Source organism: Diabrotica undecimpunctata, chromosome 4 (assembly GCF_040954645.1).
Source record: "Diabrotica undecimpunctata isolate CICGRU chromosome 4, icDiaUnde3, whole genome shotgun sequence".
NCBI classification, from domain to species: Eukaryota; Metazoa; Arthropoda; class Insecta; order Coleoptera; family Chrysomelidae; genus Diabrotica; species Diabrotica undecimpunctata.
Window position 1 is genome coordinate 62,205,580 of NC_092806.1, and position 72,089 is coordinate 62,277,668.

The following is a 72,089-nucleotide window of genomic DNA, read 5'->3' on the forward strand; positions in this document are numbered from 1 at the left end:
CGACTCCAATCCTGCATTGTCCAAGCCAAGTGTTCTCGTGCAAAATTCAATCTGGCAGTTCGGTCCAGTTACTCTAGTTCGAGAAGATAAACCAGCAGCATGAAGTCGTCTCCTAACTGTCTGTTCACTTATGTTTACATTTCTCACTTCTTTCAGATGATTTCGAAGCGAAACTGCCGTGACCGTTCGGTTTCTCAAAGCACTAGAAACGACAAAGCGGTCATCTCTAGCTGTTGTAATCCTGCCTCGATCTGAACCAGGTCTTCGAGTAAGCAGACCGCTCTCCTCGTACCGTTGCCATACTCGTTGCACACTCGAGAGACTTACACCAACGTTTCTTCGCGCTGACCGTGGCCATCTTCTAACGCCGCCACAACAGAATTTATGCTCATTGCAATAGTATTTCCGGTTGAACCGCAGTAATGCATTGGTTAGTGATCAGTATAGTAGTGTCTGGGGGCTCGTGAGACTGGGACCTCGAAAGCCCTGAAGAAGACATCAAAGAGGGTGTCGAAAGTTCGGCGCAACGATAACCTAAAGTAAAAAAAAGTAATTAAAATTATAAATAAACAAATATAAATGATAAATAAATAAATAAATAAAGCTTAAAATGATACTTATTATAATCAAATACGTAGTTGGTAACAATAAAGTGTACTGCTTGATTTTCTGTAGTTTACTTTAATAAATTATCTTGGAAAAGAACCTAAATTGTCAACGTCAATGATACACTTATAGCAGATTAAAAAAAACCGTCCCTTCCACAAACCGTATTCACTGTTTCATTCTTTTATTTATTTTATCAGGTATTTTTGGGGCTCTTCTTTTGTTTTCTTGTTATTACCTTTTATATTTCAATTTTATTTCCAGCTGCTGTTGTTTTACTTTTGATTTTTTGTATAAAACTGTCCAGTATATGTACACTCATATTTGTAGAAATTTTGTTTACCCCAAAATGTTACATTGGCTTGAGAGATAGATGAAATTTACAGTGAAATTATGATTATATTTCGGTGTTTCGTGTATAATATCAAACTTTTTTTCTAATTTTTTTAACTTTACTTTCTACATAAATATTTAGCAAGTCACTTTGTATATGGTTCAACCTATGTACGTTTTTTTTTATTTAAGATACTTCTCGTATTTCTTTGATTGGCCATGGTTGTCAGGGAAAAATTTTTACCACGGCACTCTGCTTTAAGACTGGCATACCATAGCCACAGCCGCATTATTAAACCAGTAAGTTTAAACGTCTTGGCCGATCTCTGTCGACGCCTATGATAGAAGGCCGAAGTTCTCGCTTAGTATTAACCCACCCACGGTATCGGTTAGCTCCCAGAGAATCGGCAACACCGCTCGGCATAACCGATATTGTGGCCGCACGGAATGGAGGAGAGAACGAGCTTCAGTCGGGTCAAACTTCCCCTACGCCCCCCACCAACGAGGACTACGTGCCGTTGTTTCTCCCACAGGCAGACAGTTGAACGTCGTGTTCGAACGGAGAAGTACGCGTCACACGGAGAGTGTGTTCTCAACTGAATATATAAATCTGTCTGTTTGGGATTATTATGCTTTCAAGTCCGCAGTGTTAACGTAATTTTGTATTCTTTATGTTTACCCACAAATGCTGGGATATACTTCCTACAGGTAATTTCGTTGTTTTTTTTGACAAAATCTTAGTTTTCGGAGATGTGAGTTAAAGTTGTCGGAATTTGGTGAAGTGAAAAACTGGATTCAAGGATTTAGTTCCTGGATTAATTTAGTGCCATCAACAAAAATAAGTGGTTTTAAAAAGGTGTACTGTACTTAAAGGATTAACTATGTGTTTAAACGACTATGGATTTCTAAACAAGGTGTTTAAAAATTGCTGCCTTAAACTTACTATGGATTTAAGTGACTTCTAAGGATTATTGGGACTAAGTACTTGTTCACATAAACTAAACTGTGTAGGCTACAAAATTTTAATATGTAATGTTTTTTCGAATTCATAATTTAAAATAAACGCTTCCTACAGTTAGTATTTATAGATTTTTCTTAAATTATTTTTTAATTCAACATTGTTTTTGTTCATTTTTAAACAATTTTGTAGACTTCACAATAAATGTGTAAAGTGACTTGTGATGAAATCAAAACTGAATACATTGGGACAGTGAAGTGACTACCTATATGGACTCTATTGTGACTTGTGCAAAAGGTATTATTTTTACCTGGATGTTAAAAAGGAAATTACACAGTGATTATAGTGACTGCAGCGATTTCTTGAGAACTTGGATTTTTTCAAATCACTAGTGTTGATAAGTGTTTCCACAAAGGATTAGCAAAAACAAAGTGACAATAACAACATGTGACTATAAAATATTTTGTGCTTTTTCATAATTATGTGCAATGCAAAAAATAACTTTCCTTAGTAAATAAACACTCGTGTGATAAACAAAATTTGTTTTGATATCAAGTGCACACAACAGTTTTATCCACCTATTCCGACAAGTCGTTTGGATACAGTATCTCACATCTCCGGATTTTAGGATATGGACTCTTTCTTTTGCTAGAGCTTTTTGTTAGTTTTCAGATCTGGATGCAATGTATGCAACATTGAGGTAGGACTGTTTTTACATGCTTTGAATTGAACAAACTAACAAGATAATAATTTGAAACGCAAGTATTCGATTAACATTTCAAATGATTGTTAAAAACATGGTTTTTTAAACATTATTTTCAAAAAATGTTATGAATGTAAGTCTTGACTAATATTTTGATAAATGATTTTAATCCAAAACAAAATTTAAAATTCTAATTGCTATAAAGTACAAAAATATCTTTTATTTCTGAAATAAAGACTTAGTTGTCTACCTTATTGACGAACCTTATATAAAGAGATACTTTGGTTTAAAAAGATTTTTCAAAAAATTAATAAATTTGGTACTAAAAGTACCTTTTATTTCAATGATTTTTGCCAATATTGGTTTCTCCAATACTCGTGATATATTTTGAATATTATTTTCCCAAAAAATCTTCTTTGATTTGTGAACATTGTCACGCATTAGCATTTTTTTTTATAAATATAGGAATTATAAATATATTTGGAATAATTTTCTAGAAGTAAACAAAAAACGTGCATAATTATCTCTTTTATCTTTTAGTATAAATTCATTTTAGTAAAAATTCAAATTTTCATGAGGGAAAGGTTTTGATAACAAGATACAATAATTACATTCTTTTGGGAAAATAAAAAAAAACAAATTATTTTTTCAAAAACAGATAAATTAAAAAAATTGACAGATTTTATTGGATGATTTATCCTGGCAGTACTGTCAATATCAAATTTTCTTAAGTGCTGTCTCCTTTATTAACTTTTCGTTGTATTTTAAAGTTCAAAATTTCATTGCGATTTTTCAGTTTTAATTACTTGAGAGTTTGATTTTTTGGATATTGATAATATTGGTAAAATTGTTCTACTGAAAACTTTTAAATTACTCTTTGTGGTTTATCGTAAACATTAAAGAAAGAAACTTAGCATGTTTATCGAAAACTGAATTTTCCCAATCCCAAACAAACCAGAAAAAATATTTTTATATTACTTATGTATGTATCAAATGTTAAATAATTTAAAAACTTTGCAAAAATGTTATCTTTCCATCACATTTTTTCCAAAAATTACAGAAAGTTTTTTTGATGAAATTTTTAAAAATAATTTGACCTCAGAGTTTCGTTAAGTACTAACTGAACTAAATAAACTGTAAAATAATGTTCAAATTCAATTATTTTTTACTGAAAATGACAATTTATTGTTTCATTTAAAATGTCTGTTCATTCATCCTAGCAAGGTATCATGTATCAATTAATCATTCCCAAGATGATTACTATATTTTGGATAAACTATATCTTATTAAAAATATTAAGAAAAGTTAGAATTTATAGAAAATTAACTGTTGTAGTATTGTGTATAAAATCCAAATATTTGTTTAGCTAAATTAGTCACAGATCTGTCAATTTTGAACAATGACTGTTTAAAAATGAAAAACATAATTTTATTAGATAACTATTATGGAATAGAAACTATACCAGGAGATGGCATTTCTTACATTAATTTTTTGTATCTGTTATTTTATGATATGATATGCCATATTTTTTTAAATGCCAAAAACAATTACATTTTTCAGCTTTCTTGATCTGGTGAATTGTTATGACTGAAATGGTCAGTTTTCACTTAAAATTTAACTCTCTTCTGAAAAGTATGAAATGACTTAAATAATTATAGTATAGAAATATATGCCACTTATTCTAATATTGTTCACAAATTCTGGGTATAAAGAAAAATGTTTCTTAAATATTTAAAGGTGATTCATACTTTTTTATTGTAAATCATGTTACAATCAACTAATCAAAGATACATTTTTCACTTTTACTACATTTCTTAAAGCCATTATTTAAATCTACCATTACTTACTTAATTCATTTAACATTTTAATTGATTCTTGTTTCATATCAAAAGATTATTCTTACCAAAGTACTTAGTAGCTTTCACATAAACGAGTATTGTACATAGTGTTTGTAAGATGCAAAGATAATAATTCATTTATACCTTTTATCACATTCATTGGAAACTGGTTAAATATTTATATGTATACACCAATTACATTCAAATTGGTGGAATTCATACTGAATAATTTGATGAAACTGGACTCAGCTGTTCAGTGATTTTAATTCAAAAAGTTGAGATTTTAACAAATGTTTACTTTGTATCTATTAAAATTTATATTCAGTGCTTTAATATGGTAATGTGGATCATTATTTATTATAAGCTTGCTGGAATTTGTTTGTGTCTGCAAATGACATTATTGGTTGTCTGTAACTTTTTTTCCAGTATTTATTATTTTAGTTCTCTTGACATTCTGAATGTGTGTATCAGTTGCATTTCAACTAATTTTATTTGTATATCCAAGAATATGTTAGATATCAGCAGCTACTGCATGTAGATCAAAAATTAAACTAGAAATAAAAGGAAGACAAGGAGCTGTGAATTTTAGAAATACTGTAAAGTCTATAAATTATGACAGTTTTTTCCATTTTTTTTTAAATTATTATCTTTTAAAAAAAATGCTTGAACTGGCAATGTTCTTTTCAGTTTCCCTGTATGCCACAATGTTTCCCTGTAACATGGTACGTACTACAATTCTCTGAAAAGAATTCACTGTGTATACCAAATCTAATATTTATGTCCTTTTCATAAATTCCACCTGCAATTCATTTCATCTGTCTGGTGATACTTTAACATATATTTTGAAAGTCATACAGATGATGAGTTTATTTTTCAGTTTATATTAATAATTAATATTAATTGTATGCTAATAATACTTAGTTCTTTTTATTATTTCTGTTTCATTAATTTATTTTACTGTTCATTGCATAAAAATATTAGCCAGAATGATCTAGTGTACAATTTTTATGCATAATAAATAACATTTTAATTTTAGAGGGTCTTAAAAAAGATACTTACTATAAAGAAAAGGTCTTCGTAAAAATGGCAACACTGGTTCATTACACAGCACACATATTGTATACTATATTATTATTTCTCTATCTTATTATACATGTGATCCATTGGCTTTATTGTAATGGAGAATCATTGAAATAAATTTCTAAATTATCTTCAGATACTAAAACTGTAAATCTGGTTTAAACCAAGTTTTAATTGAGAGGCTCGAGGCTAGTGTTTACAAATGCTCATAAAAGGAGTAAAAATTGCATTCATGTTTTTAAATAATCTGCCTATCCTTTTTATTATAATATCTTTCCATAAAACTAATGTGTTGTCTTGAGAGTGAAATAATTATATCAGTGTTCTATGTAAAAGAAATGTGGGTACATGAAAAATATCCTGGCTTGGGAACCTGAAGTAATGTTCCCCATGTAAGCCATGCAAAACTACAGCCAAGAAGGTTCACATAGCCATTATGGTTTCTAGCGTTTAGATGAACCCTAAAGGAGAATGATCTCCTTGGTGCCTGTTTCCTGTAATAATTTTCTTCTTCCAGTTTTTTTTTGGGGACTTAATTCCCTTTGTACTGGGTGATTCATATGTCTGCATTCAATGTGGCTTAATGCTTTTCCCTTTTATCACATTTTAATCCCTTCATTTTTTCTTTTTATTGTTACTGAACTTTCCTGAAGTATGGTGCAAATGAATAGTAAGAACCATACAAAAAAAGAAAGGAGTCAAGTACAGTAAAATAAAATAGGTACATCATGGTATTTCTAAATGAATGATGAACTGGATCTTAAAATAATTTTGGCCCATAAGAGAAAAGAATATGTTCAAATTTAATAATATATGCTTAAATAATACAGTTGAAAAGAGCTTGAAATATTATAAACGTGATTATGGAAACAGACTCAAATTCAAATATTATATTTTAGTATAAAATTTTACTTATAAGTACTTACATACCTAATCAAAAATACAAAGCAAATATGAACATTCTCAAATATTTTATTAATCTCCTGTATATTTCAGTGAGTATTTGAGAAAGACTATCTAAGTGGCTGCTGTGACTTCACTGTCAAAGTTTATACTCCTCATTCTGACAGTGCTTTTCACAATGAGATTATTAAATAAGTAACACTGAAGGATAAGGCATTCAACTATATTCTGATTATTGTTCAAATTTATACTTAATTTCTGTTAACTAAAATTATTACTGAAGGTTTTTAAACTTTTGTAGGTACTCTACCAGTTGCATACATTGTCAAATTAACACCTAGGCCTAGCTAAATGTTACAAATTTTAGTAATGAACACAATTTTTCTTGCTTTAGGGATTGGACAGGACCGGGAGCTGGCGCCCAGCAGCAGTTGTCGGTCGTGACCACGGTGTGGGGAGTGAGCACTACGACGCAGTCGGGCCCCCACGGGGGCGCCTATACGGGCGGCCCGACGCCTACCGCTAACCCCAACTACATAGGAGCTCAAGGAACTGCAGGCAAAGTGCAGCAAGGAGGTTATCAAGGAGGATATAGACAGGGTGTACCTCCAGGGTGAGTACTTTTTCTTTGATCACAATTTGGGTATCAGTATAAACAGTACCAGCACTTGTAACTTTGTTTCTTTGTAAATTCATAGTCCTTCCACTTGCCTTGGCAAGTAACTAATCCAAAAAAATGCTTGAATGTATTATATAGATCTCTGTTTCTATGAGAGTCAAATTAAAATTCTGGTTTGTGACCTGCCAACCCTGCCTATTTTCTTGCTTATTATCTTTTTATTAACCGAGTCAAAAATGAGGTCGGTATGGTCTGTCAAGCTTCGCTTGCTTCTTTCCTCACGATTTCTTATGAGTTTCAGTATTACTGATGTTGATTTCGTTTTCATCTCCTCTCAAGTATCTTTTATTTCCATGACCGTTATCGATCGTTGGATACGTTAGTCGCTAGGGCGACTTTATTGACAGTAGCTCTAAATAATAATGTAGTCGATTTTCCCTACCGTTTTAGATTTTTCAGCCATGATATGTTCTTCGTCTGCTAGGAGCACGTTTACCTTAGATCTTTCCCTCAATGATCAGATGCAAAAATTCATATTTTTGCATCTCCTCATTTCTAACTGTCTCGACCCAGCTCATTCTTAGTAGTCGTCTGTATGCTCACATCTCAAAGGCTTCCAAGCGTTTAAGCATAGCAGTCCACGCTTCCACTTCATACAGTAGCACTGGAAAGATATAGCAATGTTGATACTACTGTCAAGATACATGAGTTATAGTCTCCCCTCAGCTATAGTGCCCTGAAATCCTTTCGTGCTCATTCTTTTTTATCAAAACCTATTCCTATTTCGTCTCCCAGCATTAAGTACCTTAACTAATTCACTGTGAATATGTAGATTGCTTTCTTAGGCCGATATAACCTTTAGATCCTCATAGAGACTATAACGCTTCTCAAAACGATTCATACTAATATCATTCTTTGAACTTTTTGCTACTTGATTTTTGTGTATTTCTATAGCTTATTTTTTTTAAGCATTTTGATAATGATTTGTCCAACATATTTCTATGGATCATATTATGCCAATTATTTTTTCATTTGTCTGCTGAGATGATTAAAGAAAACCAACAATATAACCAAAAACTAATTTTTTTTATAGATTTTCTTTCCTTGGTGTTTCCTTCCATTTTTTTCGTTTGTTTCCTTCATCATTTGCATCTTCTTCACACCTTCCTTTGTTGTGGTATATTTGTAGCATGTAAAAAAATAAGATTAGGTATCATCAAATTAATAAATACATCAAAACAAAACTGCCTCAATATTGTCAACAGAATACAAGGGCAATATTTTGGTAGAAAAACATTGTGGTCAATAAACCTCACGTGTGAATATGTTACACAGTATTGTGGTGATTAATAATATAAATAATTGATACCAGAAAAAATATTGTTTAAAATGGCCTTTGTGGGAATTTTATGGAAACTTTTATTATTTATTATTCTAAAACCATAATGCAGGAATCAGTTTTAAACGAGTTTACGTAAGACGGTATTGAAATTTTCATGGAATCCAATTACGCCATTCTATTAGTTCTTATCTTTTAGGATAAGTCTCTAAAAGAACGAGTACTGTTAAAATCTGACAGAATTTTGATCACTTACTTAATACAATTTGAAACATTATCAGTCACATGAACAGTTTTTTTAGCTACTTCTTTGTCCACAATGTCGTTGTTTTTTTGTCTCCCAGTAGAACATTAAGCTCTGCTTAGAGAATCAACCAATCGCCGAATGGAGGCTTTTACTTACATATTTTTCTATTTAATTGGATTTGTTCCTAGCATCATATTTGATGGATATATACCAATGTTTTGATTACAATTTTGATATAATATATGAAAACTGCCTTGTAATGAACATTTATAGATGAATGCATAACGACAAATTCACAGAAAACGAACCAGGATTTGCAATTTTTAATTATATATTACGCAATAACCGATTTGATTTATTTGAAAATTATTACGTAAAAGCATAAAACTTTAGCAACCTTATTTATACTCCTATTATTTTTCAATATTTATGACTTGAAAAAAAAGTGATCGGATCTATAATTGAATCAGTCAAATTGAAAAGGACACAAGTCCATTGATTAAAATTCCGATTCATTTCATTATTTCCGCATAAGTCCAGGACTCCTATAATTTTCAAACTAACTTCAATTTTTTTTGTTGGACTTTTATGTTGACTTGTTGTATATTGATGTGTCCTTTTCACAGAAAACATATAAAATGCTCTAAGAATTAAAATGACATCAAAAAGTGATATTTAAAAAAATATATGACATTCCTTTTTTGTAATGAATTGGATTTTGGGTTTTTCGATATCCCGGTGAATCCACCATTTTTTCTAATCTAGTAAAATATTCAACTTTTATTATTTAATCAAGTTTTTTAATAGTTTTTTCTAGTTTATTGCAGTATGTATTGTTACAAAAAAAGAGGGTGCTAGTTGATCAACCTAATATTATAAAATAGTATAGTGAAAATATGGGTGGCGTATTGGGCAGATGAAAATATCAACCACTATAGACTAGCGATCCATTTCAAGAAATGGTATTTTTCCATAATAAGCCAAATAGTGGATCTAGCAGACCAAAATGTCTAGCAATTGCATATAATTAATATTGGTAAAATGGATCATTTACGGAATCGGTACGTGACAAGAAAAACTGAAAAATATAACAAGAGATATAAACAAAACAAAGAACAACAGTAGCTTAATTAAATAAGAAAATTACAACAAAATCAGTAAAGACTGAGAAAACTGTAAGAAGTAGAAATAAAACGACTTTTTACTGCACTACAGAATATCGAAACAGCTGAGCTGGTGCAGGAAGAAAACGAAATAAAAAAAAGTAAAAAAATATAGGTACAATAAAAATAATAAAGTGGATAGTGGAATAGGTGAATTAATAGAAAGGTTAAGAAAAATAGAAGCAAGGAAAGGAAACATAATTGAAGGAATAGAATACAAAAACCCATAACTCGACGATGAGATCTATAATGCTAGTGGCAAATATATATAAGTCTTCATGCATCAGTTGTAGATACGTTTTGCATTGGCTACAACAATTATCTCGTTCACATATCAAGGATGATTCAGGTCCATTTATTTTAAGTCATTGTTCTAGTCAGTAGTTTCTTGAAGGCATCCTTGACCGATTGACTGAACAATTATTAAAAGCGTAAATCATTTTACTGATATAAACTTTCTCATCTTGTATCAAAACAGTGCATATCATAGGCGAAATCATCGTCCCATTAATTTGTTATTGTTTTTTTGTCCCGACTGCATACGTTAACACAGTACGTGAACGAATAATTGTTTATGCTGGTGTTTGCACCAACCTTTAATGGCGGTAGTTTGGAACTCTCAATAACAAACATGGGTCCGTGAATACGAGTAGACAGACAGTACTAAATGAAAAATAACAATATTTGCGAAAATATTGATTTGTTTACTTTTACATTGCCATGCAATATCCTGTAACATTATTTTTAGATTTTTAGTAATACAGAATTGGAATGAGTTCGAGAATATAAGTGAATAAAGATCATTTTTGAAGTATAAAGTCTACCGTTTATTTATGACAAAAAATATTCAACCATGAAGGCACGCAAGGTTAAAGGCTCTCATTCTAGTTCGGAAAAAGTGAGATTTTGATTCAAATATGGAGAATTTAAATAAAAGTGAAGTAACTAGCGTATTTCAATACCGAATTTCTTTTGTGAAGTAACATTCTGCAAGATCTTGAAAATATACATTTACTGTTGCTGTCACGTCTTCAATTTATCCAAAACTTTTTTTATTCACAACACAAACTGAACCAAATTTGTAACGATGAAAATGTTAAATTTTTGCATCAAAAATTTTTTAATGTTAATGTAGTCGATAAAAATAATACCTTTGAAATTTCAAACCTTTGATTTGGGTTCTGAATATTTGTAGTTATTACATATTCTTCTTCTTGTGCCTATCCGTCTTGGATGCTGGCGACCATCATGGAAATCTGTACTTTGCACACTGCTGCCCTGAAAATATTTCTGGTTTTTATGTTGAACCATGTACGTAGATTTTTCAGCCACGAATTCCTTCGCCTTCCTGTTCTTCCTTCTCGTTATTTCTACTTTTCCTTGTAAAACTAATTGCAGCAATCCATATCTTTCACTGATCCTCATGAATTTTGACTGTTTTTTATTGTGGTTAACAGATTTTTATAGTATTCTTATTAAAATGTCCTGATGAGTAAGTGGTCGGTATAAAATATCTTTAAGATTCGACGATAAAAGCACATTTCGACAGCCTCATATTTCTTACAGGTAGAGTCTGTGAGAGTCCACTACTAACCGCCGTACAACAATATAGGAAAGACATAATATCGTAGTAATCTGATTTTTATGGGTATTGAGTTGGGTCCCAATTTTCATTGACGTTCGTAACAAGTTAAGTCTAGCTATGTTGTCACTCTCCCTATTAACTGTTCACACTGATTCGTCCAAATTGCTGTTCCTTCTTAGAAATTGTCATACATTTTGTTTTCTTAATGCTTAGTGAAAGTCCATATGTCTTACTTACTTCTGTTATCCTATTTATTAACTCCTGGAGGACTTCATAACTGTCAGCGAATACCGCCGTGTCGTCCGCGTATCTTGTGTTAATAATACATTCACCCTCCCTACCTACCTACAACACCCTCTACTGCTTCTCGAAAGATTTCCTCAGTCTATGTATTGAACAGCAGGGGCGATAGTATACATCCCTGTCGGACCCCACGTTTAATTTTGATATTATCGGATTCTCCTACCTTTGTACGGATAGGCGATGTTTTATTCCAGTAAAAATTGCTAATAATTCTTAGATCACAGTGTTCTTTGCACAGTCTATATATCCTTTGATGTCATGATCTGTAGAAATAAGTTTAAAAGATGGTTCATTAAGCTGATAGTCCCGAAATCACTGCAGGATACTTTGGTAAAGCAATAAACGTCGACTTCATCCATGTTCTTGATATTACCCTGCTTAAATATATATAAATATATATTACTTAAATATTTTTGTTAGGCGTTGAATACTGTCGGTGTTAAATAATAGTTTTATGAGTTCAGCATATGCATTGTCAGGCCCAGGAGCTTTGCCATCTTTTAGCTGTGGCTTATGCTTTGCTTGCTTCTCCGCTTCATCTGATGTGATTGTAAGTGGTCATTACATATGTAGGAAGGAGGTTGTTAGGACCTATTATTATCAAAGAGTTTTTGTATGTATTTGGTCCATATACAAATTTTTGACGTGACAACGTCTTAAATTAGGTTGTGGCTCGGAGTCACTCATGAAAAAGTGTAACGCCCGCTCACGTCTGTTACGATGAGTCACCGAACGAGAGAGAGGCCCGCCGGACCGGCGAATGCCTTGCGTCTCTCTCCCACTCAAACATGATCGGTCCGCTGCGCGCGCAGCACTAGAGAATTAGGCGCGTTGAATCGGTGCGTGCTTGTGTCTCTGTCTTTCTCGAGCGTTCTTGGCGTTGGAATACCGAGTTATATCAATAAATATTCTACCGAGAAAAAGACGTTGTCACGTAAAATCTTCGCCCGTAAAACCGACTTTACAGGCAACCGATTTTTTTTGATTTTTATCTGTGGTGATGTTCATCTGTTGAACTGTGTTGATTTCTGAAGACCAACTGCTTGTTTAACCTTTTTATGCATATTAAACGTATTGTGTTTTTGTTCCAACAACTTTATTTTGTGCCTTTCTAATATTTTACCTTCTCCAAACGTGGCTAAACTGTTATGCAGACATTTTTTCATTCCATTCCGCCTCTTATTGAACAGTAAACATTGATATGTATTATTTTTGTTTAGTTCTTTATTAATAAGACAATTTCATATTTTTATCAGCATTTCAGGTCAAACATTTTCAGTATTCCACCTTTTTGAAGTTTTGGTACATTTTTTAGTTTACTTGATTACGAATTTCGAAAAAAAAAACAATCAGATTTATATTTTATATTTCTTCGTCCTAATTCTTGATGTTACAAAGATTGCTTATTTCGGTATTTGATATTTCAATTCTTAGTCTTTTCCCAGATATTGATATGAAGGTTTTAATTTCTAACATTCGGGTATTTATTATTATTAGCTTTATGTTTCTTCTGTATTGCCTCTTGTTTCGATCACATATGCCATTTTCTGATTTGATTACTGTGAAAGTACTAAAGTACCAATCCAAAATATGAAAAATGATCAATTTTAAATTTTATATCCTACTCCAAATTATGATTTTCTGACTTGTTACAATTATTATGGCAACATTCACTTTAAGGAATTCACCCAGTAACGCAGTAAGAATGTCAACCTTCCTTACTTGTCTACAAATATTTGTCTTTACCGTCTTCGAAACGAGTATTTCAAAAATTCAAAGATGATAAAAAGAACCATTGCAATTTGTAAGTCTGTCATAAATTACCGTCAGATCATCACTTGAACGTTAAATCTCACCAATTATATTTAACCCAGACCAACAAAGAAATCATACTTAACCGTACCTCAGGTAGGTAGTACCCGTGTACTTATTTTCAAAACAGATTTACAATATTTTAGAACATTCACAGCTGTTATCTGCCCCTAAAAGCGTTTAAATAGAATATGTCAAAAGAACGTCACAATAGCCGAAATGAAGATTTCTGAGAAGTTTTTTTACCGGGCACATTCAGGTATTTGGTTGATTCAAGTAGTCACGCCTTGAACAGTTGCTGAAAGTGACTTGAGCCACAATATTCGAAACTATCTTTTAGTCAGCTTTTGCCATATCTTTAAAGTTATCGACGCTTTATCAGTGTCCATTATTCTCTTCTGTCTTTTTTTCCTAATTGAAATTAAGAATGTTACTTGCTTTCTTTAACTTTTTGAAGTATTTATTCTTTGTTCTTGTAATTATTATGTCCAAAGCATTGTAAATTTAAGATGTCATAAATAAGCAGCTTCCGAATAATATTACTTAAAAAAGTATTACATGCGATATCATAACTTATCATTAATAGTATCAGTATCTTAATTCTGCAATAACCTATAGACATTTTTGTGCCTCTCTGTAAAAATATGTTCGTTAAATAAATGCATTTAGTTACTGTAAATACCGAGTCTCTTAGAGAAACCACCGCTTCGTTAAAAACGACCACGTGACGTTAGAAATTGCACCTACAATAAGGAAAATAATAAATTTTATATCCGAAATAAATTGCTGAAACCGCATAAACGGTACCCGAGACCAAACTATTTATCCAATTCACCATATAATTCCACAAACCGTTCGCAGCAAACAGTGAATATAACAGCATTATTGTGAAAACTCGTAACGGTTGTTTAGCAAAGTCAAAAAATATCAGTGTATATATATTTCTGTCTAATATAATAATTCACATGAAACCGAGCAAGTTACGACCCCAGGTAGGGTGGTATTTTTGGCCGTGTAGAATACACTATTAGGGTCGGTTTTCGACTTAAACAAAGGTGACCTACTGACAGAACGAGGGGTATGACATTGGGAAAAAAGGGGGTGGAATCGAGTATTGTCAATAAACGCATAGAGAACGTTATTTGGTTATTAATTAAGTAGGGAAGCATACGAGGTGTGTAAGTTAAGTTCTTATATTTTAAAAACATTTTATTCATCTTCATGTAAAACAGTTATGCCTTGTGACAAAAGTTTACATTTATTTCGCATATCTGGACGTGAATATGTTTTTCAGTTGTCTTCTTAAATTGTTCCTTATACATCCTCGTATCGTGCTGTTTTTTATAGTGAAATCAGTATCTTTTATTTTTTCATAATTTTCTTCTTATGATTTACTCATATTTAGGACGTTTTTACCAGTATTTTTTTTCTATATAGGAAAAAATTATCTGGTGATTTATCCAGATCTACTTCGCGTATCACAGCAAAATGGTGGCAATCAAGAAGGTTTGATAGAACCAAATGTTGATAAAGTACGTTCTTAGAAATAATCTAATGAATCTAATGGACTGTAAGAACTGTAGCTTGGTACAGGAACATGTATGGAACTTCTTTTAATATTTATTATCTCATTATTTAATATTTATTAGTGATTGCACAAGATCAAGACGACCTCACCTACATTATGAAGAAACTACAAGAAGAATATACCAAGGCTGGCCTAGATATTAACCTCGCGAAAACAGAGTACCTATCTACAAGTGAAGAAGACATAGAAGATCTACAGATTGATGACAACATAACAATCAAAGGAAAGGATAAATTCAAATACTTGGGGTTTATAATCACGAAAAAGGCAACAACAGAGGAAGAAATTACACAAAGATTAGGACAAACAAGAACAGCAATCCGACAACTTAACTCAGTATGGTGGGATAGACACCTAAATATGAAGACAAAAACACAGATTTATAAAACATTAGTGCGAAGTATTATGACATATTGGGCTGAAAATTGGATCATAAACAAGAAAAACAGCAGTAAGATAGTAGCAACAGGGATGGAATGCTTGCGAAGATGCTGCAGGGTAACAAGAATGGATAGGAAGTAATGACGAAATAAAGCAAAGAACATCAATAGAAACAGACATAATAGAACAAAAAGACTAAAGTGGTATGGACATGTAAGAAGAACTAGCGACAGCAGATGGATAAAGATAACAACCGAATGGAGCCCCATAGGAAGGAGGAAAAGGGGACGACCCCGAAAATCCTGGAATAGTCCTGTTCACTATATCACAACCCAAGGAAGTGAACCCATGAATAGTAATTTAAAAACTTGTATGTGTATATAAATATATGAAGTAAAAGTAGAATGTAATGGCATGTCTCACAAAACAGGAATCACAAAAGGTTAAGGACAGAGCAGGAGAGTTTATGCCAGGAAGAGGGACAACGGATGCCTTGTTTGCTTTGAGACAGTTGATAGAGAAATACGGCGAAAAAAAGACCTACATTTGGTATTTATAGATCTTAAGAAGTACGTAAGGTTCGTGAAGAATACTATGAGGGAGGAGCGTACGCCAAATTAAGGCCTTGTGTCAAATTGTCCGATGGTTTGTATCCCGTCTCTTCACTGAGTCCCCAACTTTTTAATCTTGCTATGGATGTACTGAGAGAGAATGTCAGGGAGAGAGCTCCTTGGTCAATACTCTTTGCGGATGATATCATGTTGTGGAGAGCAAAGAAATGTTGAAGGAGTAAAAGGAGAAGTTGGAGAACTACTATTGAAGACAGAGGACGGAGGAGTCGAAAATGGACTATATATGCTTGGGAGGAACAGGAATGATTGGGGATATCAAATTGCTTGCAGAAAAACTAGGAAGAGTAGAAAAATTTAAATACCTTGGCACTTCCATAACGGACAATGGTACAACAGATCGAGAAATTGCCCACAGGATAAAGGATGGTTACTTTAACTGGAAGTGAATGAGCAGGATACTCTGTGATCGAAAAATCGGAGAAGGTCTGATAGGAAAATATACAAGACTGTGATGTGAGGCCTGCGTTGGTATTTGACGATGAAGTGTGGTCTATAAAGAAGGTTCAGGAAAAGAAGATGGAGATAGCTGAAATGGAACGACGTGATTAGAGTCGAAAGGACTACACGTTTGATCACGTAATACTTAGAAATAAAAACTATGTGGAACTAAGGGTAGAGCTGCTGAGGGAATGGGAAATAGAGGAAAACCGAGAATATGGAAGGACTGTGTGGGATTAAGGGTAGAGCTGTTGAGGGAATAGGAATAAGAGGAAAACCGAGAAGATGGAAGGACTGTTTGGCGGAGGACATTAGAGAAAAAGGTTTAAATGAATACTAGATACTGTTGACAGAAATGAGTGGTGAAGAAAAATAAGGAACAGTTATCCCTGAAAAGGGAAAAGCTGATAAGAAGATACATGTAGGGAAGATTGGGGACAAAACAGGTCCAGAAAGACGAATGTACTTGTAATACATATTTACAAGTCTAGTCCAGTGGCTAAACTCTCTGGCTCTGGGAAATGTGTTACTCAAAACTGAATTATGAACTTCTCCGGAAACACTGGAAAATACCACTATATTAGCGTAGAAATAAGCAAAAACATCAACAAATCGGTTGTAAATTTTGTGACCTCTTCAGGTCAACTTGAGATCAAGAAGCTGAATAATTTACGAAAAACTTAATACGTATGGTAATCATGAAAGAGGCGCAAGCTAACAATTATTGTAATTTCAATTTTAATGACAAAATTGGCGATGGCTGTTGTGAAGACTACATTGGAAAGTTTGGCTTAGCAAGTAGAAAAGGGCAAGGTGATATATGAGGTGAAGACTGCTACAATTTTTTTACTTAACATTGTTTATCATTCTTATATCTCTAATTTTTACTGGGATCAAACCTTTAAGACTAATACCGATAACCTTGTATCAGAAAAAATTTACGTAAAAAAGGCTTGAGACAAGGATGTATTCTCCCCCCCATGCTTTTCAACATACACTCTCAAACACATTTTTCGGAAAGATATAAAGATCTTCAGAGACTGGTATTAGGACTGAATTAACATAAAGCAGTAAGAAATATGGCTTCAACATAAATACAAGGAAAAAACCATAACACAGCAAATCAACTATACATCAATAGAAAATGCAATCGAACAGATTCGGCATTAATTAACAAGAATCTTTATACAAACAACAAATCATGTCTCGTATAGAACAAGCGGAATCAGTTTTTATAAGTATGGAGAAATTGTTAATATCATTATACCAGAACTATTTCTTGAAAGGTGGATGTATAGACTACAACTTATAATGTAAGATAAAGTCGTCATAGAAGTGAAGAACGTAGTAGATTTTCCTGACTGCGTAATCTGCAAGAATGCTTTGGACTGTTGTCAGTGAAATTATTCTGTGCGACAGTATTCTAAAGTTAGAATTGTCACGTTGATCGGTAACCTCCAAGGGAGAAGCTGATCTCGAGAAGAAGACACGTCACGTTTGTGTTTCACCATTAATTACTTGTAATTTTAGTGTCAACGTAAGTCGAATTAAAAAAATATCAGCGTCCGCCACTGTCTATTATATGCGTACATAGAACGAGGGATTGATATTTCGGTTGACGAACGACGAAAGCAGATTGCCAGCCATATAACAATAATGAATTTACCCTTATTGTACTGTTGTTATTGTATTTGTACCTATTCTTTAAAAATGTCCTCATAATAGAAGGTATAACAGCCAAACTTTTATTTTCATAACTGATACGATACGACATTGATAGGGATTAAAGGAAACGATGAATTAATTCGTGTTTCGAGTTTTGTTAAACGGTTTTTGTGGTGTTTGAGGCTGTAAAATATTGTAACATCGTTAGAAAGAATAACAATATCAGTAACTACAATAAATCGTCTTGTACGTATCAATTATTTGTAGGTCTCATTTTTTTTTAACTTTTTCACAAGTACCCTCCAATAAAATACTCATTATATTCCACCATTCTACTCGTATTAGTTTCTTCCACCTTTTTATTTTTTGTTCGCCTTCTAATAAGTTTTTCTAGATTTTTGTAAGGCACTTTTTTATCTATTGTAGGTCGTCTACATCAGATGTTTAATCAGAAATGATCAACGCTCTGCAAGGACTATGACCGTTATACTAATTAGAGCTTTGGCAATATTGCTCTCTAATGTTTAATATTAGAAGAAAATTTGCCTGCCAACAATATTTAATTTCCGTTTGTACAGCATAATTTGCCTATCCTCAAAAAATATTCGTGTAAAAAAATTATGTCATTGTGCTTCCAAAGTTGTTTTTTAAGTTTCTGATATTTGATCAACCATGGATATATGAGTATAAGCCCAAAATAAAACAGCATTTCAGTAAACGATCTTTCATAACTGTTTATTTTAAAATCAATCATGTCGCCATCACACTATTAATCGAATCTATAAAATTCATTTCTGTGTGGTGAATTTGTTTTCATAACAATTTTCAATAGTGTTTCTGGGAGTTTCATGAAAACTAACTACCGAAGATGGATCATTATTCACGGCTCATACAAGTGACTCTTTGAACATTCAAAACAGAGTTAAAGAGCTGCCTGACATTAAGCCATGCGTTGTCATCAGTATGTGCTTTAGTATCACGGTTGTAATTGTTTTATCGATCAATGTTCAAGTTTCAACTCTCTAGAATAGAATGTCGACTAAATAACATCTAGCAAAAACCTTTTTTGTTGTCAATGGAATGTCGTAACTCTTGTTACCATGTTTTTGAATTCTCAAGATCTTCAAAAAATAATTTCTCCTTACAATTTGTTAGTAATAGTATATAGAACACAAAGTGCTCCTCAGAACATACTTTTCCAGTTATTATAACTGTAGAAAACTATTTCACTATGCAGTCGTCTCCCTCCAGTGTAAATTTCCGTGACAATTGATGATCGCCCTCTGCGATGCCTTTTGTTTCGCTCGCTGTTTTTACCCACCGTTTTAAACCAAATGAAAAAAGCTTTTTTTTCCTCTTTGGCTTCCATTCTGCGTTTGTTTCTATTCGATCAGGGATGTACTTACATATAGGATTTATTGTCCTCTTCACAATTTTTTTAATAGCCTATTTGCAGAACTAAAGCGAATATTACTAACATTACTTTCGTGGCGGTCCTAGCTCAGTGGCTATGGTATTAGCTTTTATAAGCCAGACGGCCTGGGTTCTATCCCCGCCGCGCAAGGGCGTGTAAAGCCGCCGGTCCCGGCCACGTAAGTAGTCGTTAACACTACTCTAGCCAGAAGGTTACACTAATAAAAGATATACAATAATTCAATCGGTACAAGAAGTACGACCGGCTCCAACATTAAAACGGCTTAAAAAAATGATTTCCATTGAATTCCTTACTGTATTCTGGTAGTATCGAATTAAAGAAAAAGATGATGTAAATTATGAAATTTATGATTTCTTTTATATTTTGTTATATCCTATATACAGTTTAATTAAGCGAATTAGCATGATTGCATTTGAATGTCTATTAATGATATGCTTTCCTCAACGTTGAATGCGGTTGGGGATACAGTTGTTCTTCAATGAAATGAGTTATATTTGAAGCTAGAACAAGGAAACCAAAGCAGTAGAAGAATTAATCTTCTTATATTACTGCCATGGTTTTCATTTCTGTAGAATATTTTTATGTAGGTATATTTTTCATTTTCTTCAGAGATTCTTTCATCTATCACTGATTTGTGGTGACAAACGTATTTCCCATGAGTAAGGTTATTTCTTCCTGATGTTTCGTCCGCTTCTGCGGCATATATTTTGTTGATGTGGCAGCGGTCGTAATCTTGTATAACTCATTGATCCCATCACATCGCACTTTAGAAATGTAATTAGCATTATTAACATTACTACGAGGATATCCAAATTTCGTTATGAGAAGGAATTTCAGAAATAAAAAGTTAAATAAAACGTTTTGAGGTTTTTAGTTCAAATTCAGTCGTAATTCGTTTTAATTATTCGATCTAGAGCGAATCTTCTTGAGCTCAACATTGAAAAATACATATTTAACACGTTTTCGCGTTATACGATCTGTTTCTTCCTAAGAAAACCAGTTGTTCAATGCTCTTAAGCTCTCGCCTGCGTCCATACTGCTAATCATTCTTTAAATCTTTCATGTCGTATAAATAATTCTCTTAAACTAAATAGATCACTCACTACCGTGTCCATAGCTTTATCGATACACTTTGTAACAAAAAGTTAGAGCCTTAATCCACTCCTGGTTATTTCTCGCTTACTTTTCTGCTCTATTGTGCTCCACAAATAGTGCTTGTATTATTTGTTTGCTCTCCCCCTTTTTTATATAGCCGCGACCCACCCTTCACCATTGTACGCAAATGTTCGTCACTGTTCACACACTGGATTTTGAGATTTTGTAGGAGCTTGTTCCCAAGGAATTGATTTTTCAATCCTAAAATAATTCCATTTTTTACCGGGGAAGAACTATATATTAAGGAACATTTATTAAAAGCTAGATACCAATAATTAATTTTGTTAGTTTAAATTTAAGATGAATATGCTTTGAGTAAACTTATTGAATAATAAACTGCTCAATACGAAATTTAACTGTAAACATTGACTTCTAGATAATTGCTATGTGTAATCTAAAAACGTTTTTCAACATAAAATAATTGTTTTCTGCTTTTAAAAAAGGGCGAACAAGATCTTGAGAGTTGTGCATACACATACTCACACAAAAGGTCAAAAGAACTAAATTCTAGGCATATATTATTCAAAACATCCACAAGTCGCCTCGGTGCATTCAAAAATTGTCCGAAATTGGCGAATTATTGACTTCTGATTACAAGAAAAATAAAAACTGAAAGAAACCCAATCAAGTCAAGGAGAACACAACTCTCGAATAAACATTTGACTTAGATAACGTGAAACACTCTAAGTTAAATGATATGTTTGTATGGGTCAGCCACGATTGATTGTAATGGCAACTACATTTTACCTAAAACATGGACGTTTCGATTTCCACTTCGGAAATCGTTCTAAAAAAAAACGACTAGATGAGTTATATAACCGCCAAAATTGTTGACAAGGTTATGTCATATCACAAAATTGGAGGTTAATTCACTTTAGGTCACGTTTTATAAACAACAGCCATATTTGGCTGAAAAGATGTGAAAAATTCTGATTTTTAAGTATTTAAATATTAAAACGTAACAAAAATTTTTTTATAGCTTAACGCATTTTTTAAGTAATAATAGCGGAATATCTGTTTCACCTGTTGTTTTCTTTTTCAGTGTTAGTGGTTATGGTGCAGGCAATGTTATGAATGGTAGTGATCAGGGCTACGGAAGCGGAAACGCCTTGAGTACTGCAGCTATGGTGGCCGCAGCGACGGCAACAGCTACAGCTACAGCCAGTGTTGTTGCTCTGCAAGATAATTCCCAGTTTACTAATCAACAATACCAACAGGGATATCAGCAACGCATGATGGGCATGAACGGAATGAATGGCATGAGTCCCATGGTAAGATCATTATATTTATATCGGAAATTACATAATTTATTTTGCCAAGTAATCTTATAAAAATAATCTATTGTGAACTAATATTCTATTAGCTCATATTGGAAGATTGATATTTATTGCACAATCTAGCCAAAAAAGAGCCTGAAACAAGTCTAGCGCACATTAGACAGAAATAACGAATCTTTAGTAATTTACGTTTCCTCCCAGAAGATATTGTTAGATCGTTTCATATTTCAAACCATTTTTATATCTATATTGAATAATTACACTATGTAAACCTTTCTACACATTTTAAAGTCTCTAACTAAAATAAAAAACATTGGTCTTTTATAATCCAAATATAACGAGAAAATTGTTTTCAGGGCATGAATATGGGAGGAATGCACAACAACATGATGAGCAGCATGGGGCCTAAAATGGGCATGCAGGGTCCCGGTCCCGGACCGAACTCTAGCTCCATGTACCCCAGAAGAATGACCCCATATCCCTCGCCAGCAATGCATATGAATCAAAAACGTGGCACGCAACAAAGCTATCCAAACACCTGTCCTACAATGAATCCTAGTATGAACCCCAGTATGAGTCCTATGAATCCTTCAATGACCCCTTCAATGACTCCTTCAATGAATCCATCTATGAATCCTTCAATGAATCCCTCAATGAATCCCTCAATGAATCCCTCAATGAATCCCTCGATGAATCCCTCGATGAATCCCTCTATGAATCCCTCTATGAATCCTTCAATGAATCCTAACATGAATCCAAATATGAACCCCAGTATGAATCCTAGTATGGCTGCCGGTATGAATCCTAATTTTAATCCTAACGGCCAGTATCCATATAACAGGTAAGTTGAATATATCGTTTCTTATATGATTATTAACTTCTATGCTATATATTATTTTATATGGGATTAAACCACAATCACTTGTAATGAGAATTGCCCTTTACATTTGTTTTAACGTTTCGTTTTCCAATTCGGAAATCGTTTTCAAAAAATAAAAAAAAAAAAAATATTTAAGTGAAACACGCCATAAGAAAACAGTTCCAGAACATTTTCAAACTTCTATGTTATTGACAACCATCGCCCAACCCCTAGCATTTATAGTAAATTCTGTATCTACACTTATTTATAAAAGTTTCTAGGTCAAGATTGTATATGCTACATATTTTCTTTATGTAGTTGTAGGATATGTTTTCCTTTATATATCTGTTGACTATATATATTCGCTCCGCTTTTCTTTAAATTTAAGGCTTCCATAAACTACTAGTACCACTATTACACCGTTTTTTAATGCTTAATGCCTTTCAATTATAAATTACAATCTTTCTTATTGTCTAAGCCTTTTTCACTGTAATATCTGGACTTATTCTTATGCCTTTCATGGTTGTTTTGATCTCCATTATGTATTTTATTTGTTTTGTATTTCATTCAATTTAAATTTTCTGTTTTCTGTCAAGATGTCATATTCAGCTGTTATATGTTCGATCTGTTTGTTCTCATATATCTCAGACTTCACCCGTAAAGTAATCTTTACTGGCGAACAAAAAGAGAACGAACATTCATTAGTAACATTTATTTTGTCTTTTGTTTATATTTCATACATAGCACAACTAAAAAACTAATTATCTTTTAGCACGAGGCAGCCTAACTTCAGCCAGTATCCATCCCAGCAGACGTTAGGTCCCACAGGTAACTTTGGGCCTGGACCTGGTAACATGATGTCAATGGGGAATCCCAGGCAAATGCGCCAGGCCACGCCTCCTTATACTAATCAAGGACAGTATTTTAACGGTGGTTCTATAAGCCAGTTTCCTTCAAACAACTCTGGTCAATACATGAGTAGTAATGCCAACTCCAGCAGTCAATATGGCAGCTCCTCCTCAGCACAGTTTCAGCAAGATGTTGCGATGAGAAACAACATGAATTACCAGCACAGTCCTATTCCAGGGAACCCAACACCTCCACTGACTCCAGCCAGTAGTATGCCACCATACATTAGTCCAAATCCGGATGTTAAACCTAATTTTAATGACTTGAAACCACCACTACCTATGCAGAGTAAGTTTTACTTTCTTCATTAATAAATTCAGCGGTAAACTTTTAGTTAGAGTTTTATTTCATTAATTTTTTTTTACTTCAGATGACGAGTTGAGGCTAACCTTCCCAGTACGAGACGGTATCATTCTCCCACCTTTCAGATTAGAACATAACCTAGCAGTCAGCAATCACGTTTTCCAACTTAAGCCTACTGTTCACCAAACATTGATGTGGCGGCAAGATTTGGAGCTTCAATTAAAGTGCTTCCATCACGAGGATAGGCAGATGAATACCAATTGGCCTGCGTCAGTTCAAGTTTCTGTTAATGCTACACCACTTATCATCGACAGGGGGGAGAATAAGACATCACACAAGCCGCTGTACCTAAAAGATGTATGTCAGCCTGGTCGGAACACCATACAGATTACTGTATCGGCGTGTTGTTGTGTAAGTCAACTTTTACTCAAATATCTCCATATTTAACATATCCTCCAAACGTTTTTCCTCCAGCCACTCATCAGTTTGAATTTGAGTTAGGCGGACAGAATGTCGAAGCATCTACTTTTGCTTCTGCATTATGGAGTGGATAAAAGCGTGAAGTTTATTTTAATAAATAATATAGTTTAATTCGTATTTATTTGATTTCAGTCCCATCTTTTCGTTCTTCAACTTGTTCATCGACCTAGCGTTCGGTCTGTTCTTCAAGGTTTGCTCAGGAAACGTTTGTTAACAGCCGACCACTGCATTGCCAAGATCAAGAGAAATTTCAGTAACACAGGTAGCTCAGCCACTGGTAACGGTGATAGAGACGCAGTAGAGCAGACGGCGCTGAAAGTTTCTGTGAAATGCCCGATTACATTCAAGAGGATAACTTTACCGGCCAGGGGACACGAGTGCAAACACATACAATGCTTCGATTTGGAGTCATACCTGCAGCTAAACTGTGAAAGGGGAGCTTGGAGGTGTCCGGTGTGCAAGTAAGTTTCTATAAAAATATCAATAATAACATTTTTCGTTTTGGGAGTAAAGTTACTCGCTGAGTCGGATCCGCCTGTCGCTCATATATATCACATTTTGTATGACTTCCATGTTACTTATTAAATTTTTCTTCTCTAGTAAACCTGCACAATTGGAAGGTTTAGAAGTTGACCAGTATATGTGGGGCATTTTGAATACCTTAAGTACATCGGAAGTGGAGGAAGTCACTATTGACAGCTCTGCAAACTGGAAGGCTGCCAAAGGCAACATGCCTGGAATCAAGGTAACTGATTTTGTAATCTCACAACATTCTTAGTAGTTCTGTTACTCTGTATTCAACGTAATTGTAGTTTCACTATCATAACATAATATATTTTTCTTCAGATGGAAGATGAAGGTAATGATTCCTGTAGTGGAGGCAAACGTAATAAAGCCATGTCACCAGGAAGTATGACCCTGCCGACTATGAACAACTGGGATATGCAAGCAATGTCACCTTATTTACCTCCGGATATGAATAGTATCGCCAGTGGTTCGATGATGAACGGTGGGCCACCGTCGTACAATAATACTTATTCGAGTTCTAACGAGTATTTGAGCGGTAATGGACCACTTTCACACCTCAGCGAATCTGTCAATTCCCTGGACCCATTGAACGCGATGGAAAAGAGCCTAAATGAGCAGGTGAGGAAATGTGAAAATAGTTGTGACATAGTATTGAAAAATTAGGATTCGATTTTTTTTCGTTTGATATACTTTGTCAAACTGTTTTCCAATAATTGAAGTCTTTTATTAAATCCCATTCTGAAAAGTATTTAAAACAACCAGAGAAATATAATTTTTTTATGCAGACACCTTTCTGAAATTTTTTAAATTTTTATGGTTGTATCTGACTGCACATTTGTTAACTGAAACATTTCGGATACGTTTTATTAAAGTACTCTCTCTTATTATACCCTTATGCTTGCTCATTTTACTATATTCTGTGTATTTCGCATTGTTATCGTCTTATCTATATCTTTCTTATATGTCTATATCTTTGAGGTATCATTTTTTTTTATATAAAAAGGTTTATATATTTCTACCTTGTTCATTGTTGATTTTACATATGTCCCAATATTGATTCCCAATTTTTGGAGATCTATTTCATATCTCTTTATATTTTTCTATTTCTGTTTATCTATTTCGAATCATATTACCTCTATAAACCACTGGCGTAAAATTTTTTATCATTTAGCTAGGCAAAACTAACCTTTTTAGTGGTCGATTTTGGTCGATACAAAGTTAGTACTAAATTTGTCTTCTTTCCTTTAATACTAATATGCAGTAATATTTGATTTGTAAATTACTAATTTTTTATTTATTTTAATATTCTGTTATAGATGCCGCATACACCCCACACTCCTCATACACCACACACGCCACACACTCCAGGAGGAGGTACTCCTGGATCCGCGCATACACCAGGCGGTGGTACGACGGGTCCCCCGAGTGTACCGCCACCGTCTACTGATACCCACAATACCAGTAGTGGATCAAACAACGGAGGTCCTGCATCGGTATCGGGAGGTGGAACGAATGCCGATACTTCTGTACCAGAAATACCTTCAGATCTTAACTTTGATCCTGCGGCTGTTATTGACGGAGAGGGAACAGGACAAGAGGCACTTAATGTAAGTATTGAAATGGTTGCATGCTAAAAATTTTTTACGAGTGCTGCTATTTAAATTTTGAGATATCGCAACATCACTGCAAGGGCATTAAATCTGTTATCAACTTGCTTCGACTTCGTGATGCAACAACACAACCCACAGTGTTTCACTGGTTCTTAAAATGTAATAGAAGTTGCATGCTAGCGCAAATTTCGTGAAGGTCGTCTAAAATCGGATATGTTTCGGAATATTTCTCACTAAAAGGATTTACTGACTGACTGATGGTGACCTACACCATCAGGATGCATATGAATCCAAAACAAAAGTCGAGTGTATGGGTCTATTAAGAGAGATCCCCAATTCAACAAATTTTGTTCGAAAAAGGCATTGTGTTCAGCCTACCACTACAAAAACGTGCAACTAGGCGAAGCAATGCAGCAATAAACCTACCAAGTTTTTGCCGTAGGACGAATCTCAATTAAACTTTTTGCATTCGATTTATGAGTATTCGGAAATTATGTGAACAAAAATAATGTGGAAATGAAAATTGTATGATTGGACAAGAAAAATGCATTTTCCCAAAGTGCATGTTTTTCGAGCTACCTGGTGCACCTGGGCCTCGTCTTCAGGAGTTTTTTTTTTGAAATTCAATACAAAATCAGTGCTAACCCATTACTTAAGGATTTTTGAGATCGCTGAACACTAATATCTTGTCGGTGATGATATGCGAGGCAACCTGGTGCTCAGGACGGCCTCGGCTTCTAGTGTTTTGTGGAAATTAGATACAATATCAGTGCAAACTCATTACTTGGTGGTTTTTGGGGTCACTCGACACTAATATCATGTCGGCGATGATAAGCGAGGTAACCTGTTGCCTAAGAAGCCCTCGGTTTCTAAAGTTTTGTAGAAATTACATACAATATCAATGCAAACTCGTTACTCGGTGTTTTTTGGGGTCCCTGGACACTAATATCATGTCTGCGATAGTGTTCGAGTCACCTGGGACACAGGACGGCCTCGGCTCATGAAGTTTTGTGTAAATTCAATACAAAATTAGTGCAAACTCGTTACTCAGGGATTCTGGGCTCGCTAAACATTAATATTATGTCGGCGATGGTGTCCGAGGCACCTTGTACTTAGGAGGGGGCTGGTCGCTTGGAGTTTGTGCATAGGAGACCATAACCATTATGATACTCGTGATAAGCGACCCCAAAATCCTCCGATTAACGAGTTTGCACTAATTTGTATCGAATATCCACAAAACTAAAAGGGAAGAGACCCGACGTGGGCACCAGTGCCTCAAAAACATCGCCGAAATAATATTAATGTTCCGCGACCCCAAAAGCCTCCCAAGTAACGAGTTTGCACTGATCTTGTATCGAATTTCCACAAAACTTCAAGAGACAATGCCCGTCCTGTGCACCAGCGGCATTGGATACCATCACCGTTAGACTAATTGTGATCAACGATCCCAAAAACTCCCGAATAACGAATTTGCACTGATTTTGTATTGAATATTTGTATTGAAACAACTTTCATAGAGATCCATCCTACTGCAAAAATTTGGTCGGTATTGGGATTTTTACTGCTTCATTACCTTGCCCACTTTTTTTGATAGAGAAATAATCAGATAAGTGTGGAAAAACAACCACTGAAAACACGTCAGTCTTCACTGCGACAATTTGAATTACTCCCAGGTTGGACCCAATAAGTGATTTTTTGTAGCTAAAAAAGTCCATAGACAGTAAAGGCGAGCTCATAATAAATATGTTTTTATTTGTCAGTGTCAAAATTTATGCAGAAACCTCTTACATATCACATAGCTTTATTTGAATCTTATTTTAACCCTGTATTATGTTTATTTTCAGTTACTACCAGACAGTGTGGATCCAATGGAGCTGCTGTCTTATCTAGACCCACCGGATTTGAACACTCCACCGTCTAGCGGCAGTAGTTCGGGTCAAGCCAATACGTCGACTAATGACGACATTTTAGCCCTGTTCGAATGAGCCTAGAAAGTTAAGAGAACTTTGTTATCTCTCTATCTTTCACTCTCTTATTCATTCTCTCTCATCTATTAAGTACTCCGCGCATCGGACACAAGTGAGTGAACAAGTGTGATACCTAAAGACGACAACAATCGTGTTATTTGATTATGAAAAAGGTCTAAATCAAATTATATTGTATAGTTTGTATATAGCGTTGAAGAGAATAAGTGGCAGAAGTATTTTATTCTATTGGTTCGAGATAGCTATGATTTAGATGGGAAAGAATCATTTTCAAGATTAAAAGGTGCCATTTTCTTAATGCATTATGTATATTTTATCAGGTATAACTTCAAATTGTATTCATTGGATTTTCTTTTCCCGCTGCCATCATTCAGCAATTTCCCTTGAATATATTCGTTGTGATAATCATATAATAACGAATTTTGTTAGCGAGAATTTGTCATATTTACCATCTATATCAGTTTGGTTAGTATTCCTAGTTTTTATTTATATTGATTTATTGATCGTTTCAATTTATTTTAGTGGGCATTAATAACCAAAAAAAAATATGTACAAATCTTTACGAATACTATATTAAATTATTATTTAAAGGTAGTTATTTGAATTGAGTATATTTTTGTTTTTAATAAATTGATTTTAAATATATTATTGATTATATAATAGACTATATAATGGATAAAATGGATTTACTAATATGAAAATGGCACTTCTATTCTTGAAATTGAAGGATTGGGGAAACGAAACGGAAGCACAGTTTAACAATATTTGTTAAATTCAAAATTTGTTGTGCAATTATCGGTCTATGACTTTCTGCTCATAATTGTGTGAGTACTATGCTCGAGGACTTTTTCGTCTTTTTTCCAAGTATTATCATTGTGTCAATGAAGTAGTAATATTTGAGTACTTACTAAAATAAAAGTCAATATAAAATGGCCTGTAAAACCAGTTCTGATAATCAGCTCAATGTAAATAAAACGGGAATGTTGGGGATACTGGTAAAGGTAAACAGTAAAAAATTGTGAGAATGTTTGGGGAAGTTGAAAATTGTCCAAATTATCAAATATTGATAAAAAAATATAATTAAAAAAGTAGAGTTCTGAAGTAACATAATGCCTGTCTCAATTAAAAATTTAAGGCATACTGTTATTTTACTACTCTATAAAGTAGTTTTCTCGTTTTTATAGTATTTAGAGCTGGTTAGGTATCTTATTAGGATATTTCTTTTATAAAGAAAATAAAGCAATTCTTAACGCCAGGTTTAAACCGGGTATAATTCGAAAACAGTCGCAACCAATGGAATAAAACATAAAAAATAACGAGGACGGCCAGTTTAAATATATAGTATTAACTAAAAAATGAAAATATACTTAGTAGAAAATTTGGAACCAAAATTTAGGTACCTACTTTAGGACTGTGTCGGTCATTTTTGCATCTCAATGTGCATAGGCTTCAAGTATTATTATGCTGTAAAGAATTCTGTGAACCTTTTATAACTATCAGACAAGGCACCTTCAAGGGAATACAGAAACTGGTTGTGTGCAATGGTCTTGACTCTCGGTACAAAATGTATATTTTCTTAAATTTAACAATTTCCAAATCTTCAGTATTATAATCATTATGGAAAGAATATTACACAAATAGGAAAATTGAATCCTAATTAACACCTATTTAATCGAAATCAAAACAGTTGTCAAAAAAGTATATTTGGAGACAATTATCAAAATACCTATATTTTTGACCTCGAGGCTTTTGATCTAATAAAACTTCATTTATGTATTATTTATTTATATCGATTGATTCTTACATAAAATAGTTAATAATAAAATTACTATTACCTCTTTTGTAATCGCTAGAATGATAAAAAAACCGTTGCCAAATAACTAAATTTTGATCATTAACGGCAACAAAATAGTCAGTAGCCACCGAGATGAAATACGAAAAGTCAACAAGGGTTTTATTTTGGTTATTTACATAATTATTTTCACAATAAATGGTAAACAGAACAAATATTGAGTAATTGCTAATGTATTAACATTGTTAATGACATGCTTTACCTCACTAGAACAGATCGGAAATTCAGTTTTTGTAATGGTCCACAGCGCCGTTGTCGAATTTGTTTGAGCCGTCTAAGCGTTGCCCTTTGATTGGCATTTCAGTTTTGAAAACAGGAAAAAAGTTAAAAGGTGCCATGTCGGAATTTTACGGAGACTGACGGGGTTGTGCAATCTTGTGCTTTACCAAAAACTGCGGCACAGGGTTTGATGAATGTGCTCGCGCATTATTGTGATAAAGCAACCACTGGCTCCGCGCCCAAAAACTGAGCGATTTATTACTGCCTGAGAATTCAACAATTCAAATTATTTATTGATTGTCGGATCCTTTGGAGAGTATTTATAGAGAGCAACACCTTAATAGAAAAAAAAAACAGAATCAACATAGATGCTCGTATGTAAGCTTCACTTGTGAAGGTTGTTATTTTGTTTTGGGAATTTAACCGCAAACCCACCATCCGTCGTCAGTAGTGACCCTTTTAATAATATATTCATCATTAGCGACCGCATTTCTCCACAGCTAATTTTGGAACGAATTTGTCATATACGCGAATCATTCCTAAATTATCGGTTAAAATTCTTACGTACGTTTTCGGACTCTGATATATATCTAGTTCGCGCACAATTAGCGATGATCTTTCAATCAAAAGTCTTACCTTCAATATTTTCCGGCGTTGTGCTGGTAGGTCGACCGTAATACTTTCAGACGTTCTGCCATTTTTAAATCGATAGAACGATTCTTTTCTCTTCGCTATTTTCAGCGATCAGAATACTATGAACGAAGGTTGAATACTTTTGGGACAGACCTCGTATGAATACTATTCGAAAGTTTTTTAAGTAATGTATTTATTGGTATTATCTATAAACTTTTACTACTAGTCTATTGAATTTCGTCATTACACAAATTACTAGAAATGTCGATTATAGTAAAACCGTTTACGCAATAAAAATTGTACTTAGTAGCAATCGAGAACTTTGCACATGGCCGGACGTTGTTATATATTGACTATGTAGTTTGTATTTAAAACACAAACACCACATATAATATTTTTTAATGAGAACTCTGATAAGACTGTGATATGAAGTTTAATTATAAGTAAGTTTAACATAATTCAATTATTGTATATTAACTAAACATTAAAATTAGCGAAAAATATTATGTTATATAGTGGACTTTGTGTAAATTAAGTTAAAATTTGATGTGATAGAAAATATATTTTGGTGAAAAAATTCGAAGAAGCGTTTTATTTAATTGCCAGGTTTTGTGACAGTTTGGACTTACATCTAAAAATAATTCAGCATTTCAATTTCTATTTTCCTAAAACCAAGACAAGATACGCGAGACTACTATTGCTCTGTAAATTTTTGGTGTAGATAGTGCCATCAAAGGCTCGACCAAGAAGTATCTACGTATATATTATTGGACAATATTTCTTTGTCTAGTCCAATACCTTTTTGAAAACAGTTACTTTAAAAAAAATCTTAAAATCTATTTACAAATCAAATGCTTATATATATATATATATATATATATATATATATATATATATATATTCCTCTGAACTTAACAGTTACAATGGTAACGATTCATCCGAGGACTAAAATATTAAAAATTAATTTCATTTATATATTGTATAATTTTTTTTATTGTAAAACAATCATTATTATTGCCTTAAGTAAAGAGCAGAAAATGTTTAGTACTATAGCTGCAATAATACAGCACATTTAAGTGCTTTTGGCATTTTTGTCTCTCACCCTTTTTAAAATCTTTAGTACTTCATTTGTTTCATACAGTGTTGATGACGCACATTTTAAAAACATAGCTTTATTTTATATTGCACCAAAAGGCACTGTTTTCATGCGAGTTTTGGGGAACTAGAAACAAGCTCAGTACCTAGTTACGACGTTCTATGATCTGTAACTAAGTAAATGAAAGTTATAGGCTTATTTCGTTTTAGAAATGAATCTTTTACGCGAGATAAAGTCCAAACTGCCACGCACCGCTGTGTAGTTAACCTTAAATGTGTCTGTCTGTATCATTATCTCATGTAGGGTCCAAGTTCCTAACATAAAATAATTTTAAAGGTTTTAACAAGATTATATACGAGGTTCACATGAATTTTTCTACTTCTAATTGCCAAGAAAACATTAACTCATTCTAAAAAACTTAGACAAGAGAATAGATGTCAATAAGTTGTATGTTATAAGTAGAGATGAAAAATATTTATTGAAAGTTTACATTATAAAAATTACACAATTAAATATTAAAAAATACCACAACAATTGCTTCCAGCTGTAAACTTTTTATAAATAATCAGTATAAAATTATGCCAATAAATTGTTTTCGATATAGATGAATTTATATATCAAAAAGTCAAATTTCATTAAAATATTTCTACTTATTGGTCTGTGAAAATCTTTGGGTATATCTTATATACGTTTCCAAACGAAAATTTATGTCATTATTCCACATAAAATTCAGAAGAGTTCAAATATTTTCCTTGATGCTAAGATATCGATTCGTGGTTTCATACAATGGATTTTTAAAAAGTTTTTATTAATAAAATGACTAATTCTTATTGAACCATATCCGTTGCTAATCTGTTATCTGAGTTATCAGTTACATGAGCCTATATTTTGGATTTCTCTTTGAATGGTCTAAATTGTATAATCTTGAGAATATTTGATTTGATAAATATTATGTTTATAAGAGATTAAGCCACAATTGATTGCAATGAAAATTACATTTTTGTAATTACATTGAATATTACATTTTGTAAAAAATGTAATTTGTATCAATATTAATTGTGAGGTAATTCCATAGCAACATAATATTTAACTTGACATGCCGCAAGAAAATAGTTTCAGAACCATTTAATTTGACGTTGAAAATATTTTCTTCTACTTAATGTACCTTTCAGTGTTATACCCTTCATTGTCTTCTATGTAGATACATTTTTCTACTAGATAGGTTACTACTACTTTCTTAGTTTAGATGTTGTTAAGACTCCTTTTTCTTCTACAAACAAATTGTTCTTATTTTGGTGTCTTAAGTCATGTGTCTTCTTCACGCCTTCTGGTTTTGTATTTAACTGTTAAGGCACAAGTTGTAATTCGAATTTTGGTATAGGTACACTGTATTCCCTTTCGTTGATACTCTCCTGATAGATTAACAATTAAGAATTTCTTCTAGATCGATTCTTTTCAGATAGATATGTGCCTTGATGTTAAGAAGTTCTCATTCTGATGTGTTCTTTCCTTATTATAATCTTGGTCGCATTTTTTAACATATTCACATCCGGTGTTTTCTGCTTTCTTACTTCAATTATTATTTTGATCTCTTTCGATGAATTTGGTAATATTGGTCAAATAAACAACGAGAAAATATTTTTGTTGATTTAAATTCCAAATGCTTATATTTTGATTTCAAATCTGTTGATACAGCTACTGCTTTACTCAGTTCAAGTCTTTTAGTACTTTTGCTTCTTTACTTACTGCACTTTTCACTTTTTAAATTAAGATTAAATGATTGTTTATGGTAAAATATAAAAGATTTATTTAGTCTTTCTATTTTAGTCAATTTACTTTAGTCAATTTGGATGATTTTGTTGTTGGTATATTTTTGTTAAATTTATTTTCTTGTCCACTTTGCTATTTTTTGGGTTCATTTGGTGAACTTGATGGGTAATGCGCGTCTTCCTTTCTGAACTTCTGATTCTTTCTAATGCTACCTTTTGATCTTTCAATATATTTTCTATTGGCGCTTCCCCATTTGTCATTATATTTTTATCTTGACCTTTGTTTACTATCCGTACGTAATATTATGAGAAAATTTTACCTTATTTGGCATTGCTATTTATATTTTCCAGTTTTTAATCATTTTTCGTTTCTCTTTTTTCCATATAATAATAATTCATTTTTGAGTGTTAATTCTTCACCCATTCTGAATGAACTAAGTAAATGTATGAATTTTATTTTATGATTTATAGAGACATATGTATTACAGATTCGTATTATCAAATATTTAAAGTAAATTCGTCGGTTAAGTAAATTGTTTTTGAAACAAATAAAAGAATGTATCAAATTGATGCTCTAGTCCAGACCAATACATTTTACATATCATTTTGTTTCACTTTTAAAATTTGGACCAATAAAAGCTGGGAGTAATACATCCCTAATGTCAGACATTTACATTCAAGATGATGGAGCCTATTGTCCAAAAAATAGTTTACTTTTTTTGAATTGTTAATAAATTTGGAACACATAAATACAATAATAATTTCAAACATCAGTTAATAAAAAATAATATTAAAAAAACAGTTTAGGTGCTGACGTAGATTAATTATTCACAATATGCTATTTATTCATATTTTCCGTTATTTCTATTTTATTATTTTACATGGTTTTTGATGAAAGTCAGGTTAGGCTCTTATTTTGTACATTTAAAACTTTTTTGTATGTGAGGATTTTTGGTTCCAAGACTTTGCGTTCTTATTTTCATCGTTTAAACGTTTTCTCCGTTTGTTCTATATAATTTTTCGAATGGTTCATATTTGAACTGAGAAAGCTTTATGAACTTTCTTATTTCTTGTATTTACTCTTGTTTTTTCTTTTTATGTCTACTAATTTTTTGTTTACCACGTGAGTGAGTAAGTATATTTATATTTATCTTACCATAAAACTACTTGAACGCCATTTTGAAGCATATATTAATTGAATTCTAAAAATTTTGTGCTCGCGGAGGAGCTTTAACTTATTATTTTTATTCGGGTACATATCCAAAACTGAATGTAAAATGTTCTAGCAACGATTTTATTTGTCATTTTGAATTTTGTTTACCCAGGATATTGGGCTTGTTTTCCCGTCACCTCTCATACCTGTTACAATACATGTTATGTATTCATAATATCTTTTGGCTGTTTAATCTTTTTTTTGTCTTTATTAAGCTTTTGTAACACGTTGCATTAGATACTTTCAGAATTAAATTAAAATCAGCATTTCTAACGCATTAATTATGTTTTAGTTGATAACTAAAACTTTACTCTGGGTAATAAGATGAACAGATGTATTATTTCAGATAAATTGAATCAATAAACAATTATATGTCAGAATTTCTTGTTTAACATACTTTAACTTTGAAACCTATATTTTGTTAAATTTTATCGTACCCTTGCCAAAATTAAGTGTAAATCAAGTAAATCTTGATTTTGGACAGCAGAACTCTTTCACGCACGTGCTAGGCACATATTACACAACATTTGGTAGTTAACGATAACTCAAATTATTGGCATTTTTATATTCGTTTTGTATGAAGAAAACTTATAAGTATAGGATAAATTATTCAGTAGTAAAGAAAACTATGTATGATTTTGCTAATGTAAATATATTGTACATTAAATTAAGAAATATTATGTCTATGCATCTAAATTTGTGTTTTCTTTAACAATTCATCTTTTCCTTACGCTCTACTTCTTCGTGACAAAAACTCATAACAAAAATCGCTTAAAAATAAAATAATTTCAATTAAAAAACATTCATCATATTTTTTTAATGGTTTTTGGGCATCTTGGGTTTTATATAATATCTTTTAAATGAGATTTATAGACCGTAGTGTGGAATTGCTTGTGTGAAAACACTACGATGGAGAAGGCCACGGGCAACCACCGCATTATACTCCTTAGTAAAGTCATCATGGCATCGATTAGTGAAACGAATAATATTACTGATCATGGGCTGCGGAACTCAAGATCCTGCAGGTGAAGAAATACACAATTAAACCACAGGTCTTCCCAGGTCGCGAGCCTGCGAAATCACTGTGAAAAAAACATCACCAGACATGAAAATTAAGAACCCGGATAGAATAGCTATATGGAATGTAACAAGCTTTATATGAAGCCGGCAGGCTGAGAAATCTTTTCTCTGATATGGACAAACTAAATATTACTATCATGGGTGAAACAAAATTGCCAAATACAGGGAATTTCATAGCAAACGGATACACCGTTTAGTTTTCTGGAAACCAAGACCATATACATCTAAACAGAGTATTAATAATTATAAAACAACACATTAGTATGTCAATAACTTTATTCCAATATCAGATAGAACAATGTTAATATAGCTGAATGCCAAACCTATAAATATAATTAAAGTTTATGCTCTCACTGCTGACGCAAATGAGCACAGAATTGAAGAATTCTGCCATCAAATAGAAGAAGTGCTAAAAATAACAAAGAAACACGAAACAACAGTAGTTATGGTAGACTTTAACGATAAAGTTGGGTAGAAGATAACGCCAAATATTATCATAAACTTTGGCTTTGGAATGAGAAATTAAACAGGTGAACGTCTAATCGAATTTTGTCAAAAAAATGACTTCGTCGTTACAAATACCTCGTTTCAACTTGCAGAAATGCACCCATACACGTGGAAATCCCCTCAAGATGGACAACAAGGTAGAATAATACGGAATCAAGTAGACTATATCTACCACCGGTTTCTAAATAATATTAAAGATGTAAAAACTTACCTTGGTGCTGATATAAACTCATATCATAATCTACTCTGCCCAAAAATACAAATTAAATTAAAGAAATTAACTAGCCCCTAGTAAGATATATCTCGAACTCAATCATAAAAACTCGATTTTAGAGGAAGTAAGAGAGTCTTTGAAAACACCTTAATTATTGACAAAAAATAAGTGGATGACATAGACCTGATGGAAGTTCGACGGAAACATAAAAATAGAAATATCAAATACCGCGAACTCAACAAGCTCATAAAAACAAAAAATTCAACAAACCAAAGAATATTGGCTTGACAATTTATGTACAGAAATAGAGGACTTCCAAAAGAAACACAACAGTTTCAACCTCCACAAGAAATTTAAATATATCTCCACTGGGAAACTGAAAAATGCTCACGTATATAAAAAGGCAAGCGGAAAAATTTATGATCTCGAACAAGAGTACAAAGAATTAGAGAGATACATCACTAACCTTTTTGACATTGCTTCTTAAGAAAATGATATGGTACACATACACATATTACCTGTGACAACCAGTTTCACATAGGTCCCAGTATACTGAAATCAGAAGTCATAAAAGCGATACAGCAAGCCAAAAATAATAAAACACCTGGACCAGATCAGATCCCTGCTGAGCTACTTAAACTTTTTGACGAGGAAAATATTACCTACTTAACTACGTTTTTTAACAAAATTTACAACGAAGGAATAATACCAGATGATTGGTTGGAGTAACCGAGTATTCCTTCTGTTCGAAAGTAGAATGGGTAATGAGCAGTTTGGATTTAGAAATGGTCTAGGAACTAGGGAGGCACTATTTTTGTATGCACGTTCTCTTACAAAAAAGCTGTGAGTTCCGAAAGAACGTTTATGCTTGTTTCATCAACTTCGAGAAGTCATTCGACCAAGTATAACATGATACACTTTTCAATTGCTTGTGGGCAGCAGGACTTGACCACTACGATATAAGACTGCTAAAATACTTATAGTACAATCAATCCACATTGAAGATAGTCGAACTGAAAAATCTACCCATCAAACGTGGAGTACGACAGGGTTGTGTTTTTCACCCAGTCTCTTTAATCTGTACTCTGAAGAAATCTTTAGGGAGGTTTTGGATGATAGATAAGAGCGAGTAAGACTAGTTTGGATGTAATCAACAACATACGCTGACAATATACAGCCGTTCTTGCAGAAAATTTACAAGATCTCCAAACATTAGTAAATTTAGTCAGTGAAGCAAGTTATCGGAGAGGCCTTAAAATTAACATTTTAAAGACAAAGTGGATAATATCCGGGATCGAAATATCACGTAAGGCTTTTATTTATTATTATAAATAAACAGTGAATCCAGAAATTCTGGTTCCATGTTTTTAAGAAATGTTTAAAAATTGTTTATATCAGGTTTATTAACGGAGACAAAATAAATGTCCGTCATATTACACTTAAGCTATATACAGTCTATTAGATTATAGTTGGGTTCAATACAATCTATTACAGTATCTGTTTTTCAACAAACTTGTTGACTTATAAATATAAGATCTCTAATCTTTTAAAAAGTCAATTAGAGCTCTGTACACATTTTTGAAATATCTTCCTGAGATTATCATTTGCAATTACATATGTGCTAACTGATAATCTGTATAATCTATAATAATTACACTCGATGAGTAAATGTTCTACTGTGAGACGGTATTAATCAAAACGTTCGCAAACAGGTGAATTTTCGGAAGTCATAAAGTATCCGTGGGTAAGGTCATTCGGAGTCTTCGAAGGATCATATTGCCCTCCTAAGTGTTGCAGGCATCTTAGGTGGGTAACCAGTAGTTACCCACCTATCCCACCTAAGGTAGTTTTGTCCATTCCAGTGATTTTGCCATGTTTTCAGAGTTTTTTGTTTTATACCTGCTTTTAGATTTTATGAAGATTGAATTTTTTCTAGTTGTAACTCAGAACTTGCTTGAGTTATTATAGGTTTTTCTTATGTGATATTGATAGATAAATTAAATTTTTTGAAGCGAAGTATTAAGTAAGAAGTTTTTAGTATTATATATACTAACATATTATTTAGTATATATAATAATTAAATTTACTATCAAATGATATTTATTTACATTTTATTATTATATTATAATTTAATATTTCGTTTGAATTTCACAGGTCTGCCAGAACGTCAGAAGTAAATATAGTATGCTTTGTTAATACGTCAACATGTGGCGTTAGGGGCAAACATAATAATTCATTGAATTATTTGAATAAAATATAATTTGTTTAAAATATAAATAATGAATAAATAATACAATTATTTTATTCGATTTTAAAAATATTATCAAATTTTTAATATAGAAAACAGAGTATTATTATTGTATAAAGCTTTGCGCTAGTCTACTATACCGCCTACTGTAACATCGTTTTTTTCAGATTTAAAGAGTATGTTGGTAATATGAATTAAATTGAAGAAAGGGAAACAGTGCATGTTGCTAGTGATTTCGTATTAGGCAGAGTTTTTTCAACAGCTTTGAGGATTCCAACTAATTCTGCAGCATGAATACTACAAAGTGGTGCCAGCACAAAGCATTTGTCACTTCCACTATAGCTCTACTTGTGTCATATGTCATGTGTCATGTGTAATGGAATCATGAAAAACTTTTTTATTATTAATTTTACAAAAAAAAAATATTCTTCATAAAAAGTTGTGCATGGTGTAAAACCTAAGGTACAACCATCAGATATCATATTTTATTAATCTTATGTGAGGTATGTCAAAAATATATGAATTTCGCTCAAGAGTAAAGTACCTTTATATTTCACAATATCGAAAATTGTTATTATGAAAAGTCGTTTGTAACTAAAAACTTTATACATAGTCTACAACAATGACATCCCCGCCCACAGCATAGATCGGAGACCCTTCTACTGTATGCTGATGACACTGCTATCCTCACGTCGAGATCACACAGAGAGCGTGGACAATTGTCTATATTCGAAAGAGCGCAAAACTATCTAGACAAAGTCATTAGGTGGTACAATAAATGGAGGGTGACCATAAATCCCTCCAAAACACAACTAATTTTATTTAAATCTTCAAATTGTCGCGATGTCTGGGCCGAATAGCTCTGTTAGGAGAGGACCTTATTCTCAGAAACTCGGTTTCCTATTTGGGAGTCCATTTTACAAGGACTCTCAACTGGAAAACCGACATTCAAGATACCTTTGACAGGGTGAGAAGGAGGTTTAAACTCCTGGCAGTGCTAGCCGGCAAATTGTGAAGACCTCATCTAAAACGTTATTGCACACCTATAAAATTTTCATTAGACCTATCATCTAATACAAGGCATGCATCTACACCTCTCTACGAGAAAAGGACTACGAAATCAATGCCATCATGGCTACCGAAAGAAAAATCCTCAGATTCTGTATGAGGCGGGGCAGGCTATACCCATCAGCACATATACACACACTGGCAAACATAACACCTATTAGGGACAGAATCCTATCCCTCAGCAGGAGGTATGTCCTTCGAACCATCACAGGCTCGAATAACCGAGCAAAGCAAATATTAAAGGCACCTTGCAATCGCTGAGGGCAAATACTCACCAGGCTTCTTCAAAGAAAAGTTCCGTTTCCTACAGCTAAACTTCTCCACAACACTGGACATGAACTCCCTGATGAGTATTTTGAAATCTTAGAATCAACCCCCATCAAATATCGCAGCTAACTACTCCACGCCAAACATGCTGATTAAGAGCCGTTCCTATGGTATGGCTGGTAACCCTTGAAGTAACTCCTTCGACATGTTTGGCACAAATCACCTAAATTCCTCTTGTGCGCTTCTTAAAACATCGTTCACACAAACACGCCACCTTCTGAACCCCAGCTCCTTAGTAGTCCACTACTTCTCCACACATAACATCATTCATCACGTTTTATTACACCTCCATTACCCCGAAAAAAAACCCCGACTTTGTATGTATTTTGTTTTGTAAAAATTTGCTTATCATTTTTATCGGGTTGCAAAAGGTTACATTTTGTTTTATTGTACCGTTTTTAATTTTTTTCGTGGCAATTCCTGTTTTAATTTTATTACTAATAGATGGCTAGTTATATCTACTTTCCTATATATTTTCATATTTTAGCAGTTCTTGTATGCGTATTTTGTATCATTACATGCTCTATATGGTATCTCGTCTCCCATCCGGTGATTCCTACGTGATATTGTGAATTTTTTTAAGGCCAAAATATGTAGACACTATTTTCATATTATATTCGATTGCTAATTGTATCATCTTTTTTCTGTTTTTGTTACACCTTGTATGTAGGCTATTGTTTCTTATTGTGCTCTTATAAAATTCTTCTCAACCGACTTTCACATTGAAATTGCCTGTCATTATTTTATTATTATAAGATAAATAATTTATGCTTACAGTCGCTGCCTGGAGATCTCACATCTGGAGCTGGCGCTAGACGTAACAGCATGCGGAACGATGGAGACGGGTCACTGTCATACAATCAGCTACAGCCCAAGAATAAAAACAACAAAAAACATGCCAAACAACACTAAAAGCGACATCAGCTAGCTCTCAAATAAGTGGGACGACCAACTCAGCGCATGAAATGAACATGAAAATAGTTTGCGCATCTACTACAAGGTGACAAAATTCGGTCGAGAAACTCCCGCTCATCTACAACATCTGTGCGCAAAAATTTAGCAGGAAGTATTCAAAGATTCAAGTATCTGAACAGCGAATAGCAGAGAGCTACCTCTTGTTACATTACGAGATTAATACCTAGTAATTATAAGAACTAATCTTACCTCAGAGACTAGACGCACTACCATCAGAAGCAAAGTCCAACGGGAAATTCATAACTAAGACGTAGTTGTAGATTAAGTCCCTAATAAAATATATGAGCTAATGTCTGAGCTTGCCGCTAGCAATGTGGCACATGCGGTAAAAAACTAGGTGCGCTGTTACAAATTGTGAACATTGAAGTTCTACCTAATTGTATCGTAGAAGTTCATATATTGGAATACATATTTGCATATGCTTATTTATTGAACTTGAACAGCAATTGCTAATGTTATGGGCATTAAGATCAGAACCCGACGGCGTTCTAATATCGGAAGGGCAGATAACATAATTGCACCCTGGGGAAACTTCAAAAAAATCCATACGCCGAAAGGGCAGGATGTTTTAAAGAAACCTCCCATGCCGAAAGACAGGGAACCACTAAGTCTGTCAGAGTAATAGCGTTCGAAGACGTTGATCTCATGACAGACAAAGATATTAAGGCTGCAAAGCTATCTGGCATCTTGTAACGATAAGACTACCAAAGAGAATTGAAATACTATTATAAAAATAATACCTCAATCAACTATGGGAGTTTATCGTTTATGCTTCGCCTAACTCAGTATCTCAAGTGTGAATTCGTTTTGTCTTAAACTAGGAATTAAACCATAAACCTTTAGCTGATAGCAAATAAAACAATTACTTAACTAATCATATTTATTAAAAATAACCCTGTTATAATAACCCTGTGTAATAAACAATCAACCCTGTCAATGCTTTACAATATATAAATTTGGCGATACTTATGACATTGATGGGTTGACAGTTGCAGTTATGTCCCCCAGAGTATATTATTCCATATATTTGTGTGGCCTCCCAATAAGGTGGTTAGGTCTTCCAATAAATTTAATAAATTCTCCAATAATACAGCCAATAAAATCTTGAATACAGCCAATAAAATCTTGAATACAGCCAATAAATTCTTGAATACGGATAATAAAATCTTCAATAAACTAAAATATAAGGAACAGCTTGTATTAGAGACACATCAAAGGAGGTTTAATTTCCTTGCCATTTTACAAAATTACAATTAAACAAATAGCAGATGGCAAGGATAAAATGAAATATAATTATTATTAAACTTAGCTAAATTTTGTTACGATTCCTACTGCACAAAATTGAAAAACGTGTCTTCGAAAGAAGTAAGGTTATGAATATTGAAAATGCTGTCAGAATTATAGAATATATATTACAATGAAATTACTCACCCCAGGAGAATTCTGCAGATCATAAAATGAAGCTTATAATAATTTTTGCCTTCTTTTATAAATTTCAAAACGGACAAAAAATTATATTTCCTCCACGTTAGAAAAGTTGATTCACAGAAAGTAGAGAGACTAAAATGAAGTTTGCACAGATGACATAGGACGTATGCCTATGATGGAATTAGCTTTTCTATCAACATAGAACAGAATATTTAGTCTACTGGACAGAAAGAGAAGGCAAATATTAATTCTACGGGACAGAAAGAGAAAGAAAAGAAAGACAGAGGGCGCCAACTAATTTTTGAGGACACAATAGTAAAAACGAAGTTAAAGGTAGAGGAATTAATAAATTAATAAAGAAATTAAAATAAAATAAAATGAAAAAGACAGCAAAGATTTGATTTCACGTACAAGCGTCTATGTATCTGTTGATACGTATTTCGACTTAATAAGTCTCATCAGAACAGTTATTCATAGCCGTTCTTAACGTGAAAATAATCTTCTCTGTCTTTTAGGAAGCAACAATAAAATGGCTTCGTTATGGACGCAATAGCGACATCTGATAGAAAAATCGGTAAGATAGTTTCGAAACAAATTCAGATTTCTGCTTTAATCTGAACCTTCTATAAATGCAAGGTATAACAGACGTTGATAAAGATGTTAATAGAGACATGGGTAATCTAAAATTTGCATTCCACGACATGTCTATCAACTAAGCAGAAATCTTTAACGAATTTGTTTCTTGTACTCATACAGAGTAGATCCGAATAAAATGAAAAAGACAGCAAAGATTTGATTTCACGTACAAAGTGTCTATGTATCTGTTGATACGTATTTCGACTTAATAAGTCTCATCAGAACAGTTATTCATAGCCGTTCTTAACGTGAAAATAATCTTCTCTGTCTTTTAGGAAGCAACAATAAAATGGCTTCGTTATGGACGCAATAGCGACATCTGATAGAAAAATCGGTAAGATAGTTTCGAAACAAATTCAGATTTCTGCTTTAATCTGAACCTTCTATAAATGCAAGGTATAACAGACGTTGATAAAGATGTTAATAGAGACATGGGGAATCTAAAATTTGCATTCCACGACATGTCTATCAACTAAGCAGAAATCTTTAACGAATTTGTTTCTTGTACTCATACAGAGTAGATCCGAATAAAATGAAAAAGACAGCAAAGATTTGATTTCACGTACAAAGCGTCTAAGTATCTGTTGATACGTATTTCGACTTAATAAGTCTCATCAGAACAGACACTTTTATTTAATTTTATTTAATTTTATTTAATTTTATTTAATTTTATTTAATTTTATTTAATTTTATTTAATTTTATTTAATTTTATTTAATTTTATTTATTTTATTTAATTTTATTTAATTTTATATTTTGTCGTTTTGTATACATTTTGTCTAATTTTATCCAATTTAATTTCATTTTATTTTAGTAATTTAGTATATTTTATTTTATACAAATATTTTGAAATCAAAATTAACCATATCAATCCGGTAATTTTTATAAAAGAGTTTAAAAAAAATTTAATAAAAAAAATGGCGTTTTTATAACAAATAAGTCACTTTTGGAGAATTACTCAACTTTCGCGTGAAGTTGTCTTATGAAATCGATCTACGTACAAAAACCAGCGTATGAAACCTTCTTGCACCTAAATCAAATAAATATAAACTAACATAAAGCTTTAAATTATTTAGCGAGATAAATTTCACCTTCGAGCAACCAATATGTTTAGCAAATTTGCGAAAACTGTTATCGTATTATTAATTATATATGTAATTAATAGGTATTAATACATGTAATTAATAATATTAGTATAGTTATATTAATTAAACGTTTCTTTTCATAAACAAAATATAATTTACTCAAAAGGTTGAAATGTCAGTTGGAAGTTCAGATATCTTAGGTAGCGCTAGGAGTTTAAATTTATATTAATATAAACTTTATATCATTTTAATTCGTAACTTAAAATTACAGTAACAAATATTATTAATTATATTAATATGTAAGTAATAATATTATTAGTATTAATTAAACGTATCGTTTAAAGAACAAAATATGATTAAAATGTCAGATGTTGGTAGTTCAGAAAAACAAACAGTTTTTTACATATGGAAGTCACAGCGCTCATCGTAGAGACAGTCACTCATTGCTTCATGCTCCTCACCAGCAGCCGCTGTAGTGGGTTCATCAAAAATCAAACTCTTGTACCAACAAAGGCGTGGGTCAGAAAAACATTTCTTCTTCTTTCAGTCTCACTTGTTTAAGATTTTTTTTGCCTTTCATTCTCAAAGATATAAAAGATTTTTTTCTTCATACTTGAAATTTTTTTATGCCTCTTACCAACACATAATTTTTGTAAGACTTTTCTTTTCGCTTTTTTTGGAGGAGTTCAATTTCTTTTTGTATCCGGTAGCATATTTTAATTATCTTTAGCTCACTAATTGACTTGATGTCCTTATAGTACTCACTTAGCTTGTTAGTATCAAGATGTGGCCAATCTTCTCCTAGTGCTCTTACCTTGCCTATATCACTGATTGATATTTTGTGTGTTTCCAAAAACTGAATCAGTGTGCTCGAAACAATATTATTTTTATTTTGAGAAACACAACCATCGCTAAACAATCTTGATACAGAACAGCCCTAAAAATTAGCTTCTCTCAACTAGTTAAAGAGAGCCGATGATATTTCCACACTCTGCCTGCTTCTCCCACCACGTGTAGAACATGTGGTTTTGAGTTTTTAGATCAGTAATACAAAAGTTATAAAATTACATCTGTCTCTCGTTAAGAGCTTCTTGAATTGGGCTTTTCGGTTGTGGCTGAATTTCTTGAAGATCAAAGCAAAGGCTAACAGAATGAAAAACATCCATTTCCATGTACTCATAAAACGCCTTTGCCCTTCTTGAATGAATCCGCTTTTCAACCATTAGCTGCGCCTTTTCAGCAGACTGTGCTGGTGCACTTTTAATTTGTTCTTTGAGAAGGCAGCACGTACTGTAAGTATACGAGGCAGGTGACTTAAAATCTGTGTCAATATTTAACTTAGTTTACTAATACTTAACTTACTACTCAGATATATTCCTTTGGACTCCTATCTTCTGTAATGTGATTAAGTTCCTCTGAGCTTTTTTATATACTCTCAACACTTTCCTTCTTCAGTTAGTTCTTATTTTTGGTAGAGTCGCCTCCTCCTTTCCCTTTAACAGAAAACCCAAAATACACTTTTTTGGCTATGTTTTTATTGTAGTTTCTCCAATACCAATAACAGTGCAAAAAAGCTTTAAATATACAAAAGATTTAGCATCAGACAGTTGGAAAAAAAGTATTGTATTGAGTACTTTCGCCCAGGTCCAGGTTTTTTATTTTTGTTTTTATTTACCGACCTAGGCCTATATAATGTGATTTGCGTTGTATGAATTAGACTGGCAGTTCTTCTTCTTCAGGTACCATCTCCGCTGCGGAGGTTGGCAATCATCATAGCTATTTTAATTTTTGAGGCAGTAGCTCTAAAAAGTTGTTTTGAGCTACATCCAAACCATTCTCTCAGGTTCTTGAGCCATTTTTTCGTCTTCTTCTGATGCTTCTTTTAGGAGCTACATTCTGGTAATTTGTTCACTTTTCTTTTTTATTATCCATTATCCTTTAAATAATAAAGTAATTACTAATTGTTTTTAAATACTTACTTTGACAATAAACCCTCACATAATCTTAAATTTGTAAGACTCACCTTGTCAGCTGAGTGGCAGTTGCAGAATTCCTAATGGTTGATTGGAAATAACTTGGTTATTATGGACTATCATAATATAGTGGAAATAAGTAGTTTTGCATGTAGGTGATTTTTAATATTTTTTTTGCATGAATCAGATAAAATAAACTACTTTGGCTATAACAGAACAATTTATTGGCACATCTAACTCAACTTTGATTTTTGTGTGACTTTAGGATGTTTGCATGTTACCTGCTCGTATGTAAATCTTACCTTACAATTACAGTAACCTATATTTTTAGCAATTTTGAGAAAAAATTAATTTCTGATAAAGTAGTAAAATTTCCGAGTAAACATATTTGAATCATCAATTTGTACAATGAATTAGTAATAAATTAACCGTATTATTTTAAAAACAAAATATGATTAAAATGTCAGATGTTGATAATTTAGATTTCTTTCCTAGGTGGCACAGTTACCCCACCGGACAAACAGTGTGACTTGTCGTCCTACCTTTTATATAGACAGATGATTACTCCCGAATGTTTTATGGATTGTCTGTTACCGATTGTCTTAAACTAGCTTACGAAATGGCTGTTTACAATTAAAAGAATATACCCGAAAAATGGCACAACCAAGAGAGGGCAACGTTAAAGCGGTTTCGGGGATTTCGCGACCGACATAAAAAATTCTGTAAAAAAAACTGTAGCTTGTCTCTGGCTACGTCTTTTAATATAAAAAATGTGGGAATCTTAAAGTCCATTTATTCAAGAACTTCTGCATTTCCCGCCGGTAGAAGAAAGAAGAGAAGAGAGAGAGAGAGAAAAGAGAAGATAGAAGAATATTTAATCCAGACGAAACGTCCACTATGACGATCCAGAACCCACAAAAAGTTGTTGCTGTTACGAAGGTTAACCAGGTAAATAGGCTATCATGTGGTGAGAGTGGAATCCTAGTAACAAAATATTGCATAGTTAATGCTACAGGCCAGTATTTCCCTTCATCAATGGTGTTTCCCAGAATCCATTTTAAGGTACATATACTACATGGTACCTTGGGCCTTGCTCCACCCAGTGGATGGATGAATGCAGATTTATTCTGTGAAGTAATGGCGCATTTCATTAAATATTCGAACAGCTTCAAAGAAAATCCGTCTCTTTTAATTTACGATAACCACGAAAGGCACCTTAGCATTGCTGTTTTTAATATAGCAAAAATGGGGTAACAATTTTAACGATTTTACCACATTCTTCGAATAAATTACAACACCTTGGTGTAGAGGTTTATAAGGTATTTTATACAGCATATAATGCTTCGGTGCATAGCTGGATGCTGCGACACTTAGGTAATCCACTATTCATATATGAAGTGGCAGAATGCGTTGGCATATCTCATCAAAAGGCCTTTACACCATTATATAATAAACTCATTTAAGAAGTGTGGAATCTATCGATATGATGCAAGTGTATTTAGCGATATAGATTTTTTGCCAAGTGCCAATTTCAGAATGTTTTACTCGGTCAAAGGCCTTCTCAAAGTCAATAAAACACATATAAACTGGATGTATTCTTCTATTTGTTGGTACAAGCTTGAGTGCAAAATCCGAAGAAATATTTTTAAAACATGTCTCAGCAAACTGATGGTTCGGTAGTCACTACCTCTTTTTACATTTGATTTTTTATGTATCGTCACAAAAGTCGACAGCAGCCAATCCGTTGTGATATAGCCAGTTTCATAAATTGTGTTAAAAAGATGAAGGAGAGATCTTTTAACTGAACTTTCGAAGAGCTTTATTATTTCACTCGGTATTTCATCCGGCCCCGTTGCTTTTCTAGTCTTTGCTAATCTTATTGCTCGTTCAATTTCGTCCATAGTTATGTCAGGCCCTGTCACTACTTCTTTAATTTGAAGATCGGGCTTTTCATCGTGAATGTATTCTTTCCATACGTCTATTTTGCTGTCTCTATGAACGATGTTATTTGTTTGTTTTTATACTGATCAGTTACTTCTTTTATTTTTTGTACATGTTAAATGCATGATGTTTTCCCTGTAACTCTTCAATTTCCGAACGTTTATTTTCGAAGTATATTTCTTTGGTAGCTCGTAAAAGCCAAAATTGAATACCTCGGTGACATCATGAGGAACAGCGAAAGATATGGGTTGCTGCAATTGATTCTTCAAGTAAAAGTAGAAGAAAAGCGAGGACCAGGAAGGCGAAGAATTTCCTAACTGAGAAATCTACGTACATGGTTCAACACAACAACCACAAATCTTTTCAGAGCTGCAGTTTGCAAAATACAGATTGCCATGATGGTCGCCAACATCCGAAACGGATAGGCACTACAAAAAGAAGAAGACTATTTTTTCTAATAAAATCCATATCTAGTCTGTCAAAAGTTCGCTTTTAATTTATCCGTTTAAGCTTTAATTTTAATTTGGCCAACAACGGATTGTGATCAGATGGAACATCGGCACCAGGAAAAGTTTTTACAGAGTTTACTGCATTTCTGTAGCGCTCACTTATAGTTATGTAGTCAATTTGATTTCTTACGTTATTATGACGGGTATCTGCTCGAGATTTATACATATATAATCTCCGTTTAGGTAGTTTGAAAAAAGTATTCATTATACATAGATTATATTCTTTACAAAAACTGCGAAATAATCTCCCCTTTCATTTCTATGGTCCAGTCCAAAATCTCCAATAATGATACTTTATTTGCCTTTTCCCATCTTAAAATTAAGGTCATCCATCAGAATGGTGAGATCTAGTTGACTTTCCGCTTTCGGTTGCATATACTTGCGTATACTTGCATTAAATTTGTGTTTCTGGGTCTAACGTTTAACTGAATCATTATAACTCGTTCAGATACCTGGCTTATAGCGCTAACACATTTTTTAACCTCCCTAGAGACTGTGAATCCTAAACCATTACGATTATAATTGCTGTCTTCTATCTTCCACTTTTCCTTGTATTATAAGGCGAAGTAGATGGTATTTAGGTCCTCTAATTATATGGCCGAAGTATTCTGCTTTTCTCCTCTTTATGGTGTTTATGAGCAGACGTTCTGAATTGATCATTTGAAGAACATCTTCATTGGAAGTGTGCGAAACCCACGATATCTTTAGGATTCGTCTATAGCACCACAATTAGAATGCTTCTAACTTGTTTAGCATTGTGGTTTTTAACGTCCATGTCTCACAACCATACAATAGGATGGACCACACATAACATTTCAGGACCTTCTTACGAATATTCATCGACAGGTTTCTGTTGCAAATTATGAATGTTCTTGGAAAAAACACTTTTTTAAAAACTGAACTTCACAATTAAAACTTTTATTTCGACTTACAAAGATTTTAGTAACAACAATAATAATTTAAATCAGACTATATTTTAAATCAGACTATAATTTTAAATCAGACTTTTAATTAATCAGACTGAAAAATATTGATTTTAACATGGTGTTTTTATAATTTATTAATTGCTGATCTTGCTGTTCAATACGTCGCAATTTAGTCCAGAATGTTCAAGCGGTAGCCCCGTGTTGGAATCCACGTGGTGGAACTTACTGGATGGTAGCGGTCATTGTACTGTAACTACTCCATCCCCTGAAGAAGTTTTGTGAGGGACGAACAGAACTGTTGAGTTGGCCTCTTCTGGAGTTTCGTCGCTAGAGTTGGGTTTTTTGTTGTTTGTTTTATACCTGTAACATATATAGAGGCAGATTATTGTAATAAAGATATATAAAGGAGTCATCCAAAAATGGTTATGGCTATGGTTCCATAATTTCGGGTTAATTGTCTCTAGATGTTCCTCTTCCTTAGAGAGTACATGCAGTTTGTCTAAGGGGATGTGATCTATCCTTAATGGTTTGAATTTAATTGCTGTTTGAATATCTATGGTCCTTATTTTGGAAAGCATTAGCGGTTGCTCTGGGATGGTTGTCCTTGAATTTATGTAACTCTGGATTGGGGTTTTGAATTCGCATCTGGGCGGAAGATTGATGAGATAAGTTCCTTTTAGGCCCAAAATTTTTGTTGTAGAACATCGAGTTGTAATTTTGGTTGATTCGGGGAATATTCCTATATAGTGGGCATCTGATAATCTTTGAATGATGACATCTCGAGTTTGGACGGGAGTGTATTGGCAAGAAGCTTCTTGGGTGCTTAACTGCAGGATTTGTTTGATACAGTCATCAGTTTTCGTTGCTTCTAGTATTGTTTCCTCTTGGCAAAGATATCTTGTGTCGATTCGGGCACATGGTTCTTCCAAATATTGAAAGGATTTTTCGTTTATGAGGAGATATGGTTCCGGAGGAATGATTGTAGTAGAATTTGCGGTAAGTATAGGAAATAAATGATAATAAGTAAAGGAATCAGGGTGTAGGACAGGAAAATGAAGGATAAATATAATAGTACGGTTTGAATAATAGGCATCTACTTTGATGATGTCGTAGTACTTTAGGATGTCCTCGTCTTCGATGTACACAAGTTGGTCTGCCTTGTGGTGTTCTAGCATTTTATTGATGATCCATTTTATTTCGTCTTTCTTGATCACACTGTTATGGAGAGTGTTTACACGAGAAAAGGTAAGGGCTTCTTCTAGGTCATTAAGTAACTGAAGTATAATTTGAAGGGTCAAATTTAATTGGTCCAGAACATTCCTTGCTTGCAAATAATGATTGAAGTCAAAAATGAATGTATTGAGATTCGTGCTGATATTATTTACTTCTTCTGCTATTATTTCTTGGTTATGTGTTAGTAATGTGATAGTTTCGTTGAACTCTTTTATAATCTTCTTGTTCAAGCTAATGTGACGATTAAGATGATTTATAAGATTTTCCTGATTCGTCTGTAAGGTTTCTATAGCATTGTTGTATTTTTCTGCGTCATCTTGATCTAGATTTCCAGAAATTGCTTTGATAATGCTTCCTATTCCATTAATTAACCCTCTTTCTGTTCTGCTATAGGGGTAAATTGTTGAGAATTTTTCTTGAGCTGATTTTAATTGATATCTGAGAGCTTGGTCGAAATTTTGTAAACTGCTAAAATTCGGATGGCTAAGTCCATTTTGAATTGCTGTGGTCACTGCAACGTACTGGGTTTCAATTCTGTCTAATTCTTCCTTTATTGGTAGTAGTTTGAAAAGGTGTATAAAATCGTGTGTACTAGTATGAATCTTTGCTTGTCCCAGGTTGAGGGGAATTATTCCTGGGTTGTCTTTCAGGTCCTTGATCTTCACTTCTTCTCCCGTCGTCAGGGTGATCCTGTGGGGAAGGTTCAGAATTAGTTTTTGATTTAGGTTGGTGTTTTATGTTTTTCTTGTGAACTGTAGTTTTTGATGTTTTTACAGTCACTTCGTTATTTCTTTTTATATGTTTTGCGGAATATCGCGGAAGTAATTTATTTCTGGTAACTGTTTTCCGTGTGTAGATTTTTGTACTTGGTTTATACGTAATAGGGTCTTGTCTCGATTTATTTCTATTTTCAATGACTTTATTTTTATTCTCTTGTATTTGCTGGTTTACTTCCTTGTATAATTCCTTTGTTATCTCTCTATGATTTTGGATATAATTGTTCAGTATTACTTTCTGTATGTCAACGTCAAAGGGATCTTTTGCGTCGATATGTCCGTTTAATATGTCGATGGGTCTTAACTTCGTTGCTGAATGTATGGAATTATTGTACCCAATTATAGCGTATAGCATTTGTTCTTTAATCGAGAGCTTTGCTTTGGTGTTCCTTAGGATTCGAAGATGTTCGATTAACGTAGAATGAAATCTCTCAATCATCCCGTTGGATTGCGGATTCTCTGGTGTTGTATAGTGGATTGAGATTTTATGAGAGTCTACAAATTCTTGTATTACTCCATTTTTAAATTCCGTACCATTATCGGCTACTATCATTGTTGGGAGTCCATGATGTGTTATTAAAATCAATAGGGCGTTGAGTACATTGATTGCATTTCCTCCATTTATTGGGTAGGCTTGCCCATACTTCGAAAATGCGTCTATTATGGTTAGAAACTTCTGTCCATCAGCCTGGAATAAATCAATGTGAACTATTTCCAGTGGTTTAGTGGGAGTTGGTGTAACCATAAATTTTGGTTTGGGAGGAAGTCTGTCGTATTTATTTTCTTGACATATATCGCAAAAATTTATGATATCTTCTATGTCCTTCTTCATATTAGGCCAGTAATATCGTTTCCTTATTTGACTTTCTGTTTCAGCTATTCCTCTATGGTTCGTTTTTCCTTCATGATAGTTTTTTATAATCTCTTTCTGTTGTTCTTCTAGGTTAACATCTTCCAATAAAAGATTGCACTTTACTAAGTCATATGCGTTGTGTTTAAAAGTTTTCCTGATAATTTCGCAAATTTCTGCAAAAATTTCTTCTTCTGCTTCAAATAAAATTGCATACTGCTTCTTCGGGTTGAGGTGTTCCTTAAAAATTTTAAGGGTATCAGCTTTTAACTGATCTTTCGACAGCTGGATATGATAACGTCTTTTATTCGGAAAGGTTTGTATAATTGCTGGAGGTCGTGGATTGTAGTTGACGATTTTGACTATAATTTGGTTATTGTAGAAGTTAAGTGGTTTTTCCGAAATAGGTATACCAAGAATTGGGTTTTCTACTGCTGTATGTATTGTTTCATTTCCGTCTTCGTCCATGTTTTGATCTTCGTTTTCAACAGTATCTTCTGGGATGTTTTCTGGAATTAATTCTGTTGCTTTTTCTTCTACAATCTCGTCGATTATTCGATCTGCATCTGGATTATTAGTCGTTGACCATCCATCGTCTTCCATGTCTACTAAATCATCAAAGACTTCCTTAATTTGTGAATCGATGTCCTTAGTTTCCTTTGTGTGTATTTCGATTCGAGACAGTGCGTCCGCATTTGTATTAGCTTTGCCTTTTTTGTAAATTACTTCGTAGTCAAATTCTTCTAATTTTAATCTCCAACGTACTAGTTTGGGTTCCTTTAGGGAGAATAGATATTGCAAAGGACGGTGGTCTGAAAGTATTTTAAATTTTCTTCCAAATAGGTAAGGTCGAAAATACTTAGTTGCCCACACCATTGCTAACATTTCCTTTTCTATTGTGGAGTACTTGGTTTCGGTTTCATTTAGTGTCCTGGAAGCAAAGGCAATTGGTTTATCACTGCCAACTGGTCCTTGGGAAAGTACTGCACCGATAGCGAAGTTGCTGGCATCTGTTGTGAGGTTAAACGGTTTGGAAAAATCTGGATATTGCAATAACGGCTCATTCATTAATAATTTCCTGCACGTTTCAAAGCATTCTACGAATTCGGGTGTATGTTCGATCTTTGCATCTTTTTTCAGGCATCTTGTTAGAGGTTTCGTGATTTTTGCGAAGTCTCGAATAAACTTTCTGTAATATCCCAGTAGTCCAAGAAATCCTCTTATTTCTTTTGCTGTTTTCGGTATTGGATATTTTTCTATTGCTTCAATTTTCGCTGGATTCGGTTTTATGCCTTCTTGTGTGACTACGTGTCCTAGAAAATTAACTTGCTTCTTTAAGAATTCGCATTTGTCAACTTGGATTTTTAGTCGGGCTTCTCTTAATCGTTGAAATACTTTTGTGAGATTTACTATGTGTTCCTGTAGTGATGTTGAATATACTATTACGTCGTCCATATAGACGAGGCATATTTCTCCTTGAAGTCCCTTCAATACGTTGTCCATCATACGTTGGAACGTGGACGGAGCGTTCTTAAGTCCAAAAGGCATTCCTAAATATTCATAGTGTCCATTTTCCACATTAAATGCTGTTTTGGGAATGTCTTCTTCAGCCATCTCGATTTGGTGAAATCCGCTTGCTAAGTCGAGGGTCGTAAAATATTGACATCTTCCCAATTTGTCCAAAATATCGCTAATGTGAGGAATTCTGTATCGGTCGTCAATTGTCTTCTCGTTGACCTTTCTATAATCTACCACTATCCTCCACTTTATTTTACCGGATGAATCTGGTTTCTTTGCCACGACCCAAATAGGCGAGGACCATGGCGATTGACTTGGTCGAATGATCCCTTGCTCTAACATTGAAGAGATTTGTTTCTTTACTTCTTCCTTGTGCACATACGGATACCGGTATGATTTCGTATATACAGGCTCTTCATCCTTGGTTCTGATGTGGTGTTTAACTTCGTTAGTAAAGCTGAGAGGAGTGTCTGGTTGGTGAAATATATCGGAGAATTTTCGGCATAGGTGGCGAACTTGTTTCTCTTCTTCTTCGTTAAGATGTTCGGTTTTAATTAAGTCGTCGATATCTTGTCTATAGTCTGGTCCGGAGGTTGTTTCCATGGAATACCTATATATGGAAATCTTGAATGTCTATTTTCTTACTTTCGAGTGGTTCCATAAGAGAAAGATGAATGGGGTCTGACGTGAAGTTGGCAATTTCGGTCCAGGCGAGGTGGTTCTCGGCGTTAGTAAGGGCTTCTCGTACTACGACGCCTTGTACTTTTTGGGTAGGAATAATGATGGTTCCTTTTTCTTCTTTGACAGGAATTTTTACTTGGCTAATAGAATTTGCTTCCAAATGAATGGAATAAAATTGTGTTTTATTTGTTTCGTAATATTTAATGGGGATTGTAGAATCTTTTGTAACTAGAAGCGATTTAGGGAAGTTTAATTGGGCTACGAAGAGTTTTAGATTGTCGAGGCCAATAAGACCATCGAAAGTTTTGTGAAACTTAAAGAGGTAAAATTTCATTTTGCTGTCAGAATTAAATTCTAAAAATGAAGGAATTTCGGCACAATATTTTTGGGAATAGTTTTGAAAAATTGATGTGACGACAAAGGGTTCATGTTTTATGTAACTTGGAAAATATGAAGAAGCTATTTCTGGATTAAGAAATGACTTTGTAGATCCCGTATCGATTAAAAGTCGTAAAGAAGGCTTAGAAATTTCGATGTAGGGTAGCTCCTTCTTGTCGGGAAATGAATGAAGTTCAATTACGTTCCGATTGCTTCTGGTGGGTCCTCTCGAAAATTTACGTTTTCTTCGTATTCGGTTGGTTGATTTTCGTATGTATCTTGTAGAAAATTGTCGTATTCAGGTTAGTAGTAATCATTGTAGTTGGCATTCTCTTCTTGCTCATCTCCGTGGCATTGTATATTGTAAAGTTCTTCTACGGTGAATTTTGGCTGTGCCCGGTAATTTGGAGTAAAATTTTGACGGCCTCTGGTTGTGGTTTCTGATATTCCACTCATAGGTGTTGGTCTAGACTGCTTTGACTGTCCGGGTTTGGGTGCCCATACATTTGACTGGTTCTGGGTCCTGAATGCTGGAGGGTTTGAATTTTGTCTAAATTGATCGAAGTTTTGTTGCCGATGTGGTTGCTGAAACTGATTCTGCGGATAGAATTGTCTCATTGGTTGCTGCCATCGTGGAGGTGCAAAATTTGTCTGCTGGTATAATGGTTTCTGGATTTGTACAGGCATCTGCTGTCTCTGAGGTCGGCGTTCTTGATAATTTTCGCTTTTTCCTGATGTTGAAGGTTGACTTATTTGATTTTTTTGAAGATATCGAACATTATTTTCTTCCTGTACGTATTGTATTGCCGTGGCTAAACTTCCTGGTCTCATTGCTCTGATAACAGAGCCCATTGGTTCTCGTAGGCCTGCTAAGAATGTTGTAAGAGCTTGTTGACGGAAAAATTCTTGTTTGCTCCTTTTAATATCGGCATTTATGGTATGTAATTCTAGGTAATTATTAATACAGCTTAAAAGTCCCATGGTTTTTTCGTAAAAATGCATAATAGATTCTGTTGAGCCTTGTCTTAAATTTACTAGATCCCTTGTAAGCGAATTTTCGTCTCTCTGGTCTCCAAAATTTTGAATTAATGCGTTTTTTATTTCGTCCCAACTTTCGCATCCATATACAGATATAACTTCCTTGGCTCTACCTGTTAATTTACTGATAATACCATGAAGCAAAAATTTGTTTTGTATATTAGCTGCATTAAGTCTGTCATAATAATGGTTTAGAAGTATTGTAGAAACTTTAATAAATTCATGTAATTCATTTGGATTTCCGTCAAAATTTGGAAGAATGCATAAATTTTTAACGTCAAATTGTGGAACTGCCATATTTTAAAAATTTTCAATATAATATATAGACAATAGTCAAATTGGTATAGTAATCTTCAATAATCAATATATAAATATATAAATCTTAATCTACTTTATTTTCTATCTATTAATCTCTATGTTTATTAATATATAGTATTTATTAAGCTATTCAATTTTGTCTAAATCTGACTCTAAAGTCAATCTAAGGACTTAGAGGAGATATTTTTAAATTACTTTAATCTTTGTTAATCTATTCAAATCTTTGTTTTATTTATCTTCTAATTTAGCTCTGATTCAATCTAAGGACTCAGAGGAGTCTGATTTATTAAGAATTCTTTCAAAATCTAATCTTCTTAATTCTAAGTAATAATAAAATCGCTTACAGGATAAAGACGATGCCGATGTGCATTCCTTTGCTCCTGAAGGCTTCTTCTAACTTCTAATTCCCTCGGGTGAACTCTGCAGACGGTTTCCCTGGGGCTGGTTCTTGGAACAGTGGACAAACACTTAAAAGTAACGAGGATCTATAAAGACTCTTCCACTTCCGTACTGACTCTGCGCCAATTATGAATGTTCTTGGAAAAAACACTTTTTTAAAAACTGAACTATGAATATGACAAAATGTGAATATCTCTCAGTGGGAACAGATGAAATATGTGACCTAGTCTTGGAAGACGACAAAATCAAAGGCGTGCAATCCTGCAAATATTTGGGGGTCATTTTCAACAAGAAGGGAAATAGCGCAGATGAAATCAGGGAAAGAATAAACAAGGGCAGAGCAGCGACCCGTGCCTTAAACTCTCTTCTCTGGCAAAAAACAATTCGACGAGAAACCAAAAAACATATTTACGGTAGTATAGTTCAAAGTATTACACTTTACGGTTCGGAAGTATGGGACATCACCAAAGCTAATAGAAACAAACTTATGACGACAGAAATGGATTATCTGAGACGAAGCTGCGGTAGATCGAAACTGGATAGAGTTAGAAACGAACAAATAAGAAACGAAATGAAAATGGAGAGAAATATCAATGATGACATAGAAAGAAAGCAATTAATCTGGTTCGGACATGTTAAAAGAATGCCAGAGTACAGATGGCCTAGGAGAGTACTGGAATGGATCCCTCCTGAAAGAAGAAAGAGAGGACGACCACGGAGAAGTTGGCGCAACGATATTGATGAAGCAATGGCGGCAAGAGACTTAGAAGAGGCAACTGCATATGACAGAAAAAGATGGAAATTGGGGGCGGAGAAGCGGCGACAGCCGTAATAAATCCGTTATTATATATTATATATATATATATATATAAAAACTGAACTTCACAATTAAAACTTTTATTTCGACTTACAAAGATTTTAGTAACAACAATAATAATTTAAATCAGACTATATTTTAAATCAGACTATAATTTTAAATCAGACTTTTAATTAATCAGACTGAAAAATATTGATTTTAACATGGTGTTTTTATAATTTATTAATTGCTGATCTTGCTGTTCAATACGTCGCAATTTAGTCCAGAATGTTCAAGCGGTAGCCCCGTGTTGGAATCCACGTGGTGGAACTTACTGGATGGTAGCGGTCATTGTATTGTAACTTGCATAAAACTGGTTTCCAGGTCATAAAAGCCTTACGTGATATTTCGATTCTGGTTATTATCTCTTCATCAGAGTCACAATTTACATTTAACCAGCTGCTTAACTTCCGCTCAATACTGAAAAATACTGAAAACCAGCTGCTGATTATAAGGTTTGATTTTATACAAGCCCTAAAACCAGAGGGCTGTCACTTTCGCCTTCTAAACCGTTGTGAAGACTTCCTTCTCCGCTAAGGATGCTGCTGTCAGTTTCCTGGACAAAGGACCCTTAGCAGGTACTATGGTTTTGTTTTTTAACCAGAAGGAGTAATTCAAATTTATTGCGACATAATGCTTATTTGTAATTGGTCTAACCGCAGGTAAGTTTACTCCACTAAATTATGACATTTTGACACTAATGACATTTATGAAATTTTAAAACTCAAAATTTATATCGACGATTTTTTGTATTTTCTGCGTTATTCCTTTAATTTTTAGTTTTTTCGTTTGGATTTATACAAAAAACAGTTCTTTTCAGAACTGTTTACTGACGTATTAGTGTTATTAAGATAACAATATGGATTCAATGCCAAGTACTAGTGGTAGTTATCCTTCTCCACCTAAAAAACGCCGAGTAGATTTTTGTCATTTATCATCAAATGAATAATGCATTATAAACATGTACAAACAAATAAACATTGATAATCCTGGAATAAAAATAACATCCATAGTAGCAAAAATAAAAGAGGCAACTGGTTAGTTTTACAGAATAGCTATTGTTAAAATCAAGACTTACTACAGTAATGTGCTAAATTTAGGTGTTGCGAATTCAACTATTTGAATAACTTCTTCATAACAATCCAACATTTTTTTATTGTAATTAGAAAAACAAAAAAATATATATTGGAAGTAAATTGGACAAAAATATTATTCAAACATAAACAAACAAAGTTAGGTTGGGTGGATTAGTTCCATGATATTGAGCTAATCTCTCGATATGAACTACCTTGGATTTACTTCTAATTGAAAACTTGTGTTTGGGCCTTCCCAGTTTCTTTGAATTTTGGACAAAAAAGTCCTTTCTCGCGTGTGAAATATTTAAAACCATACTGGGTCCTAAGTCGCACCTGTAGCACGCATGTCGAGCATGGCTTTGGCTTTATCACTATTAAGCTTCAAACTTTTACGAGCTTTTTTCCGAAAGACTTTTTGAAGACTTTTTCCAATTTTTCTTTCAAATTTTAGATGTACGTCAGAAATAAACGTTCTTTTATACAGGAAGCAAATCTTCCGAAAATAAAATCTTGAAGAAGCTTCTTTTTTTATTTTGGTGATCATCATCGATGGAGTATAACCGGTTGCTTCATATTTGGAACTTCTATAGGCTACCAGGAATAGAGATTTCTGATTATCAGCTACAAACATTGAAAGGTATTGACAAACAGTTCTATTATGTTTTTCGACCATTTCATCTTGGGAGAAATGGCGGATAGAGAGGCGTAGTGCAAGTTTTTTTAATACTCAAGATTTTCACTAGTTCTTGTCATAAATCTGATTCAAAATTTCAGTAAATTAATTAATTAATTTACTGTTTGTATTTTGAGAACGATTTTCGAAGTGGGAATTGAAACGTCAATAAACGTACTTTAACCTTTAATTGTGGCTTCTTCTTATTCTTCTTCTTGTGCCACTCCTATCGGATATTGGAAATCATCAAGGCTATCCTGACCTTGCTTACAGCTGACCTAAAGATTTCATTAGTGGTACAGTCAAACCACTCTATCAAATTACGCAACCATGACATTCTTCTACGGCCTGGATTCCCTTTTCCTTATATTTTTCCTTGCATTATATTTTGAAGTAATGCATATTTATGTCCTCTCATCAGGTGACCCAAATACTCGAGTTTTCTTTGTTTGATCGTTGACAAAATTTCTGGGTATTTTCCTATTCTTCGCATTGCTTCAAAGTTTGTGACTCTTTCAACCCAACTTATCTCCAGCATTCGACGGTAGCACCACATTTCGAAACTTTCAATATTTTTTATGTTGTTTTGTGTGAATTGTGGCTTATTCCCATTTAAATAGTAATAACTTTAAAATCTTATTTGACATTTCGATTCATTTGACACATCATTTCGTATGATATATCGTTTCATTTGACAATTTTTTTCATTTGACATTACTTTTCATTTGACCTTTTTTTCGATTTGACATCTATTTTCATTTGGCATTTCATTTTATTTGACATTTCGTTTCATTTGACATTTAGAGTCATTTAACATTTCTTTAATTTGGCATTTCATTTCATTTGACATAACATTTCAATTTGCATTTTATTTCATTTGATATTTAATTTTATTTGACATTTCATTTAATTTGATATTTCGTTTTATTTGACATTTCGTTCGTTTGACACATCATTTTATTTTCACATTTTATTTCATTCGATATTTCAGTTCATTTGACATTTCATTTCAGGTGACATTTCATTTTATTTGATATTTCGTTCCATTTGACATTTCATTCCATTTGATACTTCTTTCATTTGACATTTTCTTTATTTGACCTTTCATTTTATCTGCCATTTTGTTTTATGTGGTTCATTTGACATTTCATTTTATTTGACATTTCACTTCATTTTACATTTTATTTAATTTGAGATTTTTACCATTTGACATTTCATGTCAGCTCACATTTCATTTCAGTTGACATTTTCTTTCATTTGATATTTCATTTCACTTTACATTTTATTGCATTTGACATTTTATTTCAGTTAACATGTCATGTCATTTTAAATTTCATTTCATTTGACATTGAATTTCATATTACATTTCATTTCAGTACATTATTTACTTTGGTATTTCATTTCATTTGACATTTAATTTCATTTGACATTTAATTTCATTTGACATTTAATTTCATTTGACATTTCGGTTGATTTAACATTTCGTTTTATTTGACATTTTATTGTATTTTACATTTCAGTTCATTCAACATTTAAATTTATTTCACATTTCATTTTCTTTGACATTTTAACATTTTTACGTTTTGTTATATTTAACATTTGGTTTTATTTGGCATTTCATTTGATATTTTATTTAACATTTCATTTGACGTTTAATTTCAATGAACATTTCATTTAATTTTAAAATTAATTTCATTAGTCGTTCATTTCATTTGGCACTTCTTTTTATTTGACATTTCATTATATATGAAATTTAATTTCAGTTGACATTTTCTTTGGCATTTCATTTCATTTGAAATTTCATTCCATTTGACATTTTTTGATTTGATTTCGTTTCATTTCATATTTCGGTTAACCTTATATTTTGTGTTATTTGATATTTTGTTTCATTTGACATTTCGTTTCGTTTAACATTTCATATTATTTGACATTTTATTTTATGTGACATTTTATTTCATTTGACAATTCATTTCATTTGACATTTCATTTAACATTTTATTTTATTTGACATTTCGCATCTTTTTACAATTTTTTTCTATTTGACATTTCGTTTCGTTTGACATTTCTATTCAGATTTTAAATCATTTAAGATATTACTTCATTTGACATTTTGTTTTGTTTGGCCTTTCGTTTCATTTTACATTTCATTTTATTTGACATTTCATTTCATTTGACATTACATTTTATTTTTCGTTACTCTTTTCATTCATTTAACATTTCATTTCATTTGACATTTCATTCTGCTTGACATTTTATTTTAGTTGACATTATTTCCTTTGGCATTTCATTTAATTTGACATTTCAGTTCATTTAACACTTCGTTTCAATTGATATTTCGTTACATTTATATTGTTCTGAAGCTATTTTCTTGTGGCATTTAAAACTAATTACTATTTAAATGGGAATAAGCTACAATTAAAGGTTAAAGTACGTTTATTGACGTTTCAATTTTCACTTCGAAAATCGTTCTCAAAATACAAACATTAGTAAATTAAACAAATTTTGTTTTTTTGTTACTTAGTGAAAAATTCTTCTAATAATTTAATTTTATCTGACTCATCTATATTGACAATTCAGACATACATTATACATTTTAAAATAGATGACTTTAAAATGATATTGCCAATATTGTTGAGTTCCGTTCCTGGGACGACTTTATAAGATAGTTCATTCGATTACATGAAATCAACTTTAACTTGAGAATATACATCAGAAAATATCATAGCATGTAATTCGTCTTTAAAAAGACAAATACATGCCATGATGACACTAAAATTCTCCTGTTAGTGACTCCATAGTAAATTATGAGGGAAAAACCAGAAAAAAACCTCATAATACTATCCCGACATGGTAAGTATTTGGTCGTGCATTTAGTTTACCTAAATAATAAACCTAATAATAACCTAATAAATTTACCTAATAAACACCAAATTCTGATTTTATATGTTTGTTATTTAAAAAACATTAATGATGTATCCTCTATATGTTACTGACTTACCAATACTGGTATTTTCCTTTTAATAACTTCCTCTTTCAATATGGGTTACCAGATCCTACTACATTCTGCCGAGGAATTCGCGACACAATTGGTCTCATTTAGCATAATTAGAGCCGCTTCTTTGATTTTTTTATTTTTATCATCCGTTTCTTTTAAGACTATATTTGAATAATTCCATTGAACCCTATGTTCATTATCCCATGCGTGTTTAAAAAACAAAATTTGCTTAATTTACTAATGTTTGTATTTTGAGACCGATTTCCGAAGTGGAAATTGAAACGTCAATAAACGTACTTTAACCTTTAATTGTGGCTTATTCCCATTTAAATAGTAATTCGTTACATTTGACTTTTTATTCCATTTGACATTTTTTTTACTTCAACATTTCATGTCATTTGACTTTTCATTTGACAGTTTATTTCATTTGAAATTTCGTGTTATGTAACATTTCGTTTTATTTGACATTTCTTGTCCAGTTTACCACAACTGTTTGTACTATGTTTTCTAAAACACTAAATAATAATCCTTGTATCGGCATCATTTAGTTTACCATGTATCTTAAGACTTGAAGATGCATAGCAAATTATAGTATGCAAAACCGGTCGTTGGTGGTAGAATAAATTGATTGTGAGTAAGTCTTATTCTTATTTCATTGAAATCTACCGATTTTTACCGAAGGTATCTACCGATTTGGCAAAAGTCCCAAGGAACATTACTGACCGATGAAATCAAATATCTTTGCCTCTTACTCCTTGCCTTCTTATTATGCCATAAGCTGAAATTAAAGTAGTGTTTCTAACCATGTATACAAACAAAAGTACAAATTTTAAAATGGTATGTTGGGGGCAACTCGTACCGTGACGTTATAAATTTATTTACTTCTGCCTATGAAGATAGGCCAATACCGACACAATCAACCTATTAGTCGTATTATTAAAAAATTTGAATCGTTTGGTTGTGTACAAAACTGTCGAAAATGTACGGATCCACCACGAAAGAAAATAATCAATGAATTTCGGCAAAATAGGGAAATTGATATTTGTAGTGTTTCTGAAACTAGTGATCCTTGTTCAAGCAAAACTATTGCTGAAGAAGTTGACATGAATAATAGGCCCGTCAGGAATATTTTAAAACCAAACGGTTGACGTTGTTTTAAAGTTTCAACTACTCAAGAGCTACTTGAGTATTCCAGTACGAATACAATATCCCCAAAAACTAAATGTTTGAACAGGTATTTTGGGGGACTATATCGTCGGTCCATTTTTTATTGATGGAAATTTAACGGGCAATAAATATTTAAAATTGTTGCAAAATCAAATTATTCCAGCAGTTCAATTACTTACTTCCTGTCAACTTTTATGATATTTGGTTTCAGCAAGACGGCTGTCTTGCCCACAATAAACGAGCAGTTTAAAATTATTTAGAAACCATTTTTGGAAATAAATTGATTTCTTCTCGTGGTACGATCAAGTGGCCTCCCAGATCACCAGACTTATCCCCAAATGATTTTTTTCTTTGGGGATATTTGAAAGCAAGTGTTTATCGACGTAGTTTTAAAACAGCCCGAAATCCTTGTTATTTTTATTTTTAGAAATTTACTTTTTTTCAAGCCATTTTGGCAATAAAATTAAACAATTTTTTTTAGTTAAATAGTATTTTTAATTTCATATCTACGTAAAATTGTACGTTTTTTGTGAATTGGAGATGGAGTCCAGCCGAACAAATGAATTAATTATAAAACATCGCGAGTATTAAAAAGCCTATGCTCCGTAAAATAAATTCCAAATCTGTACATATATATATATATATATATATATATATATATATATATATATATATATATATATATATATATATATATATTATAGCAAATGTAAAGTTAAATAAGAAAAAAAAATCATTTGGCCGCATGACTGATGTAAGTAAAAAACTTTACAAAGATTACAAAGCAAACTGCCTCTGTAAAAGATTGCAATATTTTTAAAATTTTTCTGAAGGCTGTGGGAAGAGTATTTTATTGCAATTTAATTTAATGTATTCTATTGATGAACAAAACTCTTATTTATGTGGTCTAATTACCACACAACAAATTCAAAACCGACGTTCACGTCAAATGGAAGAGAAAGGTAAATTTAACGATGCTGTATATAGTTATAGAGTAAGGTTTATAAATATTGAGAATACAATAAAAGAAGTTCAGGTTTGCTTTTAAGCTGATTTGGCCATCCATGGTATAACCAAGAAAAAGATGAAGGTCCTTTAAAAATCTTTAAAAGAATTTGGCATGTTTCGGATGTTTTCAAGAGATCAAACAGGAAAGCTTTCTTTAAGAACTAAAAAACTCTTTAAAGAACAAAGAGACGAACCACATTAGTTCGTTTAAAGGCGCTAACTACTAATAAAATGCACAAAATGTATATTGAAAAATATCCAAATTTAACAGTCTTATTTCTAAAACTTCTTCTTCTTCTTCCTCTTTATAAGCAATTCTGCTTGTTCATTGGAGGATTAATATCTCTATAGAAGGTTGTCACTCCATCTTTTGCGCGATCGTCCGATACTTCTGCCGATCAGTTACCTAGTGACCTATCTCTTGCTATTTTGATGACACGGGTCTCCTCCCATCTGCTAAATTGTTATTCCATTCTTTTTTCTATTTTATGTCCATTCATTTATACACTGTACGTTACATTTTCTTCTAATGTCTTCACTTCTCTTTCGATCTCTTAGCGTATTTCCTGTAATTCTTCTCAGTACTCTTGTCTCTGTCGTTTTCAGTAGCCTTTACGTTGTGGCTATGTCGGGTCTTGTGTCTGAGGCATATGGCAATATTGGTCTTACACTGGCTTTATAAATTCTTGATTTCATCTCAATGTTAATATGTCTGTTTCGCTATACAGTGTTATTAATGCATTATGCCAGTCTATTTGCTGTTTGTACTTAATCTTTCACTTCTTTGTCCAGGTCTCCATAGCTAGACAGTGTAATTCCCAGGTATTTTATTTCCATTACTTGTTCAATACTGATGCTATCAATTTCTATTTTACATCTGGTTGGTTATTTGCTGACTACTATTGTTTTCGTTTTCTGAAATGAGATTGTCATACTAAATTCTTTTGTTCTTATGCTAAATCTGTGGACCAGTCTTTGCAGACTATCTTTATCTTGGGCTATTAATATTGCGTCGTCTGCGTAACAGAGCATTTTGATTTTTTTGTTTCCCATTCTGTATCCACTTCCTTTGTTAACGATTTTGATGATTTCATCCATGATCAAATTGAAGAGCATGAGGTTCAATAAATACCCTTGTCTTATTCCGCTACCTATTTCTATAGGTTCTGCAAGTTGTATATCTATTCTGACCCTCCATTTTGTTGTTTTGATAGATGTTTTCGATAGTTTTTATAATATTTAGGGGAGCTTATCTATTATACAGAAGATGGATTACATCTTTGAGTCTTACTCTGTCAAATGCTTTCTTTAGATCAATCAGACCCAGAAATGCTGGTCTATTATACTCTAGTGATTTCTTAGTAATTTTCTTTATGACGAATATTGCATCTGTACACGATCTTCTACTTCGAAAATCCTGTTGTTCATCTTCTAAACTTATTCTCTGATTTATTAGCACTTGTAAAATTTTAGTTGTAAGTTTTAGCGTAGTATTTAACAAGTTTATACCTCTGTAGTTTTCTGGCTGTTTTTTATCTCCTTTTTTGAATAGTAGAATTAGTTCGCTCGTTCTCCATTCATCCGGTAATTTATTGTGTCTTATAATTTTATTAATTATTAATGTTGTTAATTATTCTGTCATTGCTGCTCCACAATATTTCAGTAACTCGTTTGGTATCCCTTCTTTATCTGCTGCTATTCTGATCTTCAGGTTTTCAAGTATTTTCCGAACTTCATGTATTTTCATGTATTTCACTTTATTTATGGTAATTTCTGGTGTTTATGGTTCTAGCGTCGTTTGTTCCACGTTTCCTTTTCTATGTGTTTTGGTTCTATTATTTCCTTTACCTCCGTTCTTTAACCTCTTATAAAGCGCCTCTTACGAAACTTACAGAACAATTTTCTCAACCAAATTTAATTTGTCATTTGGTTATCCCTAGAAAGACACATGCAGTATATGTGGTGAGTTCCAAGTGAAAATAAAGAACCTAGAAGTAGAAAAGGGTAACATTATTTCAGGAGGTAATGATGGTGCTCTTAGGCTGGAGAATAAAATAAAATAAGCCAGAAAAGTAGCAATGAAGAAGCAATTTGTTTTGATTTCCAGAAAAACCTACCAACACGTAACATTTCTACAAATGACGTCTACTACAGGCGCCAACTTTCTTTGTATAGTATTAATGTCCACACTTTATCAATCGGAGCTAGTACATTTTATACTTATCCTGAAACGGTAGGAAAAAAAGGTAGTGATGATATGTGCTCAATGTTGCACGATCTCGTATACAATCATCTTGATATAATATCCGACATATTTTTCACATGTTGTGTGATATATGCGGAGGACAAAACGAGAATTATACTGTTTTAAGATTTTTCCACAACTTAGTGCACAACGAAAAAAGATTTGATGAAATATAAATATGTTTCCCTATAAGAGGCCATTCCTACCTTAAAACAGATATTAATATGGGCCAAATTAACCAAAAAGCTAAAGTAGAGCAGCCAAATGAATGGATATAGAATTTTTGTCAAGCCAGAGTGAAACTTTCTCCTTTTAATGTAATAGAGGTTGCTATTTAGGAAATGGTCAAACCATCTGAACAAAACTTACGCCAAGAAGTTCGTAAAACTAGACCTCTCCGAGAAGCCAAGGTTGTAAAATCGCATCTTCGTTTTATTTATTACCGAAATTCATATAATGGCTTTTTAAGTCTGCAGTATTAGCAAACCGCCGTCCAATATCAAAGCATTCTAACTTGCGAGAGAGTTTGAACTACCAGACTATCTTTATGGAGGTATAAAATATTAATAAATTAGAGTAGTAGTATTGAGAACTATATATTCTGTTTGTAGGTTTGATTTATATTTCGAAGGCAAAGTTTGATGACGTTGTGCACCTGCCCAGATTTTGTACAAAGAATGCAGAAGAGTATTTCAAAGCATGTTGAATGAGAACAAGTTGGATTATACGCAATTATTATATTATTATTATAGGGACTAAGCAAAATTGTATTATCTATTTATTTTTGTTGCTTTTCTTAAATTAAATTTACTATGTATTAAAACAAGAGACATTCCCACTTGTTAATCAGTGAAAGTGTATTTCTTAGGTATTTCTTTCAATGTGGTGTTCCACCGCTGCTATTAATATTACATAAAAACTTGTAAACCACAGTGTAATCATACCAAACGTATGTTTACACATTAAAAAAAATTACCATACATAACAAAATATATCATTAATATTAGTCTAACTTTGAAAATGCTCTCCTGAAAAATTAAACAAAAGTGACATTCTTTCTTTTTCCCCTGTACCCTTAATATATACATATATATATATATATATATATATATATATATATATATATATATATATATATAGAGAGAGAGAGAGAGAGAGAGAGAGAGAAAAGGAGTACGACCGTCAATCCAAAATAAACTAAGGTACACTCGAAGAGTGGTGGGTTTTTCGGTCAAAGTGGAGAAATAAAAGACAAAGAAGGTGGCTACTTCATCTATTTATTGAAGACGTTATATGAAACCAAAGTGAAGACACGTATATATGAAACCAAACATCCATAGAGAAGTTAAAAAATGTGTGTTACCTTACAAAGACATGTAGCAGTCAATGATGTTAAAAATATGAAAAAGCTTACGAAACTGGACATTTAGAGTTAAAGTTGTATAAAACAATTAATTGAAACTAGGTATAGTTTACAAATTAACAGAATTAGCACAGCAAAAAAACATGTGATAATCATACATGTATATAAAAAAATTATTATAAGAACTTAAGTAAAAAACATTAAGGTTTTTTTTTGGTATGTAAAGAACTAGAAAGATCATGAGAATGCACTTCCAACAATTTATTTATAATCAATTAAATTTTAATTTTGACTTTAGGTAACATTATTGAATTATTTAAGATTAATATAGTAATAAAGATAAAAAATGAAGTTACCAGTCTTAAGCTTACTGAATCTCGCAGGTAAATGAATTTACAGGTTAAACACCCACGCAAACAACGTGAATAGATATGGCCTTGAGGTCAAAATGACAGAACAGCAAGGCAAAATACCAACCTCTAATACAATAGAGCGGTACATTCATAGAATGTGATAAATTTGGTTGACAACTTGTCGTTAAAAAGCCAAAAAATGAAAGGAAAAGGTGGTTAAGATCACCATTTTCCCCCCAGTGATTGACTTGTTAACAAAGAACAAAGCATGCGAGGTCAATCCAAAATATCATATATTATAATATTTATGATGTCACTGGTTAGCCAGCCAACAGGTGAAGATTAATTCAACTTCCACAGTCCAAGGTTCATAGCATTTGGAACTGTGAATGAAAAAGATTCTATGAATCAATTTCAATTTAAAATTTTACCAAATAAGTTAATCAAAAGGAACAATTACTTTAAGTATGTAAAAGTGATATTGACCAAATAGTTAATAAAATGTAAGTTGGTGAATCTAAGTTAATAAGGAAAGAATAATTTATTTTATTTTTAGTTTTATTTGAATTTATTAATTATTATAAGAGGACCGACATTAGTAACTTTAGCCAAATTTATCATGCATTAATTTTGCAGAATTAGGCTTAATATGTTGTTTACTTTAAATTGTCCCTTAAGGTGTTTTTATCACATTTTCATATTTAATAAATTCAAATAAAATTTTTATCAACGTCTGTTTTGCCTTGCAATTCTTAGAAGGCACAGATTAAAGCAAAAATCTGAATTTGGTTTCGAAAATTAGTTTACGGTTTTTTTTAATGTTTTTTGAGTTTTGAGTTTTTTTACCAGCTATCCAATGGTTGTACGTACAAGTCTGTAGCTTAAAAAATATAGAAGTTATTACAATTGTTTATAGTAAAAAACATGCCCCTTTTTTAAACATTTATTTTGTAAATAATTTCAATAAAAACGCAATACGCATTTAACTTCCGAGATACTTTAAGTCTTAAAGAATCCTATGAAATTTGCGAAATGTGTCTAGCATCATTAATAGAGCAAGTTCAATAGTTTAAATATTTAGCCTCAGGAATAAATAAATTAAATAACTTTTAAACTATTTGACCGATCAAATAGAAATTTTGCACAAATTTAAAATACGCTAATTCCTCGATGTTCAAATGTATTAATAACATTTTATTTTGCTAAAAAAAAATAATAAAATTTATAAATTAATGCAAAAAAACTGTCTCCGTAAATCATTTATTAATTTTAATTTAAAAAACGGGAAAATAAAGATATTCTTGATATAAAAAAATGATATAAGTATTGTTTATGTAAAATATAAAAAGAGAAAAAACTTATAGACAAAAAATCGAATTGTGACCATAAATTATTGTTTAAAAAAAACGCAAGGTAAAAATACGAGTACTTTTTGATCTATTCGTCATCTAGTAACCCACACCTATGTCTTAAAAGCTTCAGATATCTGCGAAAAATTTTGCCGTGAAGTCGATGATTCTTGCATAACCAGACTGGGCTAATAATACATTTTGAAGTGGTGTTCAAGTGTTGTTTGAAATGATAAATCGTGTTTGGAATGTTACTTTACTATAAGGTATATACCCGATATCTTATATTTACTCCAATCTCTGAAAAATCAATAAAAAAAACAGTAGGCTATCACTCCTCATATTGCAACCAAGGTAAGGTTTATCTATAAAAATGATAACGAAAATTTTTTTATTATCTATCTCTTCGATTTATTGTATATTTGAAAAATATATCTAAGCTGATTGATTTACCGCTGCGTTTCTTTAACTACTGTGTGTAGGTGCGAAAGTGCTATTATGTTATTATTGTAGTATAGTAAGTGTGTATAGGTTTATTTGAATTTACGATAAAAAATCTCTTCATTATTTATTTGTTGATTTGATTGTTTTATTGAATTCAGTATAAAAAATATATCAACCAGGGTATCAAACGGATTAAATTGACATTTGAATTTTTAGGGTAAAGTATTGTTATCTCTTGTAGGATAAAAAGTTGTAATTCAAAAACGCCGCTTAAAATGAGGTGACGAGAAATGCGCATACAATTTTCTAAAGCAATAAAAAATGTGCATTAGCGAAGTCAACTAAGACTGCGTCAACAGTGTGGAGTGGAAATACTGATTGACATAAATCAATATGTTTTCCGAAACAGTTGTTCTTCTACTCGCTATTTAGGACAAGTTAATTTAAGTAAACCATCCAAGAGCTTAGTGGAGATTGCCAGGCAATTTCATGCATTTGATAAACTGTATAAAAAAAGGACATGACTTAGTCGGAAAGATACTAAAAAATCATCTTCATCAAGAAGATAACTAAAAAAATTTTTTCAAACTAACCATATCTCTTATTATCAAAATGTCCGTCATAATTTATAATGCTTTATTGGAACTGTACTGTGATGACACCAACTCGTGACACATAAGACATTACTAGATATAGACATACCTACTAGACCGGATATTATACAATTACTAAATTAAATTGACAAACACACACCTGTTGATGTTGATATGGCGATACTTAACAATAACAAGTACAGATATCTTGAAATACAATAAGACAATAGAGACTTTTTATAAGACCGTACAATTAGCGTGGGATACTCCAATTTGTTGCTCGATAACATGGAAAGAATCCTCGGAGCTCTTCCCTTATATACAACTAGTAACATTGCCCGTCA

At 32.8% G+C, this 72,089-nt stretch overlaps 2 protein-coding genes across 5 annotated transcripts in view; both read left to right on the forward strand.

The window, feature by feature from the left end:
- Nucleotides 1-1,422: 1,422 nt before the first annotated feature.
- tna (Zinc finger MIZ domain-containing protein tonalli) lies at nucleotides 1,423-36,212 on the forward strand. Its single transcript, XM_072529574.1, has 11 exons — nucleotides 1,423-1,647; nucleotides 6,816-7,034; nucleotides 21,826-22,054; nucleotides 22,417-22,901; nucleotides 23,692-24,116; nucleotides 24,199-24,542; nucleotides 24,744-25,072; nucleotides 25,212-25,356; nucleotides 25,458-25,757; nucleotides 26,456-26,746; nucleotides 28,594-36,212. Exons 1-11 carry the CDS (start codon nucleotides 1,625-1,627, stop codon nucleotides 28,732-28,734), a joined length of 2,931 nt encoding a protein of 976 aa, XP_072385675.1. The 5' UTR covers nucleotides 1,423-1,624; the 3' UTR covers nucleotides 28,735-36,212.
- A 34,729-nt stretch (nucleotides 36,213-70,941) lies between these two features.
- The window catches only part of LOC140439578 (uncharacterized), a 28,196-nt gene continuing 27,048 nt past the window's right edge, over nucleotides 70,942-72,089 (forward strand). The window contains exon 1 of one of the 4 annotated variants that reach the window (XM_072529578.1): nucleotides 70,942-71,062. In XM_072529578.1, the coding sequence (XP_072385679.1) occupies nucleotides 70,957-71,062 (106 nt within the window). In that variant the 5' untranslated portion in view covers nucleotides 70,942-70,956. Of the gene's footprint in view, nucleotides 71,063-71,141; nucleotides 71,226-72,089 lie in introns of those variants that run through there. The other 3 variants (XM_072529576.1, XM_072529575.1, XM_072529577.1) reach the window with 3 other exon arrangements.

Bases quoted from the DNA above. Each gene is read 5' to 3' on its own strand.
- tna (XM_072529574.1), top strand. From the start codon at position 1,625: ATGCTGGGATATACTTCCTACAG. The intron at 7,035-21,825 runs GTGAGTACTTTT...TTTCTTTTTCAG, and splicing joins AGACAGGGTGTACCTCCAGG to TGTTAGTGGTTATGGTGCAG. The intron at 26,747-28,593 runs GTAAGTATTGAA...GTTTATTTTCAG, and splicing joins CAGGACAAGAGGCACTTAAT to TTACTACCAGACAGTGTGGA.